At 38.4% G+C, this 71443-nt stretch overlaps 5 protein-coding genes and 1 long non-coding RNA gene across 9 annotated transcripts; 2 read left to right on the top strand and 4 right to left on the bottom strand.

Moving 5' to 3' along the window:
• Window positions 1-1939: 1939 nt before the first annotated feature.
• On the bottom strand, window positions 1940-8477 carry LOC116262404 (cell division cycle protein 48 homolog). Its single transcript, XM_031641745.2, has 9 exons — window positions 8292-8477; window positions 6856-7021; window positions 6538-6766; window positions 5686-6452; window positions 5342-5563; window positions 5160-5231; window positions 4549-4830; window positions 3419-3778; window positions 1940-2442 (listed from the first exon to the last, which is right to left on the bottom strand). The coding sequence occupies exons 1-9, from the start codon at window positions 8333-8335 to the stop codon at window positions 2146-2148; spliced, it is 2439 nt and encodes an 812-aa protein (XP_031497605.1). The 5' UTR covers window positions 8336-8477; the 3' UTR covers window positions 1940-2145.
• A 4323-nt stretch (window positions 8478-12800) lies between these two features.
• On the top strand, window positions 12801-16918 carry LOC116261805 (autophagy-related protein 8i-like). Of its 2 annotated transcripts, XM_031640681.2 has the most exons (5): window positions 12826-13001; window positions 13109-13164; window positions 14576-14628; window positions 16311-16429; window positions 16523-16895. In XM_031640681.2, exons 1-5 carry the CDS (start codon window positions 12884-12886, stop codon window positions 16609-16611), a joined length of 435 nt encoding a protein of 144 aa, XP_031496541.1. In that variant the 5' UTR covers window positions 12826-12883; the 3' UTR covers window positions 16612-16895. The 2 variants fall into 2 exon arrangements, with proteins under 2 accessions (XP_031496542.1, XP_031496541.1); XM_031640682.2 differs by lacking the exon at window positions 16311-16429 and having other exon boundaries at window positions 12801-13001; window positions 16461-16918.
• Window positions 16919-18394: 1476 nt separating this feature from the next.
• On the top strand, window positions 18395-22496 carry LOC116262057 (pentatricopeptide repeat-containing protein At5g52850, chloroplastic). Its single transcript, XM_031641078.2, has one exon. The coding sequence runs from the start codon at window positions 18560-18562 to the stop codon at window positions 21419-21421; it is 2862 nt and encodes a 953-aa protein (XP_031496938.1). The 5' UTR covers window positions 18395-18559; the 3' UTR covers window positions 21422-22496.
• Window positions 22497-24531: 2035 nt separating this feature from the next.
• On the bottom strand, window positions 24532-34916 carry LOC116262207 (E3 ubiquitin-protein ligase HEL2). The gene is made up of 7 exons (XM_031641344.2): window positions 34524-34916; window positions 33444-33752; window positions 28040-28248; window positions 27910-27958; window positions 27703-27792; window positions 27497-27559; window positions 24532-26648 (listed from the first exon to the last, which is right to left on the bottom strand). The coding sequence occupies exons 1-7, from the start codon at window positions 34689-34691 to the stop codon at window positions 25014-25016; spliced, it is 2523 nt and encodes an 840-aa protein (XP_031497204.1). The 5' UTR covers window positions 34692-34916; the 3' UTR covers window positions 24532-25013.
• A 5165-nt stretch (window positions 34917-40081) lies between these two features.
• Window positions 40082-48252, bottom strand: LOC116262025 (uncharacterized). Of its 2 annotated transcripts, none has more exons than XR_004174397.2 (5): window positions 48114-48252; window positions 47836-47926; window positions 42307-42417; window positions 41950-42117; window positions 40082-41870 (listed from the first exon to the last, which is right to left on the bottom strand). It is a non-coding gene; the product is annotated as an uncharacterized LOC116262025 (long non-coding RNA). The 2 variants fall into 2 exon arrangements; XR_004174396.2 differs by having other exon boundaries at window positions 42307-42403.
• Window positions 48253-48351: 99 nt separating this feature from the next.
• LOC116262024 (putative pentatricopeptide repeat-containing protein At1g16830) lies at window positions 48352-52965 on the bottom strand. Of its 2 annotated transcripts, none has more exons than XM_031641023.2 (3): window positions 52602-52965; window positions 52297-52486; window positions 48352-51036 (listed from the first exon to the last, which is right to left on the bottom strand). In XM_031641023.2, exon 3 carries the CDS (start codon window positions 50698-50700, stop codon window positions 48607-48609), a length of 2094 nt encoding a protein of 697 aa, XP_031496883.1. In that variant the 5' UTR covers window positions 50701-51036; window positions 52297-52486; window positions 52602-52965; the 3' UTR covers window positions 48352-48606. The 2 variants fall into 2 exon arrangements, with proteins under 2 accessions (XP_031496883.1, XP_031496884.1); XM_031641024.2 differs by having other exon boundaries at window positions 52297-52482.
• Window positions 52966-71443: the final 18478 nt, after the last annotated feature.

Raw genomic sequence — 71443 nt, 5'->3', positions numbered from 1 at the left:
CTTATGATTTCGTTTGAGTGAAAATGGAATATAGTCTTTAAAAATTTTGGGATGATAACAGGTACTTGTTTCGAAGATTGCATGACAAGCTACACAACGAATATTCCTATGCATGACTTATAAACTAAATAATTAAAATATAGCATTCACAAAATAGGGAGTTGATGATATTGAAGTTGCTTGTACAAGTTTAGTTTCTTCAATCTTGGCAGCAATTTCAAGAATTTTAGGCTTAAGTTGCTCAGTTTATGGCACAACAACATAGTGATATGGGTTACATAACATTTAATTTGATGTAACGAGTTCTATTTGTTAAACTTTATTTTTTATAGAACTAATATATTTTCTTAATGTTCAATATAGACACATCGACACCACTAAACTTTGTATGGTTTTCACATGGCTGATGATAGTAGCGTGGGAGCAATGTAAGTTTATGTTTGTATTTTTGTAACTTTGAACTATTGAGAATCAAACATTTATTAACAATGTTTGTTTCGTTTGATATATGAAAAATGTAAAGGTGTATCTTTTATATGTATTTTCGATTTTTGAAAAAGAAAATGTGCTTTAGGAAAAAAACAAAAAAAAAAATCACGGTCACGTAAATTTGTGTCAATGATGATTAATAATGATGCGAAAGATGATTGTGTGTGTGTGTGAGAGAGAGAGAGAGAGAGAGGATGAGAAAGTGCAAAGAAAAAGTAGGGATGAAAATTTTCATCATCTCTCTCTCACACACACTCACACGCACACCAAAACACACATATATTCGTGGGACGAATTTTTATTTTGTATCACTTAAAACTGTCACAAAAAAGGTGCATTAACAACATTACAAATTGACATAATATAATTTTTACAACACAAAATAGTAGAAACTATTATTTGACCATGGAAGCAATTGGCTGATTTCAATTTTTCTTATATATATATATATATATATACATATCATCTGTTAGATTTTCATAAGTGCTGTTCTTCTAAACCATAAAAGATGGAATAAAGATACTTTAGTTGATAGGTGTACTGTTTTTACCTAGGTCCCGACATAGTTCAAAAATAAGGAGAATGAAAATTTTTTGGGTTTTTATTGGGTAGTGGGCATGAACTATTCACAACTTAGTTATTCATTACTCGACAAACGTAATATTTAATAATTCCTCTCTTCCCATTTTATTCTTATTCAAACAAATTTTATTCCTATACAAACAAATTTTACAATGGTTTTCGTTCATTTCGTTTCTCCTGACGTCACCAATGTTTCCCTTCCTCTCTCATTTTATAATAGTATCTTTTTCATTCCCTCCATCTATCCATCCAAACATAGTGGAAAAGATTGCCCAGGCTGCAAGTGATGATTCACCTTTTACTTTTAACATACCACATCGAGGGACTCCACTCAAACGAAAAGCAAAAGATGAAATGAACTTTTATTACAGAAGTGAATTTTATATCATTAAGCAAGCATAAAGAGAGATGGTATTAGTCAGCTTTACTTCTAAAAAAAAAAAAAGAATAGTAAAGGGATCACCTAATGGTTTTCACTTTCTTATACAAAATAGACACTGAAGAAAAGCCATTTAAAGAGTTGAAAACAAAATGGTGTTTCAAACCTTCAAATTTCCTCTTGGACTTCATTAATCAAAGGATGCGTATCCTCTATACTAATGTGAAAAATGGCATCAGCATTGCATTAGTTTGCTCATTGATGCAACGCAACGACAAATAAAAATTGTTACATATCGCCTTCTTTAATTCAAAAAACAAAAAATCACTTTAAGCTTATTTCAAAAAATGGCAAAAATTTACATATACCTAAGGCGCTAGTACGATATGCATGAGCCGGTATATTACTATATTGCGGCGCTGTCGATAACAACACTTGTAGCATTTCAACCAAAAAAAAAAATTCAGTACCAACTTTTTGTGCCTGCACTACAGCAAATTAAATGAAAGTTGGTATTCCACAGGGGCCAACCACCTCATTGTGATCGTATAACATCAAATAAACGTAAACGCGTTGAGTGCAACAAGTAAAAATTCAGGAAAGAATGGAACAATTTCTCGGATGGTAAAGCACGAAAAGGATGGACTTGCAGATCAAATGTTCGCTGGAGTCGCATCCGTCCAAGTATTCACAGCTTAGTTATACAGATCATCATCATCTCCACCGCCGGCAGTGGCAAATGGATCAGCGGCTCCAGCAGCAGAACCAGACTCAGGTCTGTCAGGGAAGCGGAATTCTGATCCAAACCCACGAGATTGCTGCAACGTTTGGGCAAAGAGTTGGTACTTCCTTATGTCAGCATCACTTACACTTCTTCTAGCATACTTCATGGATTCTTCAAAATGTGCTGCTTTTATTTCCGGAACTTCATCTACGTCATCCTCATCCATTGCCTCAGGGTTCTCCCTCCTCTTGCGCTCCCGCTCAATGTCCTGTTTTCACATGGGAAATGATTGTGAGAAAAAATATCACAAACATTTCTGTAAACAAGCTTAATCACAGAAGTGCCAGACTGCATTCGCTTTCTGCAGGAAAAATATAGTTTCTGGGCTCAACAACACAAAAAGTAACAAGAAAACCATTTCTGTCGAAAACCCACGCTCATGGGTTCCAGATCTAAATAAAATTGACACCAACCAAATACTGTAAATAACCATCATAATTGACACATTTAGCATTAGGGCCTATGCCTGCCTTACTGATGCAAGAATGCATCTTACAAAAAGCAACCATCTATCAAACAGATTGTCAAATGTATCAAGTAATTCCCTTATCAATTATCCAGGCTAATATACACGTAAGGCTGTAATTTAAGCACCTGCTCAGAGGCTCCTTCCGAGACATACAGAAAAGAAAGGAGCTGGTTCTTCAAACAATATAGAAACTCGCACGGTGAACTAACAAAAGAATAATTTTCGGAGCATGTCTGTGAAGAAGCAGAGAGTCTTGATCACCATGCAGTTGCTGCATTCTCGTAATTTTTTTGTAGATCTCTCGATAAAAATTCTAATTGAGCCAAATTGCAGCGAAATAGTTGCTGGCTTGCTGCTGGCGTCATATAAAAGTTCCAAAAGTACTGGAACAATACGTACAAAATAAGAAATCACGAAATGCCACATATCTTTAAAGTATAAACACTGCCGCCAAAGCCCAGGCAAAACTAAAAGACTGGCAATTAAACCGCCAAAACCACAACCAGTCCAATCAGATGAAATAAACAACGATAAGCAACATATTAAGATAGTAAACCACAGTGACACAGGCAAAAGAGAAGTTCCACTATTTTATCAAAGAAAACATGACCGGACTTTCATGACTATATGGTCAGGAACTTCATAGAACAATTTGACATACTATACATGGAAAGGGACCCCTTTAACGGGAAAAGAATAAGGGAAAAGGTTCTACCTTCTCAATGTTCTCTCTGATAGCATATTTGCAAGCTCTCTGGCAAATTTCAGTAATATCAGCACCACTAAAACCATGAGTATAGCGTGCCAAGGTAGGAAGGTCAACGTCCTTTGATACAGGTGACTTCCGTAGACATGCTTTGAAGATTTGGAGTCGAGAAGCTTCATCTGGCAAGGGAATGTAAATCAACTGGTCTAAACGACCAGGCCTAAGCAAGGCAGGATCAATAATATCTGGCCTGTTTGTTGCTCCAATTATAAAGACAGTTTTCTTTGCAGTCATGCCATCCATTTCAGTCAACAATTGATTCAAGACACGGTCAGCGGCACCACCAGCATCTCCGACAGAGCTTCCACGCTGAAGAAGACACAAATGGAAAAGAGAGCATGATTAGTCAGGAAAAGCAAGAAAAGACATTCCCATTCAAGTTTCACACAAGGAAAATATTATACAAGTAAATGTTCATCAGTATGAATGAATGAGAGGTTAAAAATAAACTAGTAAAGGTGTTTCTGGAAGGTCAAAAGTCCAAAATATGAGCAGCAGATAGGGGGAGAGAACATAAATTTCCATAAGTGAACAAGATTTCAAATAAAAGAATAAACATGTTCATTGAAGGTCAAAATTCCAAACTATGACAAGGAGATAAATGATCAGTTAGGAAAGGAAAAAAAGGCATTCCCATTGAAATGCCAGATAAGAACATAATATAAACAAATGCTCCTTATTATAAAGCGAAGAAGCGTTTGAAATAAACTATTACACATATTCCAGGAAGGTAAGAGTACAAAAGAAAACTAGTAAAGGTATTCTTGAAGCTGTAAAGAAGAGCATCAACACATTCAGCGTGTTGTTGTTCTACAAATCTGACAAGCCATTTGAGATCCTCTAAAACCGAATGCTATGGACTTCGCATATTTAGTTTTGAGTTTTGACCAATCCTATATGCAGCCAAGCAATTATCCAGACTTGGCAACTGACAAAACCAATTAAAACAAACTTAAAACGGCTAGAATGGCTAAAATTCAATGCATCCCAATTGTTTCCATACATTTATTTTTCATCTTCATCACCATAAAAAATTAGAAACTAGACAAAGAATACGATAAGTCATTAACAAGTGTTACCTGAGTTGCTATAGAGTCAAGTTCATCAAAGAAAAGGACACAGGGAGCTGATTGCCTGGCTTTGTCGAAGATCTCCCGAACATTAGCTTCACTCTCTCCAAACCACATTGTTAACAACTCAGGACCCTTCACACTAATAAAATTGGCCTGGCACTCATTTGCAATAGCTTTTGCAAGAAGAGTTTTACCACAGCCAGGAGGGCCATAAAATAGCACTCCTTTGGAGGGAGACATCCCGAACTTCTCAAATTTCTCAGGATGCTCAACTGGATACTGTACAGTCTGTAACAGAATAATCATGAAACAACAATAATTAGATATAACAAGGATGAATTGCACGCAAAACTTCCATGCAAGAATCCATTCACTGATTTTAAACAGTAAAAATACTAAAAATTTGCTGACCAAACAGAAATTTTAAGAGCTTAAAAGAGATTTAAAACTGATCAAGTATGATCAACAACAACTGCAGTCAGCAATTTCTTGCTTGCTGACTTCTAGAACAAAGTGCTCAGCCAGAGACTGTTCCAATACATTCCATTTCAACACACTGATCTTCCTCTTACAGAAGCAGTGGATGGCCGGCAAAATAGAAAGATATAAAAAATCACCTCCTGAAGTTCTCTTTTCACATTGTCCAAGCCACCAATATCCTCCCATGTGACATTAGGAACCTCCACAACCTATCAAAATTGTGAAGATAGAAACAAAAATCATATAGCGACCCAAAAACAAAGGATGAGCCCTTCTTGAACAAACAAGAAGATGAGGAGAGGATGATGCAAAGACTCACAGTTTCACGTAAAGCAGATGGATTGGAAGAGCCTAGAGCTGTTTTGAAATGTTCATTTGTTACTGCCATTGAGTTAAGAATCTCAGCATCAATTGCATCATCCTCTAAGTCAATGACATCCATTTTCTCCCGAATGCACTGAAGGGCAGCCTCGGTGCAAAGAGCAGCAAGGTCTGCTCCGACATAACCATGTGTATCTTTTGCAACTCTTTCCAGGTCAACCTAAAAGTTAAGATGACATTACAAGAGAATTTTAGAGATATTTATAAAAGACAGTAAGACAGATCATAAATATAATAAGAAGCAGAAAAGAAGATATTCAAGAAGAAAAAAAAAATCTTTACATCATCTGCAAGCTTCATGTTCTTTGTGTGTATTCTGAGAACTTCTAACCGCCCAACCTCGTCTGGAACACCAATATCAATCTCCCTATCAAACCTTCCAAATCTTCTAAGAGCTGGATCAATGCTGTTTGGTCTATTAGTAGCTCCAATAACAATAACATGTGCTCGAGTCTTAAGGCCATCCATTAAAGTCAACAGTTGGGACACAATTCGCCTCTCCACTTCACCATGTGTCTTCTCTCTTTTGGGGGCTATGGAGTCAATCTCATCAATAAAGATGATAGCAGGAGAATTCTTTTCAGCCTCCTCAAAGGCCTTTCTCAAGTTGCTTTCACTTTCTCCAGCCAATTTAGACATAATTTCAGGTCCATTGATTAAGAAGAAAAAGGCACCAGTTTCATTTGCAACAGCTCTAGCAATTAATGTCTTTCCAGAACCAGGTGGCCCATAAAGCAGGATACCTTTTGGAGGCTTCACCCCAATTGATTTGAACAGCTGGGGGTGTCTGAGTGGAAGTTCAACCAGTTCACGAATCTGAGCCATCTGTTTTCTTACACCACCCACATCATCATAGCCAACTTCATTTAATCGCTCTTCATCCTCACGTTTAACAGGCTCTCCTTCACAGAAGATCTCTGTGTCTGGGGCAACAATACAATATTCACCAGGATCTGTTTCAATAACCTTAAATTCCACGCTCCTCATTCCTCCTCTTACAAGGAAAAGGTCACCCTTTCTCACTGGCCTATAGGACTCCAGGAAGTATGCTGAAATAACAAGAAACAAGTTTAGGGAAAGATGCAACTCACAGAACAAAATTGTTATCAGAAAGGCTACTGGGAATTTACTCACGTTTCAGATAAGCATCAAATAGATTTCCTGTAACGCCCTCAATTGTGTCATCAATTGGCAGTATGTGAACACGTTTTCCATACTTCACATCAGGGCATTGATGGACAGAAACAACATCACCTAGGCGTACTCTTAGATTTGCACGCACAACTTTGTTCATTCTAATCTTTGGCTCCTCGCAAGAATCATCAACAAGAACAATGCACACTGTGTCCCTCCTCTTTTTGCCCTGAAAAGAATTACTTATAAATCACTCTGCAGTGTGTCCTAGACATAAATACATGGAAGGCAAAGATTCAGAGTTTCCAGACTAAACACCTTAATCAAGATGGTATCCCCCCGGAAAAACTGGAGCTTTTCCATTGTCTCAGAGTTCATTGAAACAACAGAATTATCATCATTTACAGCTTCATCAACAATCAGCCGATTGGGAGCCTTCTTACGTTCCAATATTGCAGTACTGAAATCCCTCTTAGCACCCTTCCTGTTTCAGACAAACGTCAATGCAACAGAAATCTAGAACTACAAATAGATTTATTACACATCAGGAAGTGACAGGACCAGGAAGAAGAAACTAATAGTTATCAAAGACCGCAAGGCTACAAAAGTAAAAGAAGCCGCTCAGAAAGGTTCGCCACACGTAGCTTCTTCTTGTTGTCTTATAGAGATCTCAGAAAATTAACCCAATACTTGAAAAATCACTCTCATATAATCACCGCTGGAATTTTACTTGATTCAATGTCACAACTACTAGAATAGAGACCACATACGTAAGGCAAGCAACCGGAGAGCAGAACATGGGCAGCGGATGATCAGCTTTGACCAGGTCAGGTAGGCACGAGGACCTTATTCCTTTTTCTACATCCTTTCAAAAAACCATATTGGATTTCATCTTGAGTTCGATTTGCTATCGACCTCTATGCAGAAGTTGCTTCCTAGTGGCGTCTCCCCTTTTCAAGAAAAAGGAATGAGGTATTCGTTCCTAAGGTAAAAAGGTCAGCAATCCAATCTACTTATCAGAAATAGGGTGACATGAAAGCTCAAAAGACAAAAAGCCTTTAAGGTGAAGAACACGCTGGACCACTTCAGGTAAGTAGATGAATTGCGTTCAAAGAACTGTATCGCAACTTCCCAGGTAATCAACAAGTCCGAAGGTAACAGTAAACCTCCCAATTCGTGACACTACAGACAATTGGATTCCCAGCGTCCTGCGGCTTAACCAGTTTACAAGATGCACTGTAGACCGGGTAAAGATCCTCAGGTTATAAGCACAAGCAGATGTCCCAGGAAAGTTTGCCTAAAGAAAGAAGAGGGGACCCATTTTGCTTTCAAAAAACCGTAAGGTCTCTGAATTTAATTCAAGAATTCCCGTAGCAACATTCAAGTTTCTCACCTTGATCATCAATTGTCATGCTTTTCAACCCCAACCCACCAACGGATACAGCAAAAACCCTCACCCTTACCCTCGCGTCTTGAAAACAAAAATATGAAACACTAAACGCACAGATCAGACAAAAAGGCCAAGTGCAGACACCATTTCACGCGTAACAGAACCTACAAAGAACAGGAAACGTGGCCGCCTCCCGCGTCTTGCTTGCCCAAAAGAAATGCACTGTCCCCATGATCAAACCCTCAGTCCCACAGTTCACCAAACAGTCCCCACTCGACACGACTCTCGCAGAACCAAAAGAGCGAAACGCGGAAATCTAGTGTTTCAAGAGAACGGAAAGAAGAGTTTCGATTGCGTTACTCACGGCTCAGATGAAGTGGCCGGTGCATCGGAGCTCGATTTCGTCATGGCTGAGGCAGCTAGGGCCTACTCCCAGACAGCAAACAAAAACCAGAAACGAATGCGGAGAAGAAGATGGAAAGACGAGATCAAGCAAGAGAACGGTCAGAAGAAACCGGGGAGAAGGAAAACAGAGTTTTATAGGCACAGGTAGGAAAAGGGGGTGGGGGGGTGGAGGGACGGTGGGCCGTGTGGGGGTTCACCAAAATCCAGGAAACGAACCCCCGCCTTACCTACCAACGAGCGAGATACCGGTGTTAGGCGGAACCGTGTCGAGTCCAAAGAACCCGAATCCGTTGGAATAAGATTCTAGTATGTTCTTCTCCGTCGCTATTTATTTCATTTTCGCCGATCCATCTTTTATGCATCATTCAGAAAACAGATATATTTATTATTTTTTTATGCAAACGGCAGCTTTTTTTTTTTCCAGAGAAACTTATATGTTATGAAGAAACCATACGTCAAAATATCTTCAATAGTTAAATCTAAAAGGTAGAATTTACAAATTTTTATATTAATTACTAAAATATTTCCTCAAATAAAATGTGGGAACATGCTTTCCCAATGCTAGGAAAGGGCCTTCTACATTTACCCATAAAACCGTAACAGGTAATTATTCAAAAGGGAAGCCATGTGTGGGAAATTTAGAAAATCAAAGAGTTTTACTAAATTAAGATCAAATTTTAGGCTTCAACGTGGAACTTCGTTAGCCGCCGTCCATCTCAGGTTTTCGTAGGGAGAAAGAAAATGGTAATAATGAAATATGGAGGAAAAAAATTGGCCGGACCGTCATTGTTCTCAAGGTTCAGGTCAGGTTCCTTGGTGCTCTGCTAGATTGTGGAATGTAATGTAAACCTCGGCATTGGGCAGGCTGACACCGGAAACCAAGAGCCAGCCTTATAGCTCGGCCCGGTCTATTATATTAAAATATATGTATATATTTTATATAAAATTATATAATAAAATATTATAATTATATATAAAAATTAATAAAGTATATATTAAAAAAATTTATAGAACCGAATCGAACTTAATCGAGCCCACCCTAATGCTTTTTTTTTTTTCAGCCCAAAGTGGGGCCGAGTACCGCCCAAGCTTAATTAGTGCGTCATTGGGTCTCCAATTAACATTGTTGCATGTCGTTAGTGCGTCATTGGGCCTCTATTTAGAACACTGAAAATTAACATTCATAGAAATCAAACTGTTGACGGGACTCTTCGACTCTCCAACCAGCTATGCTAACATTCAAGTGCTTTTTCTCTTACTAAAATAATCGTATGAGAAGCTCATTTATTTTTTAAAAAATATTTTGGACTTTTCTTGTTTCTCAGTGTTCTAGAATCTGTGACAACTCGGTTTGATTCTTTCAGCTGAATATTTTTGAATGTATATATTTTGCTAATATTCAATTGCTGAGTTGGTCGATACAATAAATTAGTAGCATGGCCGACTTTATTTTTCAGTTTTTACAATACTGCTCGTTAAATGCAAGTTTGTTGGACATGCATTTTTTTTATTAGATTTTGAAAAAATAAATATCTGAATCGGATGTGATGGTCAGACGATTAGGTGGATCTATCATTAAGAAAGAGAAAAAATATGTGTATATTTTTCACCATAGGAAATATATGTGGTCGAATAATAGAAAATAAGGGAACTCACTTCAATATAAGCTAGATTGGTGTTTCATAAATATATGTGTTAAATTCAAGACCCTACCTAGTTCTGACCATTCTGTGTTTCTCTATCATTCATCAAAAATCTCAAATAAAACGTTTAAATAAGGAAGACAATGACACCCTATTCTTTCATGCGATGATTAAGACCAGATTGAATCGTGTGCATGCAATAAATATGCACAAAAGGGGTAGAGGCATTTTTGAAATTTTTTATAAAGGAAGTGGACATTTTAGACATTTCACCTTTTTAAATCCTCTTTTGCCCTTTTAAAATGTTTTTTTATTATTTTAATAGATAGTCTTTGGTCATTTCTACCTTTATGCACCAATGTAAAATTGTTATTATTATTATTATTATTATTATTTTGTTTATGATGTATCGGTCAATGCGTTGTGCGGTGAGAGTTCCGATACGATACGAGCAACATTGGACTCAATTCATTCGTTTGTCTTTTCCCTTGCCAAGCTTTTCTTTTTGGAGTGGTAACCTTTTTCCTTTCACTCTTTATATAAGATTGCCCATGTTGTAAGTGATTCTCTTTTTCCCTTTTGCAAGGCTCACTCAAAGAAAAAGCAAAAGGCAAGATGAAATTTTCACTATATAAGTTGAAATAATATTATTGATTAAACATTAAGACAAATAATTAATAAAAGTAATAAAATGGAAACATCCAAGTTAGTTTTTTTTTTTTTTTAAATGGAAAAGAATCTTGCGAAGAAAAAAGGGGTCGCCTACTGACTTTATTGTTTTGTATAAAATAAAGGGTGAGGGGAATCACTTGCACCAAGCTGCCTCTTGGTGCTGTGCTGTGAATTTATGAATTTTCTACTAAGGCACGTCCGATCCAACCTTCACCTTTTAATGTGAAAACTATGAAATTATAATTTTGTCATTCCAATTGAATAAGTTTCGATAGACCAACTTAGTACCAGGTAGGATGGGTGAACACGAGCCGAGTAGAGCCCGAGTTCAGTTAGCTCGAGCTCGGCTCAACTAATAAAACCTCAAGCTTAAACACTGCTTGAGTTCGAGAATAGCTCGACGGAAGCAACTCGAGCTCAACTCGGCAGTTATGTATTGAGCTCGAGCTCATTCGATTAAAGCTCGACAAACTCATTTGAATAGAATTGATATTCATCATTACATGTTGAGCTCGAACATTAAGGCTCGACAAACTCATTTGAATAGAATTGATATTCATCTTCATGTCGAGACTCGATGAAAGCTCGAGCTCGACTGGGTAGCTACGTGTTGAGCTCGAACTCAACTCGATTATTTGAACGAGACAACTCATGAACTCGTGCTCGACTCGTTAAGCAAATGACTTGACTCGAACTCATTCACGAGCCGAGCTTTTCAACTCGTTGTTCACCCCTAGTACCAGGTAGGAATTCAAATGGAATTTGCTGTTTTCCTCTTTTTGACAGTAGTGGATCCGATCAAAGACCGATTTTATGTGCATTTTAGCTGATTCGGATCCGTTTGCAGGCACAGTCTCACTTAGTCAGGAACTGGTACGAACTCGGGTTTGGTATAGGCCCGACTTGTCCAAACTGTATCCAGAATGCATCATTATGAGAAGAAAAATGTGAGCAAAAGTACTCCAACGTTTAAGGTAGAGGAATAAGAAGAGTACACTCAATCACAAATAAAGCCAAATTGGGAACCAGAGCAAAGTCCAGAATCCCCAAATAAGACAAAAATATTTTAAAAAAATGGGAAAAAAGAACAAGAAGAAGATTTCAAAATAATACAGCTTGAATAAATAGTTTGGTTTTTACGTTTTCAACTTAACTTTTATCATCCGATTTTTTTACAATCAACGGCTCAAAAGATTCCCATCAAATTAGACATACAATATGGTTTCAATGCAATCCAATACTGGATCTAAATCCAACCTCAAATAATTGGATCCAATGACAAAATTGACATTTTATTAGTCATAAAATGCATATACAGTATAGGGTTTTATTAGATCTGATTAATTTACCTCTCTTCTTTTACCTATGACTCCATTACATTAACGATTTTCTATAACAAAAAAAAAAAAAGAAATATGGAAGGAGTAGCTTGAAGATTGAGCGAGTTTTTAAAGTTTTATGGAGAAGGTTGTTAAAGTAGTTAGCTGTTTTGTTTTTTATTTTATATTTTTTCGAATGAAATTAAAAATGCGAGATTCACCGCACTAGGGGCTTGAACCTAAGAATGAGCCGAGTTGTTAAAGAACCTGTCCAAATCTCATATCACTGTCACATTTGAGTTTGTTATTCTTTCAAATCTCATATCACTGCCACATTAAAGTGTGTTATTCTTTAATATTGTAAATGCTAGCAAGCTTGACACCCAAGTTTATCGAGCCTATCTTAGCCGGCCGATAACATTTCGAGCCATAAGCCCGATTGTGGGTCCGAATCGAACCCAATACCAGGTACCTACTAGCGACCTAACCCCCTTAGTTTATATAGTTAACAAACAACTTTAAAAGAAGTAGGGATATTAATTTCCAAACTTTATATAGTTAACAAACAAAAGAAGTAGGGATATTAATTCCCAAACTTTATATAGTTCACAAACAACTTTAAAAGAAGTAGGGATATTAATTTCCAAACTTTATATAGTTAACAAACAAAAGAAGTAGGGATATTAATTTCCAACTTTATATAGTTAACAAACAACTTTAAAAGAAGTAGTAGGTATATTAATTTCCAAACTTTACGTCGCTGGAAAGCAAGTCACCAACAGACCTCTCGACTTCTTCCACAGAAAAAATCGGCCAATCTTCCAACTACCGATTTGATCACAAAAACGATACGGTATTCGACACAGAGTCCGTCAAGCAGCAAACCGAGTCTTCCACCATCACACGTTTGGAGAAGGATGCTATTAGGCATCAGGGACTCCTGCCATTCCACTCCGTCATCATCATCAACTCATCGTTCATCATCGTCGTCATCGATGAAGAAGCGGATACCATTTAAGCAGGAGTTCTCTTTGGGTATATCCTCGTGATTTTCTTGTAACTTTTTCCCTCTTCTTATCTTTCCCTTCTATTTGGTTCCGGCTAGCTCCCAATTCCTATTCTTTTTCTTTTCTTGGCTGCAGAGGAGAGGAAGACGGAATCGAAAGAAATTCTCTCTGAATATCCTGATCGAGTTCCGGTAAAATTTCGGTCATTAGCTGTAAAGTTGTGATATACATGGTCTCCGTTCGTTAATCCAGTGAATTTTCAGCATCTTTGAGCCAGGCTTCTTTATTTTCTTGTCCATATCATTTCACTTCAGCGCGAATTGTCCCTTTGTGTTTGTGGACTTGGTTGCTTCGGATGTTGATATTGCAACCAGTTTGGTTATTAAAGAAAACTTTGTCTATTTACTGGGATTTTCCTGATTATTTAGTCTGTTTGAATGAGTGTAGCAATTCCATTAAGATCAATTGTTAATTTTAACTGATTTTGGTTATTCTAGTTACTATGGTTCTCCTTTTCTATCGGATTGTTTCTTAATTTCTTTTGTATGTGCGTTTTGCGGGCTATCACTCCCGAATTCATTACTTGATTTGTCTTAGCTTAGCCATCCTTTGTTCCCAATGCGATTCATTTTGTTGAATGGAACCTGTATAGAAACCATTTCTTTCTTATGCTTTTCCGTTCATCTTTTGTTTGGTCGACTCTAAACTGGGATTACTTGCACGTTTGTGAAAGCACCAATTTTGAGTGTCGAACGTTAACGAAAATTTCATTACCTGTCTGTTTTAATGGACGGAGGTGGGAAAGTTTTTTCTTCGCTTGATTTATCATTTGTCTAAATTGTTATTGGTCATGATATGCACTGGGGTTTTCCTTGCAGAAAGGCAGGCCCCCTTCCAACCTTTATTTCTCGAGTTGCAGCTAATCAAGATGAGGGAAAGCTCCTCATAAAAATTTATCTGAAAGCAAGTGTTGGCGGCTTTGCTGTTTCATTCTTGATGAACATAACTTTGGAATTAGTGCAATTTCTAGGTTGTTTGCGTTTGCAGATGATCTTGTCTTACTGTGGAATCTTCTTCTGTTGTCAACTAGTCATGTCTGGCACGTTGATTTTAACAGATTCTGTATCACTCATTTGTGAAATCCTTGTCAATTTGTCTTATAAATCACAGTGACACGCATTTTTCTCAGAGTTGTCACCTTCTTTCATGCATCTGCAAGATTCACGTCCAGGTTTTCTGCGTTAGCAACTTATTATTTTCTGAACCATGACGTCAATAGGAGTCATATGCAAGAAAACATTTATTATTCTAAAGTGGCAGGGCAAGATTTTATATGCTTCTCTAGTGATCTCCTCGTTCTATTTTCAAATGCTTATTTAATTTTCAGCACTTATATTGACGTATCTCATTATTGGAAATTTTTGTTTGTTATACATTTAGTACTCTAAACTTGGATGTGTTTCGTAGCTTGAACTATTAACTTTCAGCCACCAACAATCTGTAGTTTTTAATTTTATGTATATAATCTTCTATTTCTTGTCATCATGCATGACTAGACCATGACATGTTTAGCCTTTTCTTTTTTGGCTTTTTGTCTCTTAGGTGATTGTTGAAAGATATTCAAGGACTGACCTCCCAGAGTTGGAGAAGAGAAAGTAAGTTCTCAGCAGTTTGCCTGGTTTTGGTCGTGCACCGATTTGTCATCAGCCAAGTTCCTTTGTTGGTTGGAGCTGAATCAGCTGATTTCTGCTCTATTGCAAACTTCAACTGCCTGCCCCTGACAAAAGAGTTGATAATTTTTGTTGGCAACTGACGTAGCGTCAGAATGCATCTACTTATGTTTCTTTAGGCTGTTAGACTTTCCAGGCCATAATAGTGAGGGTACTTCTCTATATAATAGATACAAGTACAACATAACCTCTTTTCATCAAGCAAGGTTTGGTGGACTCCTACTAAGAAGTTAATAATAAATCAATAATTAAAATAGATACATATTAACAAAAAGGCCTCCATGATGGAGTTATATGCTGCCAGAGTTTAGAACCACTGGACGAGGAGCATGAGCTAACTGTTGAGCTATGCAGCTAGTATTCCTATCCATAAAGGTAATTTAAGTACAGTTAAATGCTTACGCCATACAAAATTTTGAGAAAATTAGCGTTAATGTCCAGTCCATTACTGCTCCTGGCCAGCCTGCAATTTGACAAACCAACTGCATATCTATGATCGCTGCAACTTGACTTTCACTTATGGGTTGATATTATCTGCCCCAACAATTCAATGATCTATCACTTGTAGCACCTTCATAAGCATATTTCCTGCCCATGAAGAACTTCCCCTGCAGTCCCTCAAATGCAAAACGCAGGTTCCATCCTTGATATATTTACTCACAATGTGCAAGTTAAGCCAACCATCTGGACGAGGCTGTCATCTCCCTTTTATGCCTTCACCTGAGCACTATAACTTCCTAAGTTGTCAGACTTCAGGTATTACTTACCAGCCTGTGCACTATTCTCCTATACTTTTTGAGTTCTGGTTTTTTTCCCGTTCAATTCTTATTTTCCCATTCATTTCTTTCTTGCCAAATTTTCCATATTGCTATCCAGAGACGGGAATCCTTTTTCTTCAGTTGATCCATCATTGAACTTCAATGTGCTACCTTTTTCCACTCCATCCTTGATGGATTCAAAATGCAACTGTGCAAGCTTGTCATGCCAAACATTTGTTTTATCTGGTCCTAGCCCCTTTTGCAACAGAACATCCAACAAACAGATAACTGTATAAGCCAATATTTTTTTTTTTTTTTAAATTTTTTTTCTGTTTCATAATATGATCCACTTCTAGTAGGGAATGAAAATTCCATAATGCTTGCATCTGTTGTGAGTTCAGAGGGATGCTTTAAGGAAGAGCATAATGTCATTGACTCACTGGCAGGACAACTGTAGTTGAGATTGAGAAACTTTGTGGGAATCTTAGTTATCTTAGTTTATACTTGGCTTGTATCTTTGACTCCATTATTCCATGCTGAGGAGTTATGAACTTATGAGAGATCGTGCAACGTAGGAGATTCTCATGTAAAAAATTTTAAGGAGAATGCTTGGAACTGGGGGAGTAAAGTTGGAGGGAAGCGAAACCTCATCTCAAGGATATGATTACACAAAAGAAAGCAGGAAAGATAATGACAATAATGGAAACCTGTAACCATGCATGTAAAGAGAACATATATGAACAAGAAAAAGATGAAAAGATAGTGAAAAGAAACGCACATGATCTATATTTATGTTGTAAAGATGCATGTAAACTGAAACATCTTAATCCTGTATTCTGTTTTTGGCAGGTATTTGGTCCCATGTGATATGGCCTTTGGGCAATTTATCCATGTCTTGAGTGTCCGGCTTCATCTTGCTCCTGGAAAGGCCTTATTTGTGTTTGTCAAGGACACTTTGCCTTCATCTGGTCTGTTCTTATTTTTTGTTGTGTTTTGTAGGTCATTTGAGTGGAAGGAGCCTTATTTGATGACTTATGCAACTTCTGTGTATTTCTCTACAGCTAGCCTGATGGGTTCCATTTATGACACTTGCATGGATGAAGATGGTTTCCTTTATGTGTGCTACAGCAGTGAAAAGACGTTTGGCTAATGATTCATTTCATAAGTTCTGTAAAAATGTGTTCATGGGTGGTCCATTGTATATTAAATGCTGGGCGTTACCCTAGTAATCAATACCTGCATAACAGGAACAATCTGTAAGATCAGACTTGTGCAGATTAGGTTCCACATAAAAAATGGTTAAAACTGCACCCTCAATCTTCTGTATCAGAACTATACACAAATAATGTTGAAAAAAATCATGTTAGTCATAAATATACATACTTCCCCTAACAGAAAAATAATGGACGTCATAGAATTGTGTATGGTTCTTTATAGTGTTAACTCTTCTGTTCTCTTGTTTGTTTCTAAATTGAGCAATAAGAGGTTTTCCGTTAGTCTTCTCTGCTTTAATTGTGTCTTGTTTCAGAATTCACCTAATCTAAAACTTGAAGAAGTAAAAAGATATTGTAGGACTTTCAGGTTTCCGTTTCCTTTTTTCTTTTGAGTATTATTTCTAAAAAGGTATCTTGGCCTTCTGTTTTCACTTTGGTGGTTTTCTAATCGATGTTAGCATACATCAGGTTCCATGACGTTCAGGACGCTCTCCTTTACAGACCTGTAGAATTTAGTTTTGCAAGAAGAATTCCATCAATCTGGGACCTAAGAACTTTTGAGTTAAAGAAAGGGAAGAGCTTCTTGTTCTGTTTATTATACGGGAAGCGACACTTGGGTCAAGCGATTTTGTTGCTTGCAGGCAGCGTAAACCTCTGAGCATTCAACCATGCTGTTTACAAGGATGCCTCCCATAGTGGTGGAATTCAAGTGGATGCACTTTTAACATGAAACTCTACCAGTACATGCACGTTAATATGAAACATTTACCAGGAGGAATAAGTGTCTACACCCCAATGTCCTCCTGGTGTTTCACGTTAATTTGTTCCTAACCTGCTTTGCGTTGAGTAGCTTGAAGTTGGAGCACTTGTGGGTCATAATTTCAAAGCAAGAAGCTGCATCGAGAAACGAACGGAAAGACCACATTGAACAGAGGGAGAGAGAGATGTTTTGTTGTGACTTGACTGGGTCTGATTCGACCTACTCCGAGCAACTGGGTCAGAATGGACCTCCGTCCCACTGTAACACCTTTTTCAAGGAATCGATGCTTTTGTTCAAGAGCAAACACCTATGCATCATGATGGCTATTACTTACTAGGCTTAACCAAGACTGAACAGTGAACCAAGAGCTAGAAACATGAACTCCCAGGACCTCATTGGATAACGAAACAAGCAGACGGAAGATGCTCTTGAATACTTAACCTTCAAATTGAGAAAGAAATGCACAGTTTTAAAAAATCTCATACCTCAACTTATCGTGTCAATTGAACCATTTTATGCGTTTATTATTTCGTTTTTCTGAGACGGTAATCCCTACGAGCCACATGTTGGCTGGTGTGTGCAGTTGGTACACCAGTTACAAAGTTTATTTATCTTTACATTAATAATTCCTCTAAAAAAACATTAAAGTTATTGAATTAGTGCTTTCTTCAACCAAAATTTCTGGCTTCGCTAGTGTGCCCGTCGTGATAATACAAGTCCTTTTAAGCAGGGCTGGACATTTTTGCTGACTTGACTTAGCCCGGGCTCAACCTGATTCTAAAAACTAAATGAATAAAGTATTTATAAAAAGTATATGAAAATATATTAAATATAATTTTGTAATACATATTGAATCGGGCCCAGCTGAAGTAGGATCGGGCCAGCCCGACTTGAGTCACATGCTCGAAAACCCGTCGGGTACTCGCGACTCGGCAATCGGTGAAAATGGCATCGCTGCTTTTTGTTCCTTCACGACCTTTTCTGGTTACTTGGGCAAATACTGTTGTTCTTATTTCATGAATGCCCGCACTGCTGACAGCCATGGCCTGACCACTGCACGAAATCGAGTCAGTGACATCAATATGGAGAGAAGTTAGAACTTGCATCTTCGTTTACTGTCTAGCATGAGTCACATCCTATTTCATACGTGTTGCCCCAAACTGTTGCCCTTCTTCCCTTTGTGGCTACTTTCATTGGGTAAGAACAATTCCAGAAGGCTGCTAACCGTTGTTTCTTATAGTAATCATCTTAGTGACCAAAACCCATGTTCCATTTCTAGTGGTAGCCCCAACAACCAAGACCTGCGGCTGGTATTTAATGGAAAGGGCAGATTACAGAATTTTGAACATTCCCCAGCTTTGCATTATAACGGCAATCTACATTCTCCTTATGTTTCTAGGGAACACTGCTTATGGTTTATCTCAATATGCAATTCAAGGGCCCTGAAAGTGGGTGTTGCTGTACATGGCCTTATTACAAAGCTCGGGCTTGAGCACGATCTGTTTTTGAACAATAATCTGCTTTCACTGTATGTGAAATGCTTTGACATCGTCCATGCGAGTAAATTGTTTGATGAAATGCCTAAAAAGGATGTAGTTTCATGGACTGGGATGATATCTGCTTACGTCAAGTGTGGAGAGAATGAGAAGGCTATTGGTTTATTTGATATGATGGTTTTCTCTGGCTTGATCCCCAACAAATTCACTTTTGCAAGTGCTTTGCGTGCTTGCACTTCTGCTGGGGCATCGGAGCATGGAAGGCACATTCATGCATGGATGACAAAGTGTGGATTTGTGTCAAATACAGTTCTGGGAAGTGCCTTGATTGACTTCTATTCGAAGTGTGAGAAATTTGTGGAGGCATATGATGTTTTCTTGGAAATGCAATTTCATGATGTGATCAGTTGTACAACCATGATTGCTGCATTTATTCAGGAACAGGACCCCAGTTCGGCATTGAGGTTGTATCTTCAAATGGAAGAATGGGGAATATCACCAAATGAGTTCACTTTTGTCAATCTGCTACCGGCATCATTTTCTCTTGGTCGCAAGTGTGTTAAATCAGTTCATGCTCATATAGTTCTTCTGGGCATTAAACTTAATTTGGTTTTAAAAACTGCTCTGATTGATACGTACTTGAAATTTGGAATGATTGAAGAAGCTAACAAAGTTTTGAATCAAACACCAGAATCTGACACATTCTTGTGGACAACTGTGATTGCTGGGCTGACACAAGCTGAAAACTTTGTTGAAGCAATAGATGCTTTTTGTAGCATGGGAGCTGCTCGCGTATCCCCAAATTCCTACACTTATGCAGGCATCCTTAAGGCCTGCTCATGCATTCCACTACTGGAGTTTGGAATGCTAATCCATTCACGTGTATGGAAGGTAGGCCTACAAGAGAATGCTTCTGTTGTGAATGCACTTGTTGACATGTACATGAAATGCTTGAGATCTGAAGATGCTTTATCTCTTTTCAAAGAAGTACCTACACCTGACGTCATCTTGTGGACATCTCTCATTACTGGCTTCGCCATACATAACCAAGAACGTGAAGCTGTTCAAGCATTTAATTATATGCAAGCAGCTGGAATTCAGGCAACTTCATCCACGTTTGCTAGCTTGCTTAAGGCTTGCTCCAGCAAACTAGACCAAGTGGGAAGGTTTCATGGTTGCATAATCAAGAGTGGTGCTGATGCAGATATTGCTGTTGGAAATTCACTAGTTGATGTTTATGCAAGATTCGGGATGATGGAGGATGCTTGGAGTATTACCAAGACAATGGCAGATAGAGATGTGGTTACTTATACAAGCTTGGCAAAAGGAAACAACCATTTGGGTCATCATTTAGAGGCTCTCGATGTTATGCATGTTTTGCTAGATGATAACGTCCGAGTAGATAATTTTTGCTTAGCAACCTTTTTATCTGCTTCTGCTGGTTTGCCAGCACTGGAGGCAGGAAAGCAAATCCACTGCTGTGCTGTAAAGACAGGGTTCGAGCACTGGATTTCTGTAGGAAACAGCCTGGTTGACATGTATGGCAAGTGTGGAAACACGAGGGATAGCCAGAGAATGTTTACATTGATCCCCAATCCAAATGTTGTATCATGGAATGCATTGATGGCTGGTATGGCCTCAAATGGGCAGTTCGCCAGTGCCCTTCATTGTTTTGAAGAGATGCAACTGGTAGGTCTGAACCCTGATGATGTTACCTTTTTGTTGGCTCTATATGCTTGCAGTCATGGTGGATTGGTTGAGAGAGGTCGTCAAATTTTCAAGCAGATGCATGAAATTCACAAGGTCACAGCGACGTTGGATCATTATGTATGCATGGTTGATCTTCTTGGCCGTGCTGGGTTTCTTGAATCTGCAGCTGAGCTTACAGAAAGCATGCCTTTCAGACCTGATGCACTTTTATATAAAACTTTATTGAGTTCCTGTAAATTGCATAAGAATGTAGGTTTAGGAGAGTATGCAGCAGGCCGCGCTCTCGAGTTAGATCCCACTGACCCAGCAACTTATGTGTTGCTGGCTAACATGTATGATGATGCTGCAAAGTCGGATTCTGCTAACAGCGTGCGATTAATGTTGAAACAGAGAGGTTTAAAGAAAAATCCTGGACAAAGCTGGATAGAGATAAGGAATAAGCTGTATCATTTCACATCTGGTGACAGGTTTCATCCCCAGACAGCTGAGATGCATGCGAAGTTGGAGAAATTGAATGTGGATGTGAGGAAGTTGGGATATGAGGGTACCGACAGAAAGCAGAACTCGTATCATAGTGAAAGGCTTGCACTTGCCTTTGGCTTGCTTCATGCGCCACATTCAGCTGCCATTCGTGTAATTAAGAATTTGCGCATCTGTAGTGACTGTCATTCTTTCATAAGATTTGTCAGCATTTTGGTTGACAGAGATATCATTATTAGAGATGGAAATAGATTTCACTCATTCAAGAATGGAGTCTGTTCTTGTGGTGAATACTGGTAATAACTCATCAAGATTTTGTCAAACTTGGTGCAAACATATTCTCTTTCCATTAATTTGCCAAGGAAGTTGCTCCTTGTCTGCAAGAAGTAGAGCATTACTTTGTGGCCTTGTCACTACCTCCGGACGTTTATGTGAAGAACCGAGGAGGTTGGTTGAGTGGGGTCGGAGCAGGGAACGGGCAGTTTGATGGGCACTAATGTCTCGAGTCCTTGAGCATCAACTCCCTGTAGCACCACTAAAGCAGTCATAGGACGCAGGGTCTGGGATACTAGTTGTGACTCCTCGAGCACACAGGGTTGTCCCTCTGCTTTCTTTGGCATGTTTATGCATAAATTCAGATCTTGCGACAACTCTATTTTCTTCTGCACACTGTTTGAGCCACCACTGCTTAGTTTTCTTTGTACCACCAATTCCAATCTGAAGCCTTATTCCATGTTCTTCCAGGGCAGAGGAAACTTGCATTATTCCAGCTATTCTATATTTTCAGTTTCTCATTCGTCTTGGCTTACCAAGTTAATCAGCTTAACCAACATCCATGATGTTGAAACTTCAAATTCTTCATCACTTTACCTCACAAACGCCCTTCCCATTTGCCACCCACATTCCATCGGAGTACTTTTTTCCCATGTTCTCTAGATTCAAGAAAGATTTCCAAGCCAAATCAGTCTAAATGCTTGGCCTCAATTGTAGGCTCCAAAATGTTTGTCACTTGTTTACGGAGTGGCCCTTTTCTTTGCCAAAAGGGGATGATTGTCATTGGATGACACCCATCTGCAAGGATAATTGCTGCTCCACTTCTGCCATCGCTGACTCTGATACAGCCCACAACGATAGAGGAAGGGAAAACGGGGGTTGGGTCTTCGGGCCTCTTTTATGAATGGTGGATTGTTAACCTCATGCTCACCCAAAATTGTTATTCCACCTGCCAATTTTCACTGCTGTTCTCAAAAGGGCTGTCAACTAGGTTAAGTAACATGCTCACAAGTTATTAGCCTGTAAATTGCCAGTATGTATGAGGATTCTGCCATGTAAGTTGTACCAAGCAGCGCTGGGAAAACAAAATTGAATGGGTGGCACAAATCGATTTGATTCATTGCCTAACACTGGGTGTGACATGGCATCTACTCTTTATTCTATTATTTTTAGATATTTTAAATTTTCTTAATCTTAAGTAATAATATATTTTTCATTATTTTTAAATGAATATTTTTTTTTTCTAATTAATGATTGAATCATCTTATAATCATCCAGGAGACGTCGGCTACATAGAAGAAAGACAGCTCTTGGTGGAAGGGCACATTCATCCCTTATCCTCGTACACTTTTAAGTTCACCCCAGTTTTTAGTAATTGTAAATATGTGAACGTTGTTTCAAGCAGAAAAAAGAAATGTGTTGATTTCCCCACAAGTGGACCTCTAAATTATAATTTTTTTCAGCAACAGTATGGCCTTTATCGTATGTATGTCTTTTAACATATACCGTAACTAAATGGACCAGGCTGAATCCAGCCATCACAATCCGATCACATTGAAGCATACACGCTTCCAAGTGGGTACACTCACTACCATAACGTGATTAGACAAAAAACTCGCTCTCTTCTTCCTTTTCTTATTTTTGAGAAATTATGAATGCACGTTAAAGTCTTCTAACTCTAAATGAAATTCAACTTTCGGTGATATAATAGGACGTCGACATTTTGATTTCTTTCACTTAACCACCTTTTGTTGTGTGCAGTTGAGGCCATTAAACGCATCAATTTGAAACCTGAGCAGCTGTTAATACCCGTTCAAAAAGTTGCTTGTGTTTATTCAACTGCATTAGAAGCCAACTTTCAAGTCATACAAGCAATTGGAAGAGGAGAAAGAACTAACAGAAAAGCCGTTGGTGGGCACCTTTTTTCTTGCTTTTCTTTTCCCCCTCTCAGGACAGGAGCCTGGGGCCCTGCTTGTCCCTGTGGAACCTGTTTTCGGGTGCAATGTCAATTGCTTGGGTAAGTTTGATACCTTGGAATTTCGGAATAGAAATGAAATTTCCAGGAGTCGGTGGAATGAGAACTTTGCTCCCCATTCTTTTTTTTTTGTTGCTGTGTGATCAAATTAGATTTTCATTCCAGTCAATAGTCTTCTCTGTTTGATGGAATGGGAAGAAGCTGATGGGAACAACCAACGCTGGAGATTCCTCTCAATTGCCTAACAGGTAGGTTTTCAATGCTGGGATTTTCGTCCACCCCTTGTTTGATGGACTCAACTAATTTGAATTTAGATTCCCGGTCTACAGAATAATCCAGTTCCAGCAAACGTGCCCTTGGTGAAGACCCTCCATGAGCATGGAGTCCCCCCCCCTAGTCAGAAACCTGCTTTTATAGTCAGAAAAACGAACACAGGAGTAGCTATAGCAGTTGTTCTGTTCCTTTAATAGTTTCCAAATGGATTGCCATGGCTGGTTTTAAAGGTTGATATAGAATGAGCACTTTTGATCTCGACGTCAAACTATACATGATATTGGTTGCTCAAAGAACATGATTCACCCCGTCCTAGGTGCCATTGGTCCCGCAGAGAAGTTGTCTGCCAATAATCAAGCTTTCCATTTAACGCACACCCATTGCATTTTTTCTCTCTCTCCTGCTCTCTCGATTATCCATGTTCCCGATTATACTACCGTGAAGTCACACCGGCTTCCTGAACTGGTTGAGACTAGGCCGGCGACAAGGCAGAATTGAAGCAATTTTCCTTCCCAAGCCCTGAGACTACAAATGAAACGACTCCCGGATGTTTCATACATTATGCATTCTGATTGAAAAAACAGGACTGAACATCTTAATATATCGATCTCTTTTGTTCCAAAGCTAGGCGTTCTTAACTCGTTCCAGCTTATGATTTTTCTAAGCCAAGCACTCATGGAGAGCCTTTCCCGGTTTCCCCTTTCCAAACATTGCTTCTGCCGCTCGCTTCTTAATCTCGTAATTACCCAAAAGAGCGAACACAACGAAAGCAGCGAAAACTCGAACAGTCATCAAACAATTCTTCTTTTTATTACAAATGTCAAGACCCCAATAGAGTACCCAACCATGACGACGAACACTAAACCAGGCGTAAACACGTTCAAAAATCTACCAAGAAAGCTGCAATGAGCGTCATACTTCCTTTCTGATTCTCATTTAGAATAAGATAAAGTGTACATATCTATCAAAAAAACCCAAAATAATCCCGCTCTTATCGACAACCACCTTCTCAACTTAATTTTCATACTCCCCACTATTTCACAAGATAAATATTCCGAAGTCAAACATTGACGGTGCAGTAAATTCCGATCATAATGGTAGCAAATATGACCAAATTAAACCACCGGAAATCACAGAAAATCCTTAAGAAAATAGAATCTCTTACTGGGGACAAACAGGCAGAACCGACCCAAAAAATAAACACCGCAGACCATTCTGCCATGCCCCATTCGCTTCACCGTCTATCATTAACTCTTGGTCCATGTTTCCTTGTTGCAACCCCGATTGCAGCCAAAGCGAGATCTAGGGCAAAGATGGCACGGGCCATCAGTGCACGTCAGCATCTGAATTCCAGAATGAAGCCACTGAACATCATTTGGACGGTTGTTTCAGAGTCGTAGCCATCAGCCTCTGTCCTCCACCATTCCTCCAAACCCCACGAACAGGAAGGTTTTTGCCACCACCTTTATCAGACACAGTCTCCGCCTGGTGCCTTGGAGAATGTTCTGGCTGCCGCAGATCAAGAAGTGCTGCGGATGAACCATCACCAAGTCGAACTCTATGAAATTTTGAAGTTTTCCGCTTTCCCTTGCTTGTTCCTGTATCACCAGAATTTGAAGTTGATGCACCTTTTGCCATGCCACATGCAGAACATCTTGTGTTCATACTCTCATTTAACAGAGTACATAAACTACACGACCACTTATCACCAGTATCTGAAGCACGCAGTTGATCTGCCCGGAAAGAATCACCTTGTCTGCTAGGAACACTAGACTGCTCATTTACGGTACTGGGCCCTATTCGACATTCAACTGGCACAATCTTTTCCTTTGCTTTGGAAGATCGATATCCATCTTTTGTCAGCACCTCAGCTCCCTCTTCTTGTGGCATAGAGGACTGTAATTTCCTAACTGTTTCAATAAAACCATCTGCTAACAAACTTTGTGAGTTACTACTGTTCCCAGCCTCATTAATTACTGGAGCCTTCCCCTTAACAGATCTACCACCATACCCTGAACTCTGTTTTTTTGTCCCCTGACCAGCTTCTTGAGGCATCCCATTATTCTTCAAACTGGCATTATAGACATCCAAAAGCTCCCTCTGTTTGTGTGGGTCAGGACAGAGGCGTGCAAGTTCAAGAACCAGATGAGATAAACCAAACTGCTGGACATGCGTCAAATAACTCTTTGTATCAATCTGACCTTGCCGGTATTGAGCAGATATTTCTCTGAACGAAGCATATTTCTCCACATTGAAATCCAAACCAGCACGAATCTTCTCCACCAAAGATCTGTTAGCAGCTTGTATGTCCTCCACTTCAAGCAAGGGCCCACTACTTTGAGGCATTTGGTTGCTAGAGATGGAAGACTGCAGTGAAACAGGAGACACCGAAGAATTTGCAGGTGCTCTAGCAATTTTTGTTGTGGCTACCAAATGGCTGGAACTACCACCGCCACTTGATTCCCATGAGGAACCAGAAAAATTAGATGATGCATGTCCAGGATTCACCGATGTCCTTGCCGGAGCAGAACTCAGAACTGGTGTAGTAGCCGAAGAAACCATAGGTGGTCTTCTCTGCGCAGAGTTCAGAACGGTTACACGTCCTTTATTGCGAAGACGAGCAGCCATGGAACTCCGAGTTGACATTTTTTGGTTTTGTACATTATTAGCTTGCACTGCAGGGAGTGGAGGGAAGGAAGACTCTTCAAGAGCTCCATTCCTTGATCTTTGGTTGAGGGCCTCAAGATACCTGGAAGATACCAGTTGTGATTCGACATCAGATGAGGTTGCCAACAACTCAAACGGTATAACTAAACTTTCTTCTGCTTCGATATTATTTGGCCCTGCCTGTGCAGCAGATGATTGAACAAGTGCATTTTCCAGGTTTCTCATTTCCATGCTTGCTTCACTAGCAACTGGAAGTTGCTGATCAGACATGTATCCTCGACCTCTTCTTCGCCGAAAGTCATGTTCGTTACTTCGTCGGTAGCGGAAGCTAGTTGGTATCTGAAAGAAAAATGCCACCATAATCTCAGAAACAAATGAATTTTTTAAAGAGTTCCCCGATAGTTATTACACAAGGAATAATAACAAGAAACCACAGCCTTCTAGTCTTGGACATAAACAGCTCCACAAGTAACAGAGCTCCTACTAGAATTTCCTCTGATGTTCTCTTTCCAGACCAATTATTCAGAGGCAAAAATTTTGCATAGCAAAACTTTTCTAGACAATTTTTTTTGTCTAGCAAAGTTTCACCATGTTTGATTGGTAGAAAAAAACAAGACTTTTTTCATGTTTAATTAAATGAGGAGCAGTCCTAAAAAAGGAGGTAGTTTAGTTTATACAAAAGTTTTCCCCTCATCCAATTTTTGACTAGAAAATAAGTAAAGAAGTAGCCAAAGGGGAATACTTTTCAGGCCCTTTTTGACAAAAATAGGAAAAAAGGGTGCGGCCCAGCACTTTTGGCAAAACATTGGGAGTCTAGCTGTTATTACACTGAAAAGTATGGAAGGCTACATATTGCCTTGATGTTTAGTTCCTCCTTTCCTAGAGGGTAACAGGCTATCCGTGAGGAATTTGACACAGTGGACTGAAAGGGCTCTTTCCTTATGAAACAGTATCATACCTCCAAGGGAAGCACCATAACACAGGGAGGCCACTTCATAGTAAACTAGCTTCTCAATGTGATTTAAAGTTAAATTTTCTCGAGACAAGTATCTATATCCAAAAGCATAAAAATTCTCATTGCTTAAAAGAAAACCAACTATGATTATGCTTATCCAATAATATCAGAATTCCAAGCAAATAACAAACTAAACATCTGTTGGATCAGTTCTCATGAACCACGTACACACCTGAAGTACTGCATTGCGCTTGGAACGAGACATACGACCACCATGTTCAAGAGCATTATGCCTCTAGAATGAAAGAAAGATACAAGATAATCAGTGCGCACTATTAAGATGACTGAGTACAAATATCTTGTGATACAACATGTATCCTCAGCAAGATATAGCATTGCATGCTTAAAATACCATCAAGATAAAGATAAGAAACATACCTTCATTTCAGACTCAGACGCAAACACAACAAATTTCTTCTCAAGGCATGCATCATCTTCACAAAGAAAATGCTCTCTTCGAAAATGCATCTGTAAATTAATAAGAAAGAGATTTTTGAGGATATTAAGACCTCAGCATCTCAGACAAAAGCTCAGAAAAAATTAAGAAAACCAAAGATATGTAACTTCAAATATTCAAACACTTGCCTCCAAATCATCATAGTTTTTATAGTAGTCATACTGCCCTGGATGCATTCTGAAGTTTCAAAGGGGAAAATTTTGTTAAAAAATGAAATAAGCAAAAAAAAGCCATGAATTTACAGAACAAAGAGTGAACCTTTGACATATATGGCAAGTATAATGTTCCGTAGACATATGCAAGTACAGCTCGTTATCCCCATAAAATCTTTTTCTGCAGAAATCACACATAGGGTGACCTGAAAATCCACCCCTATCGCTTTCACTGCCATCTACTTCAGAGTCACCAGTACTCATGTGTTGATTCAACTGAGCTCTTGAATAAAGCTTTTGCTCACAGATAAAAACCTGTTTCAGAATAAAAAAGTGGCTTCAGTAATGTAACCAAATCCATCAGGTAATTCTAATAGTCCCCACGTGGCCCACATGAATTTCTATTAAACCAGCTAAAAGATCAAAAGATAGGACTTCATCGAATTCCATTGCTTTCTTTATTCATTAAGACACAACGAATCATGACAACACCTACTCCATTACAGCCATCTATGCACTACATCTCTCTCTCTCTCTCTCTCTCTCTCTCTCTCTGTGTGTGTGTGTTTGTGTGTGTGTGTGTGTGTGTGCATGTGGGCACTAGCACCAAAAAAACAAAAGGTTTATGGTTAAGCATCAGAGAGAAAGATGATGATGTGCAAAAGAAGACAACTGATATATAGTGAACTAAAAATTTTATTGGTATAAGTACAGATGAGCATGCACATGCACGTATCAGTAACCACTAACCATTACCAAATAGACTTGCATTGCCAGCAAGAAACCTTTCTCTTGCTACATCTCCAATGATGAAAAATGATATTCGCATCAGAGTCGGATCTAATAATAATGACATTATGAATTGAAATGGGAATTTGCACATAAGAGAAGATGGAACTAAAGGCAAAGGTAAATCTGAATCATTCAGAGAGAGAAAAGAAAAAGAAAATTAAGTATCATCAGAAAGATCTGTATTACAAACATGGGCAGTGTAAGGGACGCCAAGGAGTGACCCACTGCCTGAATGAAAGTCAAAACTCCCTCCCTTCTCCTTGCCCCAGGGTCTAGAGATGTGGGTGCCTCACTGTAGGCTTAGTGTCTGTCAGCTTGTACAAAGCTCCCACCCCAAGTTTAAATTTTAACACAGTGACATAACGTCCATGAGATTCAACTAGAGACATGCTGCCCATATGCCCGCGACCCATCCATTTGCACTATGCTCCTTGAGGAGACTGTCTTTTGATCCGTCCTACCTCACTATTACTGTAACCAATAAGGTGGGAGAATTCACCACATGATTCTTTTCACGAAGCAGCTCAATATTAACTTTATCGGTTGTTTTGTGAGTTCCCCATTACCTACAATTTCTTTCTTAAATTGTTAAATAAAAACAACACACGGCAGGTCTCAAGAGGCATAACCAACCGGGCGGCAAATTAGCTTACACTCAATCCGTTTAAAGTTTAAATCTGATGGTTGCTGTCATATTCAGTGTATTATTTTTCAAAACTGTAAATGATAGCAAGCGTGACACGTCGAGTTAAAGAATATATCGTCTGTTCAAGTGTTGGAAGTATAAGAGTATCTCAGTTAAAAATAATAATAATAATAATCATACACTTCAAAGTAAAAAATCAACTTCTAATTTAGCAGGTTATATGTCTTGCCCCTAAAAAATACTCTTCCGCTCACCTAAAAGAGAAAAAAACATTTGGAGGCCAAAAGAAGCTAGAGTCTTCTTCTAACCTGATTTTATTACCATATTCATTGTACAGACACCATAAGTTTTGAGTTAGAATCGCTTTTGAAATTGAATCACTCACCCAACAATTCAGCAGAATCAGCAATGAGTTGATAAAAATAATAATAAATTTTTTACTTAAAAAATAAGTGCATAGATATAACAAAATCACTTAAAATAAAAAAAGTAACAATTGACACTCTTGAATCACCCGCTTAATTAGTTGGCCACTAATTTGACTCAAATCCATTTCGTGCCCATGTCGATGACATCGGTAGTTGAAGGTGACCACACTCCCTTTACTTGCCTGGACACTTGAGAATTGAACATCATCCCTTGATGTAATGTTTGATATGAAGAGATCAGTCTTACTAGTACTCAAATCCAGAAAATACGACATGGATCAACTTTAATTTTGAGTGCAAAACAAAGTGTTGCACTTGTAGAGCATAAGAAGTGTTTGCAATTCCATACTCGTAAGGAAAATAGCACCTATACATTTTTTTCTCGGAATTACCAGGAATCAAAACCTGTTAACCACCTCCCTTGCAGGGAGGTCTTTCGCAGCAAATATTTTGTTAGCAAATCATTTTATCCACAGTTTATCTACTTGGAGAAAAAACTCCTGCCTTCCAGACCCGCCATTAACTGATTGAGCCAGCACTTCTGATTAGAGACAACCTTAATCTTCACAAAATCCTCATCTGCACACATTTCAAGCATCTAATCGCACGGCAAAGCAAATATACTCTTAAGGTTGCTCGCTTGTGCAGAGAATTATCATTTAGGAGGCATTAGATAACATGAATAGTGTGTTAATGTTGCCTCAATTTGTCAAAAAAATTATGTTCCCGTTACTAAATGCCCCAATAAGGAAGATGGTATCCCTGCAAGGAACAAATAAGCTGGGACCAAATTCTGATTTGGATACACAATTTTTGGATCTAGCCTGAATTCTAAGTCACCTACATAATGCCTAAACATGTATAGAGGGCTGAGACACATGAGAACAAACACAGTTCGTGAAATAAAAATGTCCTCCAACCAGATTTAATGTGATTGAGGCCCATAGAACTTGCTGATAGGAAGTATTGAACAAGTGACCAAGAGCACAATGTCAACTCAACTTTTCTCTATAAGCCTGGAATCCTACCATTTTTATCTCATGTCACATGAGTGCCAGGTGCAGATGCAGCACTTTCCAAAAAAAGCTTGTGTATAGGTGCAGCGTTTTATACACACACATACGCACATGCACACATACACCTGTGTTTGTGAAAAAGTTAAAACACATGTAAAGATAATCATTTCATAAACTGTAAAATAAGCCTCTTATTGTAATAAAAGATAACTTAAAAGTTAAAAGTAAGAAGGTAGGAAGTTAAGAACTTTTGTAAAATTAGTATCTTTTTGGAAATTATAACAATATCAAGGTTTCAAACAAAAAAAAACTTTATGTGGCATAAAAACCCGAACTCTTCCACCTAAGTCAGTCATGCATCTTCCTCTCCTGCTGCAAGCTAGGTACATCTCCTTCACCTCCTCTTTATCCACATCCTCATCCTCCTTCTCCCACCTCCACCGCTTCCTTGCTCCTCCACCTCCTTTTATGGTTCTTTTTTTTTTTTGGGTGATGGCTGCCACACTGAAAAGTGAAAACTGCAGAATCACCCAAGTTGACGGTACATTCATGCAACTGGTACATTTACACCTATTTTCTGTAAATATGTTCAGTCATAGTGTATTTTTCTAAAGAAACTACTAAGAGCAGTGTTGTACAATACGTATGATACGGGGCCGATACGTACGATACAATACGTATCTTTTACAAAATATGATACGATACATGCCCCGTATCGTACGATACGGGCTGATTTCAAAAAATGGACTGGAACCCCACTTTTCGAGTTTTTTTTTATAAAAACCCAGCCCTTCTTCATTTTTAACCTAGAGATTGTGCCGCCGTGGAGGGAAATTATCGATTTCCATTGTTAAATCATCGATTTTCAAAATGAAATCATCGATTAAACCATGGATTTGTGCGTGGGTGGCTGATTCTCGTTGGGAGGAAAGAGGTTTTTTTAAATCGTGAAGATGAAAATGAAGAAGAAGATGGAGATGAGGATGAGAATGAATATGATAAAGATTATGAATGAGAGTCGAGAGTGCTTTCATTTTATATGTATTGACATTGAACATTTTCATAATTTCATTATCATCTTGTGATGTAATACATAACATCTAAAACTTGTTTTTTGATGTGGTATCTCATAGACTTATGGACCTTATGACTTATAAATCTATGTGTTTTTTATGAAGAACATATTATTCTTGTTTTTTACTGATTATTGATGAATTTTTTGAATTTTTTTCCTATTTTTCTGATTTATTAAAAACGATACGTTACGATATTTTACGATATAGCATATCTTAAAGCCAGACCGATACGGCTTACGATACGCTTTTTACAACATTGACTAAGAGTGTCTTGACTTAGACTCTTAGTATATCACCATCAGACTGTTTGTTCCACATTTGTGAAGTATTTAAGCAATAATCTATCACTGTCATTCAAGTGATCCTTCTCATCCTTTTCTAATCTATCAATGATGCCCCTGCAGCCAACACTGTGCCCCACTAGGTGACTAGGGGTGGTCATGTTTTGCCCATGCTCCAAGCTTGCCTGGACAGCTATCCCAAGATCCAGCTTTGTGCTTTCTGTGCCTAGGCCGACACCATTGCCCCACTTAGCAAAAGAACATGGTCCTACAAACCATGTGAAATGTTGTCCATACATGTCCGCGGAGCTTGGGCTGGGGATTGAAAGTTTCAAGCTCCAGACATCCAAATATACCAATTCAATCAGATCATACCTTACTATTTTGTTCAGGCAAGTCTGCTCATCAAGCCCAATTACCGTCAGAGCCAGGACTGCATAAATACCTTCGCTAACACAAGAAGTTAACAATGAAGTTAAAAAATGCATAAGGACCAGAATGTATTGCACCCACCTTATACAATAATTACTTCATTGAACTGTCTATTAAAAAAAAATTATGAACTTTAACTAGAAAATGACAAGTTGAGGCTCATTATATGGCGAATCGGTGAAGCAAAAAGTCATCAATTAAACATAATGAGGTAGTAAGCATACTAACAATCAAAAGCGTAATAAGGACAGACAAAAGAAACTTTAGGCTCTAGCAAGCTCAAGCAAATCTATCTGCAAATTACAGTAGTGATGTGATGAATTTTGAAATAATTTTATATACTAGACTCCTTTGACTTTCACACAGACCATACAAAACTGCAAAACACCAATAATTCACCTTACATAATGAAAACAAACTGTAATTAGTAATCGCATGCACCACATTGTTAGAGTTTCACAATCCAAAAAGTTAGGAAATAAAAAGTTCATCATATTAAAAAAACAAATGTGACTACTAGAAACCAACTAAGTCCACTAGATACATACCAGTATTCTTTAGGGGAAAAGTGACCTAAACTCTGATCAGCAAAGAAATTAACATTGAAGAAATATTTTAGGATGCAACTGAACAATCTCATCATGGTATTTATGAAAATGGTAATAGCAAGGAATTGTAGATTGAACATGCACCACTAACAAGACATTGTATGAGGCTTAAAAGATGAGCACACTAAAAAATAGTCTTCAATGCATAACTGTGAAAACTGTGCAAGATATATGTTGACAAGGACATCAGAGTTTTCACAATGGAGAACATTACATTCAGAGACGACTAACCTTCCTTCCTTCCAAACATAGGTCACACATGAAAGTTTTGTGCCTATGAAACAAATGTCTCTTCAATTGATCAATGTTTCTAAACTTTTCCTTTCTTTTTGAAGCTTCGTTCCCTTGAGCTTCCGCTCCTCGTGCATCACATATACTACAAGAAAGTCTGCACATAGCTTTGATCATCTTGTAGTGATCCAGATCATCAAAGTATGCCTGTGTGTCCTCGTGGAACCAATACGAACCAACTTGACCCTCATTGTTACCAGCAGGAAACATGCTAAAATCATTGAACACTCTAGTATAGTCTCCCATGGCCTGCCGATGAGACATGAAATCAAAAAGCAGTTAGCATTGAAAAAAAAGCACAAGTAAAAGCAGACCAGTATAAACTGATTATTATTATAATATTATGTTGAGACAAATCTGTCCCAAAGCTTACTGCATTTGTCCCAAATCGAATAAACTATAAGCTTACCAGATTAACTTTTACGGTTAACGGCCATAAACGAAAACATAATCCCATTGGTGAACCAATATGATCTGATCCAGCGTGCCAACAACACTTAGTCGTCCATTGTTCACGTACTCGTTAGCTCAAAGGCCGCCTATTGCGTAGATTCGTATAAATATAATAACAAAAAAGGCATTGGCAAAACTGGTAAGAAAAATTACCCATAAAGAGCACACGGACAGACAAAGGTTGATGTTTTGCCTCACCAAAATTCTCCCATCCACGTCAATGAAAAACGCGAAACAGGAAAAAGAAACACAGAGATACCCACGAAAGGGGCAAATAAACAGAAGCATCACGAATCTTGATTAAAACCCTTCATCTGGAGCACGAACTAAAATCCCTGACTCGCTATCGAAACCCTAGGTGCTCAATTGCTGCTGGCGGCCCCGCAAAAAGTTCTAGATTGGAGAAGGAGGTAAAGAAAAACTCGGTAAAACGTCATCGGTTCAACTAAATTTCATCGAAAAGAAAGGTGAGAGCACCCAGATCGGTCAAAACAAACCAAAAGACGAAGAAAAAGAGAAACCAGTAGAGAGGGAGGAAAAGCAAGGAAGGAGGAGGGTGGCAAGTACCTTGGTGACGAAAACGGTGGACGATTCCACCTTGCAGATGCAGCAGCGCTTGTCGCCGAGCACGAAACGCAGGCGAACGACGCACGTCGAGCACACCTCCCGGTGGCCGCAGGAGCCGTAGGCGACCCATTCCAGGGGCTCCGCGCACACAGCACAGCAATCGTCCATCTGGTCTGTTCTCAGGCGATCGGAACGGCCGGACGGCGAGGCGGGCAGCTAGAATGGAAGGAAGAGAACGTACGGCGAAGGCGGAGAAGGCGACGATTACGACTCCCAATAATTCCCCTCCCTTTCTCCCGCGGCGACGATCACGACCCCAACGATTCCGCTCTCTCCCTCACACTTTATGTAGTTTCCTGATTCTTACTTCTTCGTCTGAGGCAAATCCCGATTTCAATGATATAAAATTCGTCAGGTAGACTTGTTGACGGATCAAGAGACCTAAGAATAACATGCGCCTGGTTCTCCGGCCTGTTGGGTTTTTTGGATCGCATGAAATCATAAATTTGATCCTTAGATCCAAATCTAATACAACACTTTTTTACTGAATATAGTGCCTCCAGAAGGAGGGGGATCTAGAATCTTTCAATACAGTGTTTAATAGCATTGGATCTGAAATCTGAGGTTGGTCTGAAATTGACGCAGTCACCATTTTTTTTAACTATTTATTCTAATAATTTTAGTTTTGTATTTCACATTCTAAGAAAATTTTGAAAAAAAAAAAAAAAACTTCTCCTGCTTACAAGATAACAAGATTGTAATTGGTTAAATGTGAAATAGTTAAGTACGCAAAAATAATGCTAAAGCACTGTTATATTACAGAGATATCAAAGGATTAGATTCCAATAGGATGTACTCTCAATCATATTCACATCTTAAGATGTTTACTGAACTTAGTGTTGGAATGCAAATGAAGAAAAGTCCACACCATATCCGTCATCTGAACTTCTATCCAAATCTGAATTTGATTTCCCCTTTTAAACCGAATACGAACTGTATTACCATATGTTAGGGAACCAACTTTTAGTATGTACGGACATTGAATAAAGAATATTTGTTAAAAGTTAAATATGATAGAAATCTGAATGAGTTCAAATAGTTATGTAAATCTAAATACAAATTTATTCAGATGTCACTTCTTAAATCAGAATCTGCACGATGATTTAATGGGATGTTTTTTCTTTTTTCATATATGATTTTTTGGAAACAGTTCAGTCGAATACCAAGTCCAAATTGGTAAGGGAGGGCAATGGGCCTCCCACCTTGGCTTCATAAACTAAATTGTCAAATGAAGTTGGGGTAGACAAGGTAGGTATATATATGTATAGAATCCTTAGATTTCTACATCCAGAGAAAATTTTCAGCCTCTCACAATACATCAGGCATCCAAGATTGGATGTTGATTTGGTGGATTTCACTCTTTTTTTCTTTTTCTCTCTCAATCGTCCAAGTCTATGGCACGCCTTGTGCAGGAGATGTCCATTTTGTCGTCTTTTGTCTACTGATGGGTGACTCCCCTTCAGTTTGTCCACTTTCTTTCTATTCTCTTATTATATTTTATTGCGCTGTTAACTTATATATTTTGTTTTTGCAAGGTTTATATAACTTTTATGAATGTAATAACACTTTTAATTGAATCACATCAGTCAATCAATTTCAATTTCTGACTTTTACATCGCTTTAACGCCATTTGATTCGGACCGACTCACCGAATCTTTTTGCATCACCATTGTGCAATTCTTTTCCTTCTTTTCCTTACAGCAGCGTATATGGTAATATGGGTAAGGCCTCATTTTCTTTGAAAAAAGGGTGGGCCCCGCGGGTCGCTAGGGCTACTTAACCGTGGTAACACACGGAGAAAGGCATCAAACTGACCTTGGTTAAGTCGGCCTTTTTATCCTCGTTGAGATTTTTGTTGATTCCTAAGTTTAGGTTGGGTTGTGCCAGTTTTTGATCGGTTTCTCTTGCTTGTTCGTCTTGCAATTGTGCCGGAGTTCGTGCTTTTTGATCGGTTTCTCTTGCTTGTTCGTCTTGCAATTGTGCCGGAGTTCGTGCTTTTTTATCGGTTTCTCTTGCTTGTTTGTCTTGCAAAATTTAAAAGCTTTTGAAGGTTTAGATATTTCTTTGTAAATCTTTCCTTATGATGGGCTCTATTCTTTTATGTTCCCTTCCTTTGACCTGTGCAGATTTCGGGTTTCATTTTGTGCATTTCTTTGTTAGATGATCTTATTATTTGTCTTACATTTTTTTTTATTGGTTCCTTCTAAAGTTTTTAAATCGACTTTGATGTGCTGCTGTTGTTGTAGTCTCATCGAACCCTCTTTTGTGGTTGGACGAGTAGCAACAAAAGAGGGTTCGATGAGACTACAACAACAACAGCACATCAAAGCTGATTTAGAAACTTTTGAAGGAACCAATGAATGAAAAAGAAATAGGACAAATAATAAGATCGAAATGCACAAAATGAAACCTTAAATCTGTGCTTATCAAAGGAAGGAAACATAGAAGAATTAAGCGCAAAAGGCTTAAAAAAGGAATAAGAGACCATCATAAGGAAAGATTTACAAAGAAATATATAAATCTTCAAACGCTTTTAAATTTTGCAAGGCGAACGAGAGAAGGAACCGATCAAAAGCACCAACTCCGGCACAACCCGACGAACTTAGGAATCAACAAAAATCTCAACGAGGATAAGAAGGCCGACCTAACCAAGGTCAGTTTGATGCCTTTCTCCGTGAGTTACCGGGGCCCACCCTTTTTCAAAGAAAATGAGGCCTTACCTATATTACCATATAAGCTGCTGTAAGGAAAAGAATTGCACGACGGTGATGCAAAAAGATTCGGTGAGTCGGTCCGAATCAAGTGGCGTTAAAGGGATGTAAAAGTGAGAAATTGAAATTGAATTAGTGAGATTCTGTGATTCAATTAAAAGTGATACTACATCCATAAAAGTTATACAAAAATCAAGAGAAAAAAAATTCAAAAATATTTGAAATTATTCATAAAAGGTATATCACTTAGTATCTGTATCGACCCATTCGCTTTTTCTCCAAGCCCGTTTGAATTGGCTGACTAAATCCAATTTTGACAATCCTACCTAGAAGGGGAAGCTAGTTATATGAATAGGAGCTCATGATACCATTGCTCTGTGGCTTCCCCAAAAAATTATCATAATCCATCCATCTGGTTTTAGCATTTTCTGAAACTTCAACAATCATCGGCAGAGGAGCCAGGATAGCCAGGATTTGTTTCAAGGGCGAGTTAAACGGTCCATCGAACTTATTCGGGTAGGACCAAACTAATTCCGAATCTAAAAAATACATTACCCAACAAAAAATTCTTAATTTTTATAATTGTAATTTTATTTTCCTCCCGATGATCGGTGTTATCAATTCTTTGTCTTACAACATCCGGAAACACCAAAAGTAAAATTGAAATCTCGAGAGAAAAGTAGTATGATGAAATACATCTTCTGCTCACTCAAAATACGATGAAATACCTCTTTTGCTCACCCAAAAACTATCTAACAATCAATCGTTGAAGAGGAGGAACTGGCTAACGGTGGTTTCTTCTACACAAGAGGAGGAGGAACTGGCTAACCGTGCTTTCAATTTATTCACGATGTTAGAATTGTTATCTACACAAGAGGGAAGAAGTTGTGGATGGTTTAAATTTCTTGGGTCTTTCTCTTCCCATGATTTATACTGATGTCATTTGTATAATTGCTTTTACTTGTGCTAATTATATAATATGAGCTGGTTTTTCCTGATATTATTCATTTAGTATCAGCATGTTCTTTAGAGCCGTAAACCGGCCGATGAAGAAAAGCGTGATCTGTTTCCTTGTAAGAGGAGGAATATTGGGGAGCGTGAAATTTAAGCTATTGAAACAGATTCTGGTGCATATTTATTCTACTGTTGGTCTTGAGACAGAGATGTTTTGTGTAAAAAGTGAGGATGAAGAGAGACTGTATGAAGTTGGCTCTGATGATGCGGGTGGTAGATCAAAGATTCAAAATACTTCTGTTGAAAGTAAAAGAAAAAAAAAACATTTTAAAAGTGCAAAAAGGAGTTATGAAAAACTTAAAATCTAAAATAAGCATTTTTTATAAAAAATTTTCAAAAATATCTCAACTCCTCTTTTTCCGTGTATACTTGTGCGTGCACACCCGTAGCAATATAAGCAACTCGATGTTGGTTGAACTTCCACTCGGCCACCTGCTCCTCTTCAAATCGATTTGGGTTAAGCCTCGGGAATATATCCTGCTTTATGGGCCACGTGGTTCAAGAAAGACCTTGATTGCTAGCGCTGTTGCAATTGAAACAGGTGCATTTTAATTTTCTTCTTAAGCATTATACTTCCAAAGCTGGGAATCAGGATTACAGTTAGATTTGTGATGATCTTTCTATTTTCTTTCCTTTGTCTTCTCTTGTTGAGAATGGTACATATATCTGATGAATATCCAAAATGACGTGAAATTGGAGATAACGTTAATTCAACACTGCACTAACATAGAATTGGAAGTCATTTTCAAGTGGTTCATAAACATCTCATGTTTTATCTTTCTCTTTCTCTCTCTCTATTTGCCTTAAAGAGCATAGTATAACTGGTTAGGTGGTTCAATTCCCATAGGAGTTTCTCTCTCTCTCTCCTTCTTTGCTGCTATGGTTGCCTTTGGCTGTGCTCGCTTGGTTCAACCACGGTTGGCCAAGTGTTTGAGAGCAGCCTAAATTATTGGGAAGGATGAAAGAACAAACTGCTGTTGGAGCTTCTGAATGCAATATGTAGCTGGTTGAGTTCACAATTTTGCATGAGAAAGTTGAGGGGGCAAATACATATAGAATACCAATTAGAAATTTTTGTAAATAAAATTTGAAGTGCACAAGCAGGAACCTGTTGTGTGCCCATTTGAATCAAATACCCAGAAAAAACACACACACGATATTTTATCATCTTCCCCAAGCATGAAAGATTTGGTCGATAGTGCACCAGGGGCAGCCCTACCACATCCACTATGGATAACATTCTCTAAAAACAATTTCCATTAAACCAACCAAACATTCAAGCATCACCTAAGAGATAACAAAGGTTATGCTTGATTTTCGTTTCCTGTTTGCGTTCCAAGTTAATACCCCAATTCCACCGCTATTGCAATCATTTAATCAGTTCAAAATTTGCTCCTTCAATTATACGGATTCACAAATTAAGATGCCTGCAAACTGCGGTTATGTCTATTTGTCCAGTTTAACATCAAGTTTACTTCAGACAAAATGGCCTTGAAATCATATAATTTCAAACTAAAATAACTTTGTTGGCTTATATAAATCAACCCAGCCATGTCAAGTTATTGAAGGGCTCCTGTAGAAGCCTTCATGGAAGTAGGCCTTATGTATATTTGTATCATGAAAGAAAGTGGTTGATAAAATGTTGTCAGTCTCTTATATAAATGAATCCCTTATTCACAAGATTGAAGATTCGGGGTGCTCTCAAGTAGGTGATGGCAAACTAATATTTATTGACCAATTCACAAAAAGGAGCATTCTTCAAAGACACACATGGGGAAGAAGACAATCATGTTTATATTTAAATGTTTTACATTTAACCAATTGGCTTAAGGACAATAAAATGAAAAAAATTTCAGACTTGAGCGATGCACCGGTTACCTTAATCACACCTGTAACAAGAAACAAGAAAGAATCCCCCAAACACACACTCAGCCCTAATCGCAGATTAGGACGATCCCTCTCCAGAGGGCAAGAGACCCATGAATCTGCCACAACTCCCCGAATCTGGCCCTCAACCTTATTTATAGTGATTACTATCCCGGTGACTGCTCTCATATTAGGGTGGTCCCTCTCCATAGGGCAACACACTCATGAATCTTCCATAACCCCCCAAATCTGGCCCTATTTAACGTCATTACTATCCCAGTAAATGGCCCATGAATCTTCCATACTCCAATCTTTGCCACACTCCAATCTTTGAGGCAGACTATGACAGATTCATATGATAATCACAAAATACCCTTGCTAGCAAACAACCCATAAAGAGCTGTTCAGCAACACTAACACATTGTTATTGTCTTATGAATCTGACCCAAAAATATAAAGCAGATGCATGAAACACCTGTTACGATATGTTCTATGTATATCCCAATTTTTGGGGCAGGTTCATGAGACAGTAACACAATATTACTTGTTACCAAACGGCCCCCAAAAGAATTTGTTAAAATGTAGACCACAACTCTAAATGCCAACTGTGAAGGCAATGGGCTTGGAGAAGTTACAGGAGAAGTTACAGCACTGAGACAAACTCCAAGTGATGGTCATGGCAGTGGTTCTGATGCAGCGGTTATCCGTCAGAGGGCAGAAGAGACAGGAGAGGTGATCTGTGTAAGTTGCTGTGGGATGTAATTGCCATGGTTAATTAGAACCCATCCCATGGGAATCTAGGTTTCTTATTCAGCCGTTGGGTACTGATGTATCATTGGTGATGCTTCAATGCAGGAGAAAGCAGATGCATACTTCGTAAAAGAGGTAAGGTTTGAGCAGGAACTGAGATGTTTGGCTTGACATTTCTTCTTGCTCATCTCCAGTAAAGTCTCGCATCCAAGTATTTGGCTTAGTTTGTTAAAGCCACCGAAAAATCTTGGCAAGCCATGTAAACCGTCAGAGTCTTGAAAACTCCAACAATTCTGGGCAGTTTGTCTGATCCTGTAGATGGATGCATTAGATGCACATAAAAAGGCTAGCAAGAGCAATTGAATAACACTAGCAAAGTAGTCTAAAAATTACTGTGGGGGGATTAACTAAATCTGAACAGTCACAAATTCACATCACTCCAGAAAACGGCCTATCTGAATTTGGTTATAGAAATTTACAAGTTTTTGTTCCTCTTCAAAAAATCTGTGCATAGTGGCTTCAGACCTTGCAAAGATACTCCAATGGTGTGACCACTTATATACTACTATCAAAATTCTTAATAAGGCAATGTAGCACCTGGTTTTCCTTTTAGCCATGTTCATCTGACAGCTTTGGATAGGTTTATTTCTCTTAAAAGCAATAAAAAGTTCCAATTCAGTGACAGGAGTAACAAGGGAAAAGCAGAGCAAAAGATGGTACTTGCAGTTTCTATTTCTTACAACCTTCAGGAAGATGCAACTTATATGCTTTGTAGCCCCTTTCACTAGAACAGGATACAAACCCTCTCAAACCTGTAAAAAGGCGATCAGTCTACCAGTAACCATTTCCTGGTAAAAGCGTTTCAAACCAGCACTAGAACCTAATGCTGAAAGACCAAGGCTTTGCAGCACTCTACAAGTTAATATGCCCCAGATGGAAGAGGAACCTATCAAGATAAAACAGACATTCCTTAGAACTCTAAAAACACCCTAAGACAACTACTAAGCAAAAAGGAGGAGACATACCCCACCACCTTCAGATTCTTCCAAATAACTAACCACATCACAAAATGTCAACATCTTCAGGAGATCACGATAACATTTCTCATTTTGACAGAATCTGTTCAAAGCAGTCTCCGTAGCCATGTCATATGGGTGCTCCTAAACTGCTGCCGCACCCGTGTCGATGCTAATCTGGTGTTTTTTTGATACAGCACATTCAGTGTGGTCAGCCAAACTGGGCCAAAACTGACCATTTTAAATGCACACATGACTAAACAAGCTCTAATACAAAAAGTTTACAATGACTAAAATGTAAAACAGTTAATTAACTATATAACAAATGATGCACATATACACACACAAACACATATATGTATATACCTTCGGCGCACCCACACCTAATTTTTTTTTTTTAAATGCAACATCAGCACCTGCACCAACAACCTGCACCCATGTGGCATAGCTTTGTAGACAGTATCTGCAGTGCAGCCTCTACCAATTAGAGAAGGTCCACCAGTTAAAAGGACTGATTTTAACCCTTCTGGAGCAAAACTCAGATATGTAACAGTACAAAAGACACCAAAATTCTATAAATGCTGATGACCAAAGGTAAGATATAAGTTTATATTCAAGCTTGCAACAAACAATTATTACATGCATGAGCATAAATGCACATGTCAAATGGAATCACTGACAAAAATCAGTCAGCAATAGCACAAAGAATTTGGAGAACCAACCATTCAGTGCACTTCTTGTCACTGTGGAGATGAGTTCCAGGATGGACATGCAGTCTGACTAGAAATGCTCTTTCGACAAAGTAGGAACAATTACTTCAATCAAATACCGGCATCTGTGGATATCACCATCTGAAGCTTTATAGACAATACTTACTAGTTCCCAGTCATGTTTGTAGATTAGTTAGTTTGTGTATATAATAACATTTTCATTTTTTATTCCACAAAATGCACTTGACAAATTGAATAATTGATAAAATCAATCAGAGTAACAACATAAAAATTTGGAAGAAATTTGATGCATTTGTTCACATTACGTAAATGATTGCAAGGATGAACATGTAGAATTACCTATGACTTCCTTTTCCTCCAGTGGGAACATTTGGTACAGTCTGATACCAACATTATTGATATTGGTCTCCTGAAGCTTATAGGCAAAGCAGATTTTCATTTTTTGTATCTACCAAATATAATGTAATAATGTTTCTACTGAACAATATATCATGATTAACACGTAACTTATATGAAATTACTAAAAATGACTAGTTTCATCAACCTATGACAACCCCCTAAAACTGAGTTCAGAACCTCATACAAGAGGGAGGATATAAGTGGTACGCTCTTTGCCTCCTTACAAGATTTTGGTAATCAGAGCCAGCAGGAAAAGGTGATGAAATCACATCATTCATCTATCTTCACTCTTCTGCTTCTTCTTTAATTTTTCTTTGTTGACCAAATCACTTATTTTATCTTAACTCTTCTTGTCTTTGACCCTCTTCCCTGAAATCCCCTATGTTCCTTCCCTTCGTACTTATGCAAAACTTATAATTGCAAGTTCATCTTACTCCATGCTCACAGATGTGCATGATATTTATCATCAACAATTCTTCTCATAAAATGTTAGAAAAAAGAAAGCAACATAATATTTACAAAATCAATTTCTTGCAATTCCTATCGGTTCAAATTATTATATGTTTGTTATTTTCCTCAAACATTTTGATATATGCTTTCATTCTTTCTGCTAAGAAGTAACATGGTATAGGTTGTGTTTGGATCTGGATCCAGGTGAGACCAGATCAAAACATGCTTAATATGGGGCACACATTTTTTTAAAACATGTGAAAAATTGGCTTACTTAATTCCATGTATTTTGTAGATGTAACAGTAGTAATCCTGTCCAAGTTGTAACTATGTTTAAGATCATAATGAGTAAAGGTTGAAGGTGTGCTCGTTGATGCCGGCACTCCTTTGACAAGGGTGTGGTCATAAATAAATGTCTCATATCACAAAATCTTACACTTTCTTCATGCCTTTTCAATTTGAAGAATACTATGACTTTAGCTTACATGTCTACAAAAAGTCTACTTGTTCAACATAATCTTATCTTGTTCTATTAATGTTCATTTTCTGAACACTTAATTTTCTAATACTTTCACACAAGAACCTATTTTTTGTGAATCAAACTCCTTTTCTCTTGTTACTAAAGATCTTCCATATTAAAGTAGAGGCAATCATAAAACTGTTCCACCTTTTAGAGGTTAACAACTCTTTCACACAACAACCCATCTTTTTTCCGGTTTATTGGTTTTATAATGAACAGTATAGGGTTTTCTCACCCATGTTTTTCCCAAATGCTTCTCAATATATATCTTGGTTGCCAAAACATGGACTAGTTCACTGAATCAGCAGTCAGTCGACCTTCATGGGCACAAAATCAGGGCCCAATTTTATGAACTTCTGAACCTCAAATGTTCAACTTCCTTTTCTTTGTCATTTAAGTTCTGTTTGCAACTCCACATACCGCTTTTTCTGTTTCATTTGTTTTATGTATGTATATATATATATATATATATATATATATATATATATATATATATATATATATATTATTTACTTATAGTGATGCCCAAGAAATTCACTGTTCACCCAGAATGAAAACTCAAATTTCAAACTCCATCCCTTTCCAGCAAATATATCATAGAAGTTTTAACCATTGGACGTGGATCCAGAAATTTCATTCTGGAAAGCTCATCCCACCCAGAGGGGTGGGACGAGCATCCACAAATAAAAAAACTGCCCATTAGGGTCTGTTCTCTCTCTCCCTCTCTCTCTCTCTCTCGTAGTGAAATCACTGCCTTCTTCCTCATTTGCAAAGGACTCGCTATCTCTTTCTTCTCAGCGTCTCTTCCCCCTTTTGTCGCTCTGCCGGCAGCCATTGTTTCCTGCATCCTTGCACTCCCTCAGTAGTGAGACCCTAGTTGCTCGAGCTCCTATGGTTTGTGCTACGTGGCCCCCTTTTTCTCTCCTGTGGCTCTGGCCTCCATTGCCACCTGTTATAACTTCCAGCTCTACTAGGTGTGCGGATCCTCACCTTGCTTGGGTGCCAACGCTGCTGTACTGGTGCTTTGTTTTTTCCTGTGGTTATTGTAATTTGTAGAGCATTTGGTTTTTCATAAAATTTGCTTTTTGCAGTTAGTTGCTCTATCCATCGTAAGCTTGATATCTGCCCCTCTTTTGAGGTGCCCATTTCGTTTCTTCCTGTAAGCACTCAGCATAACAGCACGCATTTGATCGGTTCTTATAGTCTCTTTCAACTCAAATTTAAGTCTCACGTTACGATTTTATTTTTCTGCAAGTGGGTTTAATTCTTTTGTTCCTTGACCAGCTTTGATAGCCTTTTTTGGTTGCTTCTCTAAGTTTTAGTGGTATTCTTTTTGTCTTCCTTATGGTTTGGTTGGAGAAGTTTCATTTAACAGCACCATCATTGACAACAATGCTAATTATGGTCGGATAATTGTGTTAGATTTTGTGTTCAGTCTATCGATGATTGCATAGTTAGATTTGGTGGTTTCAATAGCTGAATATGTTGGAATCAAGTTGTAAACTGGACAGGCAATTCGTCTAGTGGTAATTTGTAGGTATGTGAGAATTTAATCATTTTTGGTAGGGTTGCCGTGTTATTGTTTTTGCTTTTCTTGTCACCTTGGAGTTGTACTAGCTATCCTTATGCATCACTGAGTATGAGTTAAAGAGCAGATTCTCATTGTTGGATTTCATCAATTCCTGTTTAAAATTATCCAACTGGCCTTCCAAGCTTCACATTATTATCCTTCACTTACCTCAAGCATTTGTACTTTATGATGCTGAACCCTTCCCCTCTGTCCTATTTTCAGTGTTTATGTGTTTTGTGCATATAATTGATTTAGTCAAGCTTGGGCTTGGCTAATTATTTTCAGTTACAGGAAGGTTTATCCTAACCCACATCTAACTGTATGCCTGTAGCCGTTGCTGCAAAAATTTCTCTATCATCTGTTTTCACGTCCATCTTCTTCTTTTCATGGTCTCCACAAAAGTGCACAAAAGTGAGAACGTTTGACTCTGTCTGGATGCTAGATAAACTTGTTACCAATTCTATTATCATTCACCTTCCTTTTCTGGTGTTCTCTTCATATAGATGTTACTTGTGGAAGTTCTGTTGAAAGAACAGGTTGGTAAAGATATGAATACATGAAAAATTTATCTATCTGTTCTAAGTTTTCTACATTTTTACTGATTGATAACGCAGCCAACCATTGCCTCTTCAATGGTTATAAATGTGTATCTTCATATTTTTCCAACTCCATCAAACACATATGCCTTTTCCAGGTTCCATCAAACAAAGGATGGTGGTCCCAGGGAAACCCATCCATAAATGTCAAACGTCATACCATTTTGGACAATGGCATTATGCTTCCCATTTCTATCCATTCCAGAATTAAGATTCTGGAATTAGCATTCCAGAATCTTAATTCTGGGGGCCCAACACTACCTAAATGACTAATTTTCTCCTTGAAAAGGAGCAACTATGCTATATATATATATATATATATATGTGAAGTATAAAATTAGCAAGTATTTATTGATGATTTTGATGAGGATCTATTAAGATTGTTTTCAATAATAAGTCTGAAGAGTAGACGGATCAGAAAGATGACTGTGAATCCAGCAATTAAAAGTGTACTCTTTATCATGCAGGTCCGGTGAAGCATATTAGCTTACAATAAATTGCAATGCTAGGTGTTTATTGTTCATCTAACCTTCAACTGCAACAATTTGAACGATGCATCACCATTCTTACATAAAATTCCCTCAAGACAATGCTCCAAAGATTTCTACATATTTTGAAAGGAGAAAAAGCAAAGAGAAAAACACTAAAAAAAGTTCACAGCTCCAAAAAGTATATCATCGCATATGTAGTCAAAAGCATGCTGCATGCGTAAGAACCAGGCACCCACCCTTTTGGCTCTGCTGTAGTACCTAGGCACCCAATTTAAAAGAAAAATATTAAAAAAGTTTTTCTTCTCCTTTTTGCTTCTTCACCTTTGTCCTCTCTTTCTCCTCCTTTCTCTCTCTCATCATCTTTTTCTTCTTAATCTTCTCTGCCTTTTTCTTTTTTGCTCTTACTATTTTTCACCCACCTAGGCCCCTGCCTAGGCACTGACTAGTCTTTTTAAATTACATAGATCATCACCCATCTAGTGAATGCTGTCAAATAGCCTTCTTATTTTCAATCACAGGCCATCTATAACAGTGGTCTGACGTAGTCGTACGCCACCTCTGTGTAAAGACTTGGACCAGAAAAAGGGTACATAGAAGTTCTTTTTTCTCTTTTTCTAAGAGAGAGTAAGTTTCTAAATCTAAGTGTTCTTTCATGGTCAAAGTGCGCCTGAAAACCCTTGAAGCCAGTTAGACAATAGGGCTGCTACATCGGAGACATTTTATTTGACAGTGTCAGCAATGAATAAATTATGAATTGTTTCAAAAGTACAATAACTAGACAAAGTTAAGATATGCCATAGAATGACTGACCAGTTTTCTCTTACTCGTAAACACATAGTCAATTCAACTTATTGTAATCCTTTTTTCCATTACATCCAAATTTAGATTTCTGGCTCCATCCTTTCAATCAACACCTATAGAGGGGATGGCAGTCGGCAGGTCCTTGCTCATCAAATGTTATTAGAAGAAGCCAGCATTTTGCATAGCAAAGTTTGCAAAATTTGCACCGGCTAGCACATTAAGAGTCCAAATACCAAAAACCTTCGTCAAGTCTAGGAACAAGCAAGCAGCACAATGTACATCTGATTTAGCTACTTGAAGCATAAGTTACAGACAAAAAACTCCAAGCACCATTTACCTGGCTCTTTCACCACATTTTTGACAGAAAAAGCAATGCTCTAACCAGCTGAAGTTTGTACAGTCATTCTTCATTTCATTTTCCACTGCGGCTGAATAATGCCAATGTAAAACAATGACCTTGTAAATTTCACGTGTATACTTATTTGGAAAGGAAACGTGAATAATACCAAAAGTGATCAACGAAATAATCAATGACAAAGTTAATCTGCAGGCATAAATAAGTAGCAAACATGTTTTCTAGTGCTGGAGTGAAAAAGCATGTGATATGTTTCATACCTCGCCCAGTATTGTCCAAGGGTCAGCATTTCATACAAGACTCAACATGAAAATGTTGCAAGTGGCCTGCTTCATTTTGGTAAGCAGACTTTATTTGAGAGAATGAAGACACTGTAAGTAGAGTTGATAATCCTATTCCTTGCTGTTACAGAAGATTATTTTCATTAAAAAATCATCCATGAAGCAAAATCATTCTCAGAATAATATATGAGATAAGGTTCTGTTGCCATGCCTGATCAAGAAATATGACACGTATTCTTCACAAGCTTTCTTCAGCCAACCACTAGCTTCAGTTGGTGGACATTCAAAGCTCAGTCCACCTTGAAGACATAATAAATGTGGCAATGGTTGCTCTCCTTTACCAACTTCAAAGCCATTCTTGATTAGATTGAACTTCAATGAACCTGAAATATGGAGATCGATGCAAGCACGTATTCAAGATGTGCATTTGTGCACACACACGTGTGACTGTGTGCACCTGCCCATATGCAAGTTATGCAAAGGTTGCCACTTCTGACTTTTCAAAATATGCCATTTCCTTGAATCTAAGAATTGATTTCAGTGTGCGTGACTTAAGTGGGAGAATATTAGTTGCACTATAAGTGTTCTCTTCAACAAATCCTCCTTCTTCTAGATAGTCAATCATGAGATAAGCATCTTCCAGCCATCCAATCTTGCAAAGCCCATCAATAATAATTGCATAAGTGGCCTTAGTAGGCCTGATTCCATAGCTGCACATTTCAGAAAATAGATGGAGAGCTGATTTCATGCGATGGATTCTACACAAGAAACCAATAAGTATATTGAAGGTTACAGAATCCATATCAACCCCAAAAGCATACATTTCTTTCAAAATTTTCTTGACAGCAGCAGTATCTCGAGTCTTGGCAAAACCATGTAACAACACATTAAATGTAAATGTGTTAGGAACCAAACCAAGTTCTACCATATGGCTGAACAAACTGCTCGCCTCATCGAATCTACCAGCTATAACAAGCCCACGCAAAATGACCGTGTAAGACACTATATCAAGTCCACAATTCTCAGTGACAGCCTTCCTGAACAATCTGATCGCTGTATGATACTTACCAGCTTCTACAAGCCCATTCAACAAGACAGTATGAACATGAGCATCAAGACTAGCATTGCTAAGAAGAAGTCCGTAATACACATTAATTGCATAATTAACTCTCCCTTCTCTGCAGAGACAATAGAGTAAAGTAGCATAACTAAACCTGTCTGGAAAAATGCCCTCTTCTACCATATCATTGTATATCTCCAAGGCCTTTGATGTGTATCCCATTTTACAGAGAGCATTCATAAGTGAATTATAGCAAACAAGATCAAGCGATATCCCTGCTCTCCTGAACAGTACAAAGTCATCACCATGCCTTAGAGTAGGCGCCAAAGAGGAAAGAGTATAGGAATCCGGTTTCAGGTTTCTCTGGCCCATCTGAAGAAATAATGCTACTGCCTTGTTATGCTGACCACATTTGCAGAAAGAATGAATAAGGACATTATAAACAACCAGATCAGGGACACACCCTTTTGATTGCATTCCCTGCCATACATTCCATGCTTCCTCAAACATTTGGACTTCAAACAGTCCTTTAATTAGTGACGTATATGTAAAGACATTCGGGCAGCACCCGCATTTTTCCATGTCTCGCAGCATTTGAACAGCTCTACCAGCACTGCCAATTCTACAGAATCCATCTATTAAGATACTCCAGATAGACACAGAGATGTCATGGCCAGAAGTAATCATAAGGCCAAGTATTGGCAAGGAATCCACCACCCTCCTTGCCTTGCAGAAACAGTTCACAACCATCATGTATGTCGCAAAGTTTGGAGAATACCCATTGCCCACCACCACTTTCATAAACCTCTGAACTCTATCAACATCTCCCAGCTTACACAGATTCTTAATAGTGATTTCATATGTCAAGTAATTAGGGAGGTAGGTATCATTGACCATAGACAATGCAGCATCCTGCCGTCCGATTTTGAACAAGATATCAATTATCATGTTCCGAGCATAGGTGTTCGGGATGAACCCAAACTTAGACATCGCTTGAAAAGCTTCTACTGCTAGTTCATACATGCTTTCTTGCCAAGAGATCCTCATCAAAACAAGAAAAGTATAAGCTTTTACCACACAGCCAATTTTCTCCAATTCACATAGCAAAGCATCCACAGATTCTAGTCGATTCATGAGCCGTTGGACGATAGGAGCAGCAATTTTGTAGGCTTGCGACTCATGGAAGTAACCTGGCTGCCGGCCAAACCACAACAAAAGGGATAATGCCATGATATCAGATGGGCAGGCTTCCAAACACGAGTTAATGATGCGAGGAGTGAGATTTCCATGGTATCTTAATCCAAAATCAATGTTTCTTGCCATCACCCCATGTTGATACCTCATATTTTGGGGTTTCTGAGAGTAACAACGATGGTGGCAAAGGCCTCCTACCATGAAGCATGCTGTGGTAAGAGGGAGAGAGCTTTGAGTGAGATTGGAAACAAACTTGCATTTCAACCTCTTCATCACTGATTGTATGGAGCATTTAATGATTTCATGCATCATAAAGCAAGTCAAAGTAGTAAGAAAATCAATGGGAGTGATGTAGGCTGCCTGTTTATTATCACCCGAGAGAGGTGCTTGACAAGGTGAAGCTCTTGTAAAGATAAAGTATGATAAGTGGTGGCAGTGACCTTCATGTTGGCAACAATAGATAGCCCTGTGATGACAAAAGAAAAGACAACGCTGCAGAAGCAAAAGGAAACCCTCTTAGGGTCCATTTGATGGATGCATAATTATAGTTTTGGAATAAGCTGAATGAGAAAAATTCTTCTGGACTGAGGGCATGTTTGATTTTCTGGAAGAACCTTTCAAGAATTTCTTTTTTGCTGTTTGATTGCCCTGCAGCAAAAAGGTGGAAAATTTATTTGAGCATTTGCTGCAGCATAATAACATTTAACAAAAATAAGAGTCATCAAGGAGAAACGAATTTTACAATGCTGCAACTAGGAAAAAGGACTGTCATAACTATTCCAATAATTGATCATCTCCTACACCTAGCCAACATGTCCACGTATAGAATATAAGAATTATATGATGATATCAAAATGTTTGTATAGCAAATTACGTTATTGTTTCGTACAACTTGTCAAGTAGCAATGCTAAACTAGGATACTTAGGGGCCTAACAGTTGGACAACGAGTATGTTTCATGGACACTTCAAAGAACATGAAGTGTCGCTGTCTAGCCATGTCCGACACTAACACCACCACTTGTCGGCACACTATATTTGAAAATAAAGTGTCAACAAAGAAAAACACATATCTCTTCTTTTCCTTCATTCTCTCTCTCTCTCTCTCTCCCTTTTCTCTTTCCTTTCTCCCTCTCTCTCTTTTCTTTTTCTTTTGTTCCCTCTCATTTTTCCCTCCTCTTTCATCCTTTTCAGTCATAATGGACAACCCCATCTCCCTCTCTCTGTCGTTCTTTCTAAAGGACGACCATGGCCATCCTTCAGAAAGGATGATGATCAAGGGTCCTCCTTAAAACTTATTTTTAAACATAACTTTATTTTTATTTAATTAAATTTCAAACTGGTAAACTTAATATAAAAATTTACAAATGTAGACAAATGAAGCAATTAAACAGTTAATTAATTAAATATATAACAAATTTTAAATTAGCATTTTGTCATTTTCTGCTTGTAAAATTTGTTATCAGACACTTATACCATATTTGACACCAACACTTGTATCCGTGTCCATCTAATCTTGTTCCTTGTATCCTATGAACCAACAAACTTAATACAGGATATCATGTTCATCAAGCAAACAGTATTCCACTCAAATGGCACTGTTTAACCTTATTAATCAACTTAATTGCAGGCAATTGATATCACAGTTGCTCGTACATCATAAACATTGAAATTCTGGAATTTCTATGACCATTGGATCCTACGCACAGATATTACATATGGCAAAACTTGATGCTATGCACAATACCGTGCCTGAACCCTACCTCATCTAAGCACAAGAGCTAGTTGATGTAGAAAAAGACACACTGAAGCATCAATTAACTCCCAATGCATGTGGAATAGAGAGAATTTATTTCAGTACATGCAAAAACAAAAGCAATAAAACAGGTAGAAGCACAATTAACGTTTACCTGTATAATGACATTCAGAAGCAGCTGCATTCACCAACTTCATTTTGCAGACCAGCACCCAACATGTCTATATTGGGCGTGACCTTGTCCGCACTTCCCACATAATTAGCCTTCTTATCAACTGTTTCCATCGAAGCCCCTTTAGATAATCTCGTAACTGACGGTGACCCATGTTCGGCATGAGAGCTACCTAAAACAAAGTTAAGAAGCACAGAGGACAGAGGACAGAGGATGAGCATCACACCTACCAATTTACAGCACAACAGCAGTTACACAAGATACATGTATCTACGCAAAAATCTGACCAAGGCTCCCTTGTGCAGCCACTCCCGGCGCCTCTCTGGGTTGGCATCCTCCCAATGGGAGGTGTGCGTCAGCCATGCTACTCATACATTCTCTTTCTTAGAAATGAGAAGAAAGAACAGCCCCAGTGTGCGTCGGCCACCTCAAGCCGGGAGGACCTCTCTGCGTCGGCCATGGCCGACCCGGCGAGGAGCGGGAGGGATGGGGGGGGAGAGAGAGGCGTGCCTGATGTAAAGGGGAGAACGACGCAGGGGCCACCGCAGCACAGACGGAAGCTGCCGACAGGAGAGAAAACGGCGGGGAGCAGCAGCACATGCGGCAGCACCGGAGGAAGATGCAAAGGGTTTCGCGCGAATTGAAAGTTGAAAGAGGTGACCGACCCACGTTCCAATTATTTTTGTAAGCAGGTCGGTCAGATACTTGATGTCTGGATCCGAATCACAGTCATCAAAATCCCATCAAATTTTTCTAACAGATCTTGGTTGGTTAACACAGCAATTCCAACCAAGATTGCTGTTTTTCATTAGTTTAGTTAGTGCTTTTTAAGATCTTAGGACCATCTTCGATTAAATTGCTATTTAGTCAAGGTTGATCAATTTCTTTATTCCAAGAATAGTGTCTTTTATGGTGCTAGCTCTTCGTAGAAATCAGTAGACATAGTTGAGATTGCCTTTATTATTTTGAGTTGTTCTTTGTTAGATTAGCTTCCTAGGTATATATATATATATATATATATATATATAGAGAGAGAGAGAGAGAGAGAGAGAATCCTTAGCGACATGCAATTCTATGCATTTTGTATGCACATGCATGTATATATATATATATATATATAACATTTGATTAGGAAATAAAATTGGATTCAAATTTAAAAAGTTACATCACATCGGATTTGGGTTAAAATAAATATAAGTTCTGATTCAAATTTGAATTTGAATTCAGATTTAATTTGATCTAAAACAGATCTATTTTAAAAGTAAACCCATAGTCCATTACATTGCAGAGAAGGTTTGATCAGCTTAAAAGTCAGATTCAAATTCAGATATGGTATGTAGGCATTGTTAATTAGCATTTGAATCTGAGTTCAAATACCAATATCTAGATATCCAATAAAATAGATTTGGTAATGAGTACGTCTCATTCTAATCGGGTTCATTGACATCCTTACTTCCACTAGAGCAAAAGAAGATCATTGTTATTTTTGTAATAGGTTTTGAGTTCTTGACTATACATTTTACTTTATTTAAGACAACGAGCCATAGGTTCTGTTTGAAATATCAAGATCTTAGTCTCGTTTCTGTTCGACCCGATCTTACCATTAAGTGATCAGAACCGGTTATTTAAAATAATTTTTTTCTAAGACAGTTCATATTATCCAATTGCCAATCTTTTGGATTCTGGATTTGTTCAGTCAGATATGTTAAGAAAACAGCCTATGTAACCAAGTTACGCCGTTTTTTACCAAATCTGAATCCAAATCTACGGTCAGAGTCCAGGACTCTCAGTTCTTATCTTTGTCGAATTATAACATTCCCTTTAGGATTTTATTTTGTTTTTTCAAAGTTTGAATGGACTGAATTGAAATCAGATTTGGGTTATCTTTATAACTTGAATCTAGTAAATATTGGGCATCAAATACCTAGTCCAGATCCTTAAAGCTGCTATAATATTTGAAATTAACAGGGTTAACAAATTTAAACATAAATTAAAAAAATGTGAAAGACAATAATGTTTCAAACATTGCATATAACAAAGAAAACAAGGCGATTAAAAATGTGAGTCTGAAACAAATGTACATAGGAAGGATGAAATGCAACTCAATACATAGAAACAAAAAGGTAATGAAACGAAAGCTCCTATAAAAGAGAGGATTGTAAATAAAGAAATAAAATAAATTTCATTTTTTGAGAGAGTCACGTGACTGTGAAGGTATTTTCATTTTTTTGTTTTGTTTATAGTTTTTTTTTTGTTTTTTAAAGCTATGTGACATTGGTGGTGCCGCAGTTACCGCTAGCATGCCTAGTAGTTCTAAAAATTTTGGGTACCAATAAGTAATCGTACATATAGATTATATATATATGCATACGAGAAATTGGTAAATATTGATATTTAGGTTAGGGAAAAAAACCAGATCCTTTAATTTTTTGTTAAAAGATTATTTTCAATAAAATATAAATACCTTAACATAGTTATAAAAACTATTTTGATAAAAAACATGCTTTGAATCAAGTTGTTTTTATGAAAAATATTGATTTTTCTATTATCAAAATATTGATGTTAGGAGAGCCATTCATTTTTGTTTATTATAAAACACTATTAAAGCTAAAAAAATTATTAACTTAATATATATTTTACATCAACTTATCTTTCGTATCATATTATTGAGGTTAGACAATTTAGAGGAAAAAAAACACTTTAATTATCATATTTAAAGGGTCTTGTTTTCGTCTTCGTCTAGTTTCTACCATCACTCATATGTATATATGTACATATATAATAAAATTTTAAGTGAATAAGTAAATAAATCCATTGTTTATATCACTCAACAAAAATTGCTAAAAATAGATAAAAAACATATAAAAATGTAAAAATATATATAAAAAAGTAAAAAAAAAAAACTAAGTCTGCCATGTCCAAGAAGTGTTGGTACTCGCACGAGCCTGGTGTCAGGCAGAAGTTCTTCCTTCCTTTTTTGTTTTGCAATTTCATGAAAGGGTATTTTAGTCATTTTGAATCATGAGAACCTCATTAGACATTAGTTTACTTCCATTGGCAACTACAGTCTTAATATAAAAGCACCTGCAGACAACAAGCTCCACTGTCGATCATCATTTTAACGCTGCCTGGCTTTGATAGGTAGCACAATGGCGACATCCATCTAGAGGGGAATTATGTGGAATGCCGAATTCCTTGTCGTCCATTCGGAGCACGGCGGCTTCACGGACCTTTTCTCCCTCCTCTTTTTCAAGCAAGTCTGCAAAGTCAGATTCGTCGAGTGCTGTTGGGTCGGGCCCAGCCTCAAGAGGACCCGATCTGGCCCGTCACTTAAGTGACGGGTGGAAGGAAAAGGGAGGCACCCGATGGTGCCCTCCTATCTCTCCCACGTCTCTCTCTCCTAGGTTTTATTCTTTGGGGGAAAAGAAATGGGAAAAGAAAGGGGAGATCTTATGTGTGGCTGCACAGCAAGAGGAGAGAAGGAGAAGAGGAAGGCAAGGAAGAGAAGGCTGCGAACATTTGGCTTGAGCAAGATTCGATTCTAAGGAGGAAGCCATACGCATCTCCTCCCAATCCACGATTTCTCCCAATCCATTGGTGATATTTCCATTGTTTTCTCATATAGTTTTGATGAAATATTATTGTTTGAGGGTTGGCTTTGTGTAGCCCCTCATGGGATAACCTATATCATTGATTATAATGGATTGAGTTTGGGTTATAGTACCCCGTGGTTTTTACCCTCATTGTTTTTGATGAGTTTTTCACGTAAAAATCTTCTTGTGCAGTTTGTGATTGTAATTACTTTGCCTGGATTGTTTGGTCGTTGATTCGTTGCTCATTACATGATCGATTTGGGATATATTTTGTTGTTAAATCAATTTTAGTAGATTCGTGTCTTATCCGTTTTTTATCCCAACAAAGTGGTATCAGAGCCAACATGGTGGATAACAAAATTGATTTTGGTATTAGCCGTATGATTAGCCTAAATGAGACTAATTATAGTCTCTGAAAAAATAAGATGAAAGATCTCTTATATGTGAAGGCTATGCACCTCTCAGTTTTTTCCAAAGAAAAGCCTGCTTCTAAGTCTGATGAGGAATGAGAATTTGAGCACGAACAAGTTTGTGGTTTCATTCGACAATTAGTGGATGAAAATGTTTATAACCATATCCAAGATGAAAATCATGCATGTAGTTTGTGGGCAAAATTAGAAAATCTTTATGCCTCCAAGACATGAAGTAGTAAATTATTTCTTTTGAAAAGATTGATGAATTTGAGATTCAGGGAGGGTAGTTCAGTGTCAGATTTTTTAAATGATTTTCAAGGGGTTATTAGTCAGTTATCTAGTATGAGTGTTAAATTTGAAGATGAGATTTTGGGATTATTATTGCTTGCTACTTTGTCTGATTTGTGGGAGACATTTAGAGTCTCACTTACTAACTCTGCAGCTAATAGAGTTGTTTCTTTAGAGACTGTTAAGTCAGGTATTCTCAATGAGGAGATGAGAAGAAAATCCCAGACTTGCTCTTCTCAGACAAAGGTTCTTTTCACAAAGAACATGGGGAGGAGTAAATTCAAGAGTGACAGGGACAGAGATAAAAGCAGAAGCAAGTCCAAATCGAGATATAAGAATTTGGAATGCCATCACTGTGGAAAGAAAGGACACATAAAGAAGTACTGCTTCCAGCTGAAGAAGGAGAATAAAATTGGAGAGAAACAAGAGAAGAAAAGTGACCGCGATGATAATGTCGCAGCTGCTGCACAACATGAAATGTTCATTGTTTGTGATGCTGACATGGTTAATGTTGCCAGAGATGATACTTGCTGGCTTGTTGATAGTGGTTCAGCTCTTCATGTTACTTTCCATAAGGATTTTTTCTCTTCATATATTTCTGGTGATTTTGGCACTTTGAGAATGGGCAATGGTTCTTTGTCTCATGTTGTAGGCAGAGGCGACGTCATTCTGAAGAATGCGAATGGAGCTCTATTAAAGCTGAAAGACGTGAGACATGCATTTAAACCTTATCTCTGTAGGAAGGCTCGATGAAGAAGGGTATCACAACACTTTTGGTGATGACCAGTGGAAGCTTATCAGAGGTTCCTCGATTATTGCTCGAGGCAAAAGATGCAACAATAATCTTTATACTATGCAAGCATCGATTATAAGAGACATGGTACATGTGACACAGGATGAGAAATCTATTGAGTTGTGACACAGGAGGCTGAGACATATGAGTGACAAGGGACTGTAATTCTTGATCAAGAAGAATCTTCTACAAGATGTAAAGAAGGATAAACTTGACAAATGTAGTCATTGTTTTGCAGGAAAGCAGACGCGGGTCTCTTTCAAGAGTCATCCACCTTTCAGAAAGTCAGAAATACTTGAGTTGGTTCATACAAATGTATGCGGTCTAATGAAAGTAAGTTCACATGGTGGTGCACTTTATTTCGTTACGTTTATTGATGATTTTTTCGAGAAAGTTTGGGTCTATTCTTTAAAGAGGAAAGACCAAGTCCTTTGTGTTTTTAAGGACTTTCATGCACTGGTTGAAAAGTAATTAGGAAAGAAGCTGAAGTGTGTTCGTAATGATAATTGAGGAGAGTATATTGGTCAATTTGATGAGTATTACAGATCTCATAACATCAGGCACCAGAAGACTCTACCTAAGTCTCATCAGTTGAATGGCGTGGTAGAAAGAATGAACAGGACACTCATGGAGAGAGTTAGATGTCTTCTATTTAAAGCTAAATTATCTGATTTTTTTTGGTGTGAAGCTTTACATACTGCTGCTTATGTGATTAACTTGTCTCCACATGTTCCTTTAGATGGTGATGTTCCTAACAGAGTTTGGTAAGGGAAGGATATATCTTATGAGCACTTACGTGTATTTGGATGCATGACATTTGTGCATATACCAAAGGATGAGAGATCGAAATTGGAATAAAAAAACAGTGCGTGTTTTTGGGTTATAACCATGATGAATTTGGTTACAAATTGGATGATCCAGTTGAAAACAAGCTTGTCAGAAGCAGGGATGTGGTATTTGCTGAAGATCAGAATATTGAGGATATTCAGAAAGCAATAAAGGATTTTTCTCATAGCAGCTATTTGCCAGTTGATGTGGAGCCTATTCCCTTGCAGAATACTTCAAAAGTAGTACCAGATGAAGTTATTGAGCAGATACATGATAGAGAAGAACAAATAGACATGCCATATATTCCTAATTCAGATGACGAAAGTGACGATCATAATTTGGAGTGTTCTTCCTCAGATGTAGATCAACAGCGGAGATCCACGAGGGAGCGACGTCCCTCAACTAGATATCCCGCACATGACTATATTTTGTTGACCGACAGTAGTGAGCATGAATGATATGAAGAAGCTATGCATGATGTGCACAAGGAAAAGTGGATGAAAGCCATGAAAGATGAGATGCAGTCACTTTACAACCACACATTCGAGCTTGTGCAGTTGCCCCAAGGCAAAAGGGCATTGAGAAACAAATGGGTTTTTAGAGTGAAGCATGATGAAAACTCTCTAAACCCAAGATACAAAGCTAGGTTGGTTGTGAATGGGTTCAATTGGAGATCGAGTAGATGGATGTGAAGACAGCTTTTCTTCATGGTGATCTTGATGATGAAATTTACACGATGCAACCCGAAGGTTTTCTTGTGAAAGGTAAAGAAAACCATGTTTGCAGATTAAAGAAAAACTAGTATGGTCTGAAGTAGGCACCTAGGCAGTGGTACAAGAAGTTCGAGTCATTTATGGGGGAATATGGCTACACCAAGACTACTTCAGATCACTGCGTCTTTGTAAAGAAATTCTCAGGTGATGATTTTGTCATTTTGTTGATTTATGTTGATGACATGCTTATTGTTGACAACAATATATCGAGAATTTCAAGCTTGAAAAAGAAGTTGAGCAAGTCCTTTGCTATGAAAGACTTGGGACCTGCTAGTCACATTTTGGGTATGAAGATCACGCGAGATATGAAGTCGAAGAAGCTATGGCTATCTCAGGAGAAGTACATTGAGAAGGTACTTCAAATATTTCACATGGACAAGGCAAAACCTGTTAGCACCCCTCTTGCAGTGCATTTCAAGTTGAGCACCAAGCAGAGTCCAAGGACAGATTCAGAAAAGGAAGATATGGAGAAGATTCCATACGCCTCAGTCACAGGTAGTCTGATGTATGCTATGGTATGTACTAGACCTGATATTTCTCATTCAGTTGGAGTTGTTAGTCGGTTTGTCTCAAATTCAGGAAAGAAACACTGGGAAGCAGTTAAATGGATTTTGAGATATCTTCGTGGGACTAGCAGTTTTTCACTTTGTTTTGGGACAGAAAAATCTATTCTTGTTGGCTATACAGATTCATACATGGCATGGGACATTGATGGGAGAAGATCTATATCTAGATATTTATTGACATATGCAGGTGGTGCAGTTTCTTGGCAATCCAGACTTCAAAAATGTGTAGCATTATCTACTATTGAAGCAGAGTTTATTGCAGCTACAGAGGCGAGCAAAGAGTTACTATGGATGAAGAGGTTCATGCAGGAACTTCAGTTCAGACAAGACGAGTATGTGCTTTACTGTGACAGTCAGAGTGCTATTCACCTTGAAAAGAATTCTACTTTTCATGCAAGGTCAAAACATATAGACGTGAGATATCATTGGATACGTGATATTCTAGAGTCGAAGCAGCTTATTCTTGATAAGGTCCATACAGATAATAATCCTGCAAATATGATGACGAAGTCTCTACCTAAAGAAAAGCATGATATGTGTAGAAATTTAGTTGGGATGACTGCCTTTAAAACAATATATTAATTTTGTTCATTTTGCAGGTATGTTCCTTCACTTGAGGCTGGAGGGAGAGTTTGTTGGGTCAGGTCCAACCTCAAGTGGACCCGATCCGGCCCGTCACTTAAGTGACGGACGGAAGAAAAAGGGAGGCACCCGATGGTGCCCTCCTATCTCTCTCACGTCTCTCTCTTCTAGGTTTTCTTCTTTGGGGGAAAAGAAATGGGAGATCTTGTGTGTGGCTGCACAGCAAGAGGAGAGAAGGAGAAAAGGAAGGCAATGAAGAGAAGACTGTGAGCACTTGGCTTGAGCAAGATTCGATTTCATGGAGGAAGCCATACGCATTTCCTCCCAATCCACAATTTCTCCCAATCCATTGGTGATATTTCCATTGTTTTCTCATATAGTTTTGATGAGATATTATTGTTTGAGGGTTGGCTTTGTGTAGCCCCTCGTGGGATAACTTATGTCATTGATTATAGTGGATTGAGTTTGGGTTGTAGTACCTCGTGGTTTTTATCCTCATTGTTTTTGATGAGTTTTCCGCGTAAAAATCTTCTTGTGTAGTTTGTGATTGTGATTACTTTGCCTGGATTGTTGGGTCGTTGATTCGTTGCTCATTACATGATCGATTTGAGATATATTTTGTTGTTAAATCAATTTTAGTATATTCGTATCCTATCCGTTTTTTATCCCAACAAGTGCCCCGATGAAACGACTCTGAATTTTCCAGACCGGTGGGTTCTCTTCGTTTCCATCGTTGCTCAGAAGATCTTCTTGCTCTTCAAGAGGCCAATGGCATGGACGGGATGCATGCTTGAGTTTGCGCTCAACCTTTTGCCAGAGAACGTTGGCCTTCTTGGTTTCCTCCGCAACCTTCTCAGAGGTAAATGTGAAATCTTCTTCTTCCTCAGCTTCCTTTCTATGTTCGTTAGTTTCGTATGCCTTTTTTCGTCTCCTTTTACTCTGTTTGCATTTCTTTTCTCCCCATTTTCTTTCATGTCGCGGATGCAGAAAAAAATTACAAAAAAAAATGCACAAGTTTGATTTCTACGGGATCCAATTACGTCTTGCAACGTTCTCTAATAACATCAGTATCCTGAGTGCTTCAAAAGCTGCTCTTGTCTATAACGAGAAGTTGCGTTACTAAGCAAGATTATCCTTGGCATCTTCAAAAGCCTTCCTGCACAGTTCTTGCCTTACGAATTAACATACTACAAATAGATCTTATGCGTTTAATTTGTGTTTTTCATGCTCTGACGGGCTGGCAACAACGAGTAAGTAAAAATTTAAAAATGAAAGAAAACAGTGATGAAAGAAGAACTTTTAACTTATTTCTACTTCAAGTCGAATTTAGATCGAGTTGCAGGCCATTGTTAACATAAATTGCATGTGACAAGATTTCTTGAGGTTAAAACATTGATCAGACAATAATAGAAAATTTTTATGGTGCAACTTCTGACGAAAGAATAACCGAGAGGAAGGCGTAGACACTTTCGAGGGCTTTTAGGTTTTCAGTCATATTAAGGAAGATGAATATGTCACCTTCTCAAATGAAAACTAAAAACATAAATAGTAGGGGGGGAGTTTGGATGATGCCTTCATTTAATATAATTTTATGAAAATTATTTTTTTTAATAAATCTTGAAAACTTAATTTATTTGTTTGCATGATATAGTTAAAACTCGGTTTTTCATTAATAACCCTGGGGTCAAAATTTTTTATCCTTTTACAAAACCAATTTTCACCGAAATAAAATTATCTACAAACCCAATTTTGACGGCTCCCAACACTCCAAAAACTAATTTTCCACCCTCAAAACTTGGTTTTGGGTTGTCGTCCACACACCCCTCTAAATTAATGGACGTTAGGCTTTGAATTATCTTTTGGTTGCACAAAAATATAAAATGATTTACAGAATTTTGATAATGTCAAACGTGTTTAAGCCACTGGACTAGGTTAAACAATTATATACATAGGCAATGCATGTGGTCATTTAGCATTGTACGAATCATTCATACTGGTTCTTGATAAAAGGAAGGAAGTATTATAATCCTTGTGTGGGGCGACTAGCCCATGGTTTTGTTGGAAAACGTAATGCGGGCCCTAAATATAGCTCAGCTACAAACTCGAATTTATGCGGAATAAATTCAGCAGAGTCTCGACGTCCAAAATGATACTCAATAATAACTTTGGCAAAGTATACTTAAACTATTTATTCATCAAAATAAACATTACAGAAGGAGGCTCAAGAAAACTCACCTCACCTCACGCAGTGAGCTAATACACCCAATGCCCTTGCAGCATACACTTGAAACTTCAACACTCGAGTTCACGAAGTGAACACACGAGCTAACACTCACCAGCTCAAAAAATGAGCACACACCCAACTCACAAAGTGAGCACCCAAGATTACTCAACATAATTTTTCTACACACACCTCACCATGGCCCAACGTCCCTATTTATAGGGAGAGGAAGTCGGTGGTGGATGCTTCCACCGACTTCTACTTAATTTTGTTTTTTATTTCTATTTTTATTTTCTTAATCATTACAGCCACCGACTTAAGAGAGGAAGCTTTCACCGACTTACAAAAGGAGGAGGCTCTCACCGTCTTACAAAAGAAAACGGAAGAGGCTTGTAGCCTCTTGGGTCTTCTCGACCCTTCTCAAGAGTCGGTGATGACTCTTTTCAATCTCCCCCTCATTACCGACTCTCGACTCATGACTCTTAATTTTCTTCAAACTTGGTGAATGTTTGCATTGGGAAGCCTTTCGTATGAGTTCTCGGGTCTCGTTACGCTCCAATGCTGCATGCCATTTTTCAACATCTTTTGCTTTTTCAAAAGAAACTGGCTCGATCTCCTCCATGATGGCACAGTCTGCATCTGCATACTTTGGATTTGGTTTTGGTATTCTCGTTGATCTTCTTAGAACTATCGGTGCTCCTTCTGGCTCTTCAAATTGTGATGGTCTTTCTTCTTCTGCACTTCTTTGTTGGATTGGACTGACTCCAGTTCTCCATGGATTTGTACGTTCTTCTTGCCTTCGGCAATGAACTTCTTTATCTGGCTGTCTTGCTTTTGTGTCTTCAACCTCAGGCTCTCCTTGATTCATCTCAAATTGTATTTTGTTTTGAATATCTCTCTCAAGAACTGGAGAGTCTGGAAGCGTCTTCTTCTCTTCTGACCACCACGACGATGCTTCATCGAAGATGACGTCGCGAGAAACATAAACTTGTCCAATGCTAGGATTAGCACATCTCCATCCTTTTCGATATGGGTCATATCCGACAAAAACACACCTCTGTGCCTTTTTGTCGAACTTAGTCCTGTGCTGCTCAGATATAAAGACATAACAAACACAACCAAATACTCGAAAATAACTCACAGATGGCATCTTTTTATAAAGCATTTCATATGGAGATTTAAAATTAAATCTCGGCATTGGTAGTCGATTAATTACGTGTACAGCGGTGCTGACACACTCGGCCCAAAATCTTGGTGGCATGTTCTTTGCATGCATCATGCTTCGACATGTTTCTGCTATGTGGCGATTTTTTCTTTCTGCCACTCCATTTTGTTGTGGCGTATAGGCACATGTGAATTGTCTTTGAATACCATGTTGCCTCATGTATGCCATAAACATATTGGATGTATATTCGCCACCATTATCGGTTCGTAGACACTGAATTCTATGCCCAAGTTCATTTTTCACCATTTGGTGAAACTCCTTAAATTTTTCAAATGCTTCAGACTTTTCTTTCATAAAATAGACCCAAGTATATCTCGAAAAATCATCAATAAAAGTGATGAAGTACCACTTACCTCCAACTGATGGGTCTGGTACTTTGCCGAATATGTCTGAATGCACAAGTTCGAATGGCGCTTTAGCTCTATATTTTGATTCTTTGTATGGCCTCCTGTGCGCCTTTCCATACTGACATCCTGCGCATACTTTGTCAGTTCGTACCTCAAGCTTGGGCAGACCAATCAACTGCCCTTTGTTAGACATTTCCCGAAGTTTGTTGTATCCAACATGAGCGAGTCTCTCATGCCAGATATCTGCTGTGTCATGCTTCTTTGCTTTGTCAATATATGCTGTTTCTGCAGACAAGACATATATTGACTCAATTTTTCTTCCTTCAAACATGGGAGTTCCTTGAACATCTGCATCCTTATAAACTTTTACATCATTTGGGCCGAACACAACATAGTGCCCTAAAGCTGTAAGTTGTGGCACAGATAACAAGTTCTTAGTCATTCCTGGAACATGATAAACGTTCCGTAAAATCCTGTCTTTGCCAAAATTGGCTACAACCTCTGCTTCTCCAATATGTGCCACTGGGAGCTTTGTGTTGTTAGCAGTAACAACGACTCGATTTCCATCATATTCTTTCATACTTATAAACTTGCTCTCATCACCAGTCACATGATTTGAGCATCCAGAATCAATTATCTAATCAGTTTGATAATTGATATTCTCTTCCTTTTCTTTTACGGGTTTTGTATGAGCGAAATTGCATCTTTCTTGTGTAATATCCTCTTTAACCTCCATTGAGTACAGAAACGAACTTTTTTGTACAGTCTCATTAGCTCCCCCATCTTGCTTACTTGTCATGACTGCATTTCCTTCATTTATTCTGACTCTGCAGTCACGAGCAATATGACTCAATTTCCCACATCTAAAACATTTTGCCTTTGGTCTCCACTGCTGTGTAGTTTCTCTTGTTTTCTTTTCTACATTTTTCTCTTTCTTTTCACCAATGTTCCTACTTGGAGACCTAATGACTGGCTTAGCTGGCCAACGTGATCTCTGACCCTTACTAAACAAAGCTTCCTCATTATTTCCCTTAAGAGAAAGCTCAGCCATTTGCTTCGCTAATGTTTCTTGATTGATCAAGAAATTCTCTAACTCCAACAAAGTTGGTTGAACTGGCCAGCCTTGAACACCAATTATGAAACTGCCAAATTCTGGACGAAGTCCGCGAATAAGTATTCTCCGCATACGGGCCTCACTAATCTTTGACTCAGGATCAATTTGAGATATCTCTCTACAGATATTTTTAACCTTCATAAAATATTCTGCTATCGACATGCTTCCCTGAGTTAATGTAGCTAGATCATTTTCTAACAATTGTAGGCGGGCATCATTAGCTCGAGAAAATAGGGTTGCAAAAGCATCCCATGCTTCTTTAGGAGTCGTAGCATCTCGTATATGCTCTAATAAGTCTTTCTCGATTGATACCTTAATTGCAAATAAAGCTTTTCCTGCTTTGATCATCCATTTCTTCTTCGCTTCCTCGTCGACAGGAACATTAGTGTCTGATCCCAATACTATCTCCCATAATTCCTGTCCTAGAAAATACGACTCCATACAGGATTTCCAATAGCCATAATTGCTATTGTTAAGTTTCTCAATATTGTTTAATGCAACTGCTAATGCCGCCATAATTTCAGGATATAACTATTCCAATAAATCGGCCCTCGGACAGAACCTCGCTCTGATACCACTTGTTGGAAAACGTAATGCGGGCCCTAAATATAGCTCAGCTACAAACTCGAATTTATGCGGAATAAATTCAGCAGAGTCTCGACGTCCAAAATGATACTCAATAATAACTTTGGCAAAGTATACTTAAACTATTCATTCATCAAAATAAACATTACAGAAGGAGGCTCAAAAAAACTCACCTCACCTCACGCAGTGAGCTAATACACCCAATGCCCTTGCAGCATACACTTGAAACTTCAACACTCGAGTTCACGAAGTGAACACACGAGCTAACACTCACCAGCTCAAAAAATGAGCACACACCCAACTCACAAAGTGAGCACCCAAGATTACTCAACATAATTTTTCTACACACACCTCACCATGGCCCAACGTCCCTATTTATAGGGAGAGGAAGTCGGTGGTGGATGCTTCCACCGACTTCTACTTAATTTTGTTTTTTATTTTTATTTTTATTTTCTTAATCATTACAGCCACCGACTTAAGAGAGGAAGCTTTCACCGACTTACAAAAGGAGGAGGCTCTCACCGTCTTACAAAAGAAAACGGAAGAGGCTTGTAGCCTCTTGGGTCTTCTCGACCCTTCTCAAGAGTCGGTGATGACTCTTTTCAGGTTTCATGCATCTAAGTCATATCCTCTTGATCAGATTAAAACCAGAAAACAACTTTACTGCTCAATGGCTCTTCATTTGAAACTCAGGCTGTATCCGCAAAGACTAACCATATGCTAGTGATTTTTATAATTAAGAGCCCAGAAATTGACATAAACAAGTTCCTTTTATGCATCTAACCACATGATAGTAATTTTTATAATTAAGAACCCAGAAATTGACATAAACAAGATCCCTTTATGCATCAGCTATATTCACTATATTAATCATGATCATTTTAAAAAGAACAATTTGCTGTACGACTCACAGAAATTGGTTTGTTAAAAAAAAAAAAAACATGATGCTTTAATTCATAGAAGCAACCTCACCTCTTAAGAAGTCTATTTCTAATCTCTGTCAGCTTCTATTTATTAATGCGAGTTGATACCCACAAAAGCAAAGGTTAATGCAGAAAGGTTTAACACCACAAAGCTGCAGCTGGGTCGACAGACTTTGTGGCCTGCCCGGCTAAGGGTAAAGGTTTTGTACAAAGGTTTTCTTTCATTTTTAATTACCAGTCAAAAACTGGGCCTGGGTCAAGAGACTTTGTCGCCAGCCAGCCATTTAGCGTATAAAAAGCATAAATTGAACAGATCAGATCTATTTGTATTATCTTCATTCATAAGGCAAGAACTGTGTAGGAAGGCTTTTGAAGGTGCCAAGCAATAATCCAACTTCTCGTTATAGACAATAGCACCTTTTGAAGCACACATCTTGATGTTACATATAAAACCTTGCCTGACGTAATGCACTTTCCTATCTTGAAGCCTTTTTTTTGCCAAGGGATCACTGGCATTTATGAGAAGAGCACTATTGCCTGCTTTATATTTTGCTTTGATTCTAAACTTTGTTTAACTTTTATCACATAAAAGGGATGAAGAACACCTAGATCACGAAACAGCTCTCGACCCCATGAATAGGACAGGAAAGGAGGAAGGGTTCGGTCTCTCACTCGGGCAGTGGGTTCCTCATATTCACCGAAAATGGAATGAGAACAAAACCTCAAACATGTGCAGGCCAGATAAACAGTGCTTTTATAGGATGTAAACAGTTCCAAAGTGGGTTGCCGAATTATTTACTTAGTCAGATGAGGACCTAACTAGACCTGAATTTCTAAAAAAACTTGATTCTTCAATGCTCTACGATTAATTGCAAGATTTTGTGCCTTGAGACACTAATTCTAAAAACATCCACTCTTACCGGTAAAATTGTTGCAAGATTGTGTGTTTTTTGAACTTCTTTTGTGTCAGGGCCAGCTTAGTAATTTCAGGCACTGAACACCTTTGTTGTGTTCATGTCCAACATATATTTTTCAAGATAGTCCGGTTTGATAGCTTTATATCTTGGATTTGAGGTTCATCTAAGATACCTTTTATGTGAGACCAACCGAGTAAAGAAACGCTGGATTTTCTGATCTTAGTGTGTAAAAGACAAAAATTCGAGAATCGTTAATATGTGGCTAAAACATCAGATTTGAGGTCACATGTGGGGAGGCCTCACCTCAGATCTTCTGACATGGGATTCTCAGGTATCTCCAATCGTCTCCAACATCAGATCTGAGGTAAACAAACAATAAATTTTTCTAAGAAGAAGGGTAAGTAAGACCATGGATTTTTTACATCGAACTGATATTTAACAAAAACAAGCACAACTACTTGTTTTCATGGCAGAGATCTCAGATTTTGTGAATGATAGATACACAAGTTACACCATGAATTTGTAATCCTTGCATCTCTGATCTATGAATCTCAAGTTACATCCCTTTCATTTTGATCAGATATCAAACGACTTAAATTATATTCTACACTTAAGAGCTTTTGCATGGCAGGAGAGAGGGATTCAAGTAACAATGAAAGAGTAGATGAGAAGTCTAATTAGATGAACGTCTACATATAAGATGAAAAAATAGAAGGAAAAACGAAATATGAATTAGTTAAGAGGTAGATTAACATATTCATACGCCAAACTAGAGAGATTAACGTTCATGTCTAAACGGTGCAGGGGAAGTTGTCATCCCGGACAAGGTGTCTCCAAATTTCAAGACAGTGCTTGGGTACTTGGACAGCCGAACGGATTTGGGAGGTCACTACGACAAGGGGAGTGAAGACAAAATGTCTCAGGCATCTCTTTCCATCATAGCTGCCAAGATAGCGTGAGAATGCTGCTTTAATTAGTAATGTTGTCAGCAACCAATGGAAGGTAAGCCCTGCATTGCCATCTTGCTCCTTTATCAGAGACCCGTCGCTGTTGCCTCAAATACAGCTGCTCACATTACAAAAGCAAAAAAAATTAAAATAAGCAGTTAACTTACGAATTAACCTTTCACATATTCAAATCACCGGAGTGCGGGGTGTGGGTGCCGGCGCGGCACATCTTAAAAAATTTAGGTGCGGCGATGCGGGAAGACTATTTATTATTATAATTATTAATATATAATAATAATATATATGACAAAATTATCTCTAAACCATAAATTATTAAATATCAAAATCAAAATTACAATTTTCCCCATTCCTTTCGAGGTTAGGTTCCGGGTTGGAGGAAGGGGGCGAAGCGTTCAGTAAGGAGGGTTATTCTTATAACAGTTTTGGTTTTGGGTAAATTAAATTAGATGAAAATCCAAATCTAGACCCGAACTATATCACTGGCTCGACCGGTTCCCCTTCCTCGTCTTCCTCTTCCTCGTCTTCCTCTCTAATCTCTATCTCCCTCTTCCTTGCCCTCTCAATCTCACATTCCACAAGTGAGCATCGACACAGAGAAGAAGAGGAAGAAGCAGTGGCGGTGGCGGCGGTGCAGCACGGCGGCGCTAGGTCTTCCTCCCGTCCTCACCTCTCCCATCCGTTTCCCCCTTTCCTCCCGTCCTCACCTCTCTTCCTCCTTTGCTCTCCCTCTCCCTTTCCCCCAAATCGTCCCTTTCTCCCCCAGGTGCGGTTTGGGTGCGGGCTCCTCATCGGGTGCTGATTGGGTGCGCACCTGGAGCGCACCCGCACCCGAACCCGCACCCGCATCGCGCCGGTGTGGGTGTGAGCTCAATGAAAACGCACCCAGGTGACACAGATTCAAATTATTTTCTGAAAAATAAAAAAAATCACCTTTTCCCTTGCAAGTGGAGATGACATCGACCTGTCATGGACCCTTGCTATTGGCAGACAATGCTGGCCCGGCAAACAAGGGCCATACATTAAGATCTTACTCATATTTATTTATTTATATATAAATGTCCTTTGAAGTTTAAGTTACGTCAATGTGGATTTGAGATCAGCGATGATACCAGATCATTAGGATCTCAGATCTGCAGGCCGGACCACCTATGCGACTTTAAATCCATGGGGCTTTCTCTACATGCAATGTGGAGTTAAGATCCACATTATTAAGATCCGATCATTGAAAGCATATCATTAATGCAACCTCAAATCTGAAATCTAAGATTCGAGGTTATCAAACACGACCTGAATGTCTCATAAATAAAAATTTCTGGCTCGGCAAGCAAGCATGCCCGAAAATCATGATGCCTTTTTGCAGTTTCTTTTAATCATTTGATTATATACGCGGTCGCTGTGTATGTTGATTCATGTCTGTTGTTTGATAGACAATGAAATAATGGCAATGGGAAATCCAACAAGAGTGCGCATGTGGGCAATTAGTTTCTTGAACTACAACATATACAACTTTTACGCTTTATAAGTTTCAAAAATAAACTTTCCCTTTCTTACTTACAGGAGAGGGTATATTGCATCTAATCAGTAGGAGCAATCCCTTATTAGGGACTGTAACTCGTGAAAATAGTGTGTCAGGAATTCCAAAACCTTTGAATAAAAAGCGGTTAAAATTAAATAACTAATAAAATGGGGAGCATTAACTGAAAACTGTTGGTCTCTCTTTTTCAGATGGAGTTCGTGGAGTTCTTCAACTGTATTAGTAAGCACCAATTTCTCGACCACAACGGCTACGACGAGTTTAAGTTGCGTGCGACGCTCGGTGCATGCAACAAAAGTATGCCAAAAGGCAAAAAAAAAAAAGGAGATATTGTTGAAATTTTTGAACAGAATTGTCCTTTTGAGTCTTTTTATTTTTTATTATTTTATTGTTTTTACAAAAATTTCTTGCTTCCTGTCAAACAAGGCCATTTTCATCACTAACTAACCTACATAACTAGGTCCGGGCCAAGACTCTGCATTCCATAAAAAATCACTCCTATTGTATGATGGATTAACTTTCGGAGGACCAGAATCAGGCATCAACACAAGCGTTCATTTTCGGAGACCGTAACCTAATATCAGTGGTATTCAGGGGCGCAGAGCCTTTCAATGCGTACGACTGGTGCACAGACGTGAGCGTCTCTTGGTACGAGATACCTCCGATGGGCAAGGTGCACCAAGGCTTCCTCACAGCCCTTGGAGTGGAACCACACGGCGATTCATTTCGTCCTATAACTTCCAGCCAAAAGGTCGGCTACCCGCTTGCCTATTACGCCATCAGGGACAGGCTGAAGCAATTGTTGAGCAACAATAGCGATGCCAAGTTCATTGTGACGGGACACAGCCTGGGTGGGGCGCTAGCCATCCTCTTCCCGGCGGTGCTGGTGTTGTTCAAGGAGCAGGAATTGGTGGACAAGCTAGCGGGAGTGTACACGTTCGGGCAGCCCCGGGTTGGGGACGGAGAGTTTGGAGACTACATGCAGAAAGTGCTGCTGAAGCAAGGCGCTCCTCCTCGATACTATAGATTTGTTTACTGCAATGACATCGTCCCCAGGGTACCCTACGACTCTAGGACCTTGCAGTTTAAACATTTCAGGGCTTGCGTCTACTACAGCAGCACCTACCATCCAAAGGTCTCTCTCTCTCTCTCTCTCTCTCTCTCTCTCTCTCTCTCTCTATATATATATATATATATATATATATATATATATATATTGAATCATCCAATTATCTGACCAAATCCCTTCAATCCATCTTGATGGTCGGTTAAAGAAAAAAAAACCAAAATAAAAAGGTGGTGGACATTTTTTACATCTGGCTAGTACTAGTTCTAACCTTTTTCTTTGTGTTATTCTCTCAATCATTCATATGCATTAGATGAACGACTTTAATTAAATGGCTTGGTGAATCTAGATGAAAGTGGTGAAGGTTTGCAATTGACTTGGTGAATCTAATGG

This window comes from Nymphaea colorata, chromosome 10 (assembly GCF_008831285.2).
Source record: "Nymphaea colorata isolate Beijing-Zhang1983 chromosome 10, ASM883128v2, whole genome shotgun sequence".
Taxonomy (NCBI): Eukaryota; Viridiplantae; Streptophyta; class Magnoliopsida; order Nymphaeales; family Nymphaeaceae; genus Nymphaea; species Nymphaea colorata.
The sequence above is the reverse complement of the archived record's forward strand: the minus strand, read 5'-3'. Positions and strand labels throughout refer to the sequence as shown.

What these genes read in the sequence shown, in the direction of transcription:
- LOC116262404 (XM_031641745.2), bottom strand. Translation starts at nt 8,335, where the DNA reads ATGACGAAATCGAGCTCCGATGCACCGGCCACTTCATCTGAGCC. An exon ending in GGGATACCATCTTGATTAAG is followed by an intron (nt 6,767 to 6,855) that starts GTGTTTAGTCTG and finishes AATTCTTTTCAG; the next exon opens with GGCAAAAAGAGGAGGGACAC. An exon ending in ATTTGATGCTTATCTGAAAC is followed by an intron (nt 6,453 to 6,537) that starts GTGAGTAAATTC and finishes TTGTTATTTCAG; the next exon opens with CATACTTCCTGGAGTCCTAT.
- LOC116261805 (XM_031640681.2), top strand. Translation starts at nt 12,884, where the DNA reads ATGCTATTAGGCATCAGGGACTCCTGCCATTCCACTCCGTCATCATCA. An exon ending in TAAGCAGGAGTTCTCTTTGG is followed by an intron (nt 13,002 to 13,108) that starts GTATATCCTCGT and finishes TCTTGGCTGCAG; the next exon opens with AGGAGAGGAAGACGGAATCG. An exon ending in GGACACTTTGCCTTCATCTG is followed by an intron (nt 16,430 to 16,522) that starts GTCTGTTCTTAT and finishes ATTTCTCTACAG; the next exon opens with CTAGCCTGATGGGTTCCATT.
- LOC116262057 (XM_031641078.2), top strand. Translation starts at nt 18,560, where the DNA reads ATGAGTCACATCCTATTTCATACGTGTTGCCCCAAACTGTTGCCCTTC.
- LOC116262207 (XM_031641344.2), bottom strand. Translation starts at nt 34,691, where the DNA reads ATGGACGATTGCTGTGCTGTGTGCGCGGAGCCCCTGGAATGGGTCGCC. An exon ending in TATGTTTGGAAGGAAGGAAG is followed by an intron (nt 28,249 to 33,443) that starts GTTAGTCGTCTC and finishes ATTCTGAAACAG; the next exon opens with GTTTTTATCTGTGAGCAAAA. An exon ending in ACTTGCCATATATGTCAAAG is followed by an intron (nt 27,959 to 28,039) that starts GTTCACTCTTTG and finishes TTGAAACTTCAG; the next exon opens with AATGCATCCAGGGCAGTATG.
- LOC116262024 (XM_031641023.2), bottom strand. Translation starts at nt 50,700, where the DNA reads ATGATGCATGAAATCATTAAATGCTCCATACAATCAGTGATGAAGAGG.